The 72,089-nt window shown below is 43.0% G+C and overlaps 4 protein-coding genes and 1 long non-coding RNA gene across 8 annotated transcripts in view; all 5 read right to left on the reverse strand.

Moving 5' to 3' along the window:
- LOC147962973 (wall-associated receptor kinase 1-like) overlaps positions 1-1,332 on the reverse strand; it is a gene marked incomplete at its 5' end in the record, with an annotated part of 2,736 nt that extends 1,404 nt beyond the window's left edge. Inside the window, 2 exons of the mRNA XM_087531269.1 lie at positions 200-364; positions 1,017-1,332. Of these exons, the coding sequence (XP_087387395.1) occupies positions 200-364; positions 1,017-1,332 (481 nt within the window). The remainder of the gene's footprint in view (positions 1-199; positions 365-1,016) is intronic.
- Positions 1,333-15,379: 14,047 nt separating this feature from the next.
- Positions 15,380-15,874, reverse strand: LOC147962974 (uncharacterized). Its single transcript, XM_087531277.1, has 3 exons — positions 15,765-15,874; positions 15,601-15,676; positions 15,380-15,511 (listed from the first exon to the last, which is right to left on the reverse strand). The coding sequence occupies exons 1-3, from the start codon at positions 15,872-15,874 to the stop codon at positions 15,380-15,382; spliced, it is 318 nt and encodes a 105-aa protein (XP_087387403.1).
- A 30,727-nt stretch (positions 15,875-46,601) lies between these two features.
- LOC147962975 (uncharacterized) lies at positions 46,602-49,375 on the reverse strand. Its single transcript, XM_087529424.1, has 4 exons — positions 49,117-49,375; positions 48,353-48,409; positions 47,249-47,451; positions 46,602-47,144 (listed from the first exon to the last, which is right to left on the reverse strand). The coding sequence occupies exons 1-4, from the start codon at positions 49,373-49,375 to the stop codon at positions 46,602-46,604; spliced, it is 1,062 nt and encodes a 353-aa protein (XP_087385550.1).
- Positions 49,376-50,487: 1,112 nt separating this feature from the next.
- Positions 50,488-53,613, reverse strand: LOC147962976 (uncharacterized). Of its 4 annotated transcripts, none has more exons than XR_015609513.1 (5): positions 53,398-53,613; positions 53,268-53,318; positions 53,057-53,178; positions 51,400-52,749; positions 50,488-50,779 (listed from the first exon to the last, which is right to left on the reverse strand). It is a non-coding gene; the product is annotated as an uncharacterized LOC147962976 (long non-coding RNA). The 4 variants fall into 4 exon arrangements; XR_015609512.1 differs by having other exon boundaries at positions 50,488-50,728; positions 53,045-53,178; XR_015609511.1 differs by having other exon boundaries at positions 53,045-53,178.
- A 1,740-nt stretch (positions 53,614-55,353) lies between these two features.
- Positions 55,354-58,089, reverse strand: LOC147962977 (wall-associated receptor kinase 1-like; the record flags this gene model as incomplete). Its single annotated transcript, XM_087531270.1, has 3 exons — positions 55,354-56,458; positions 56,957-57,121; positions 57,774-58,089. Coding segments are annotated over 3 exons (1,470 nt in total), but the record flags the coding sequence as incomplete, so codon positions are not given.
- Positions 58,090-72,089: the final 14,000 nt, after the last annotated feature.

Here is a 72,089-nt window from a genome sequence, read left to right on the forward strand (position 1 = left end):
ATACAACTGAATGATTGAAATCCTTTGAAGCAATCATATGGCTTGCATCCATGAAGAGATGTACAAGCAGTCGGTATGTCATACATGTGTTTATAGATTCTACTCGAACAGATCTCACCCAGCGTGCTGTGTACTAATGTTCGTTGCACCATGAGCTATCAACAAAAATACCCACAATGGGGTGCAGTAGAGTACTTACCGGCTGCGACCTTTGCTGCTAGAGGGAAATGATCTATGCAGGTTCCCGCTTTGGTGTGGCCTTTCCATCTAAATTTGCACGGACAGTCATAGCCTCCCAGCCTGTTTCTGCAGACCCCGCCATTTGTGCAGCGATACAGTTGGGGGAGCTCGCATTCATCAATGTCTGAAGAATTAACACTTGGGGATGTTAACGAATTGGTAATGACAGTTTCTCCAAAACGTTTTCAACTACCATTTCATCTAGTTTAAAGCTAGCGCTGGAACACAGAATCAAAGCAAAGCATTTGAATACCTTGAAAGGATGGATTAGTGCACATCTATGATTCTAACACTTTGAGAACCAGAACCACTAGATAATCACATGTTCCCAAGAAAAGGAGAATTGGTTGAGCCCAACTTTCACTTTATTTCTTTGCTGTTTCTCTTCTTGTTGTAAAGAGTGTATCTTGTTGACTTATTAATGTGAAAATAGCGTAGAACAATTGTTCTACGGTTTGCAGTTGAAAAAAAAAACTTTAAAGCAAGCACACATATTTTTGCGAGATGACAATTATATTTTACCAAATTTACGGTTCTTCCACTAAGTTAATCTTGCTTATAAAATTAATCTTATTTGGTATACTACCTCTGTAGCGAAGTACTTGTAGTTAGGGGAACTTGTACAGAAACATGTAGAGTCTCCATAACGCCTAAACATGTACTAGTTTCCTCCAGGTACAAGTATTTCGAGGGAGTAGATAAATAAATTGATGATGGAACATGCATGCATGCATGTGGATAAATAAATTGATGGATGGGTAAGCAGGTTTACGTACCTTTGCATCCGTGCTCCGGATCTTGCAGGTAAGGATTACCATGGAAGCCTTTTGAGCAGTTGCAGATGTAGCCTGGTCCATTGAGCGAGTTGAAGCACTCACTGTTGTCGCTGACACACGCGTAGGACCCAGGCTTCTTGCGGGCTACGTCGCACGTCTCGTTCCCGATAGCCCAATCCATGACGAACGGGGCCTGGCCGCCGTAGTTGTTAATGAACGCCGGCCAGGTCACATAGGTCGTCGAGAAGGTGAAGTTGGACGAGTCCATCAGGACCGCGTAGCTGCAGCGACTGACGTTGTGGAAATATTCACTTGAATTCAATTAAAAATTTGAAATAATTTAAAAATATTTTGAAAAATATTGGAATTGTTGTGCTATACTGAAATTGCTGAAATATTTTGGCCGAAACGTAATATTTCAGTGTCTGCTGAAATTACTGAAATTCAGTGAATTTCACCGAAATCTCACTGAAAGTGAAAACCATGAGCGCAGCAAGGGATGGGTGGGGAAGTGGAGCTTCATGAGATGTGAATATATGGTTCAACAATAGTACTCCGAACGATGCACTGAATATACTTTTTTTCCTATGTTGTGTCTCCAAGAAATGCAGGTTGATCCAGTACAACATGACAAATGAATGAGAACGCCAGCCAGCTAATTGAGGTGGATTATTCTTTTAGTGATAAAGAACGTACCAGTGGACAACAAGGCATGACTCTGATGTAAGCATGCCTGTGATGGCATGCTTATGTGTATTCAACAAATAACATTTTCATTCAACCAATATATCAAGGTGATACAACCCTAGTGAGGAAATATTCAGCCTCTGCATAATGCGATGCTCCCATCCAAAAAAAAAACCGAGAAGAACATTGTTTTACATTAAAATTAAGAATTCCAATCCAAGTTTTACATGGCCATCCATGATGGGACACAACCTTATTGGTTGATCATCTAGGTGGGTAGATGCCACCTAAAAATGTCTCTTTCCTTGGCCTCTGAAGGATCGGCCAATTACAGAGTGATCATGTGCATGCATGAATAATACTTCACTCGAAGAGGTAGTTTGAGCTTACAATTGTTTTTATCATCAATAGGAACATCACTATTGGAAAGCTCCTCATATCAAGACTTGACAGCAAATCTGCCATTCAGATGCAAGTTCCATCGAAACTCATTCGGTTTGTTTGACAGTTGAATTGGCTCTAGACGTGTGAGCAATTCATTGCACGATACAGGTGATGCCATAATAAGTCTCTACGAAAAGAAATATCAAGGTTTGCTTACGTATATGCATCTCTAATAAATGCAAATAGGAGAAACTCGCATACCAATTGCCAAAAAAAACTGAATCGGCATATGCACTACGACACCATACAGGATACGACTTGGTACGGTATTCTGCAGTTTTTCTTGTGTGGAAATGTGCTATTCTATAGAGTCTAACTCAAATAAACAACTTGGATTGGCAAAAGAATCTAGTACAGCTTGTCGAACAAAAAATAGCAACTTGCTTTTGTTGCAGAAAAAATAACGCAATATGAGTCAGCATCTACTAGCTAGAAGCTGTATTGACTGGCTTATCTTATGTAAGTCAGCTGTCAGCCCGTATTATTGGCTCCATTATTAGCATCTACTCCCCCCCATTCCAAAATATAAGTCTTTCTAGAGATTCTAACAAGTGACTACATACGGAGCAAAATGAGTGAATCTACACTCTAAAATATGTCTACATACATCCGTATGTTGTTGTTCATTTGAAATGTCTAAAAAGACTTATATTTAGGAACGGAGGGAGTAGGAAGGACTGACTGCATGTGGCATACCTATATACCTATTATTACATACTTATTGATACATGTTTTACGCGTGATGGTAATGTATATTGTCTGTGATAGGCTGGCTGCTCTTGACTTGATTCGCGTTATCAATTGGCTACATTTTATAAGGAGCACGAGGAGACATGGATCTGTCTCAACCAATGGAGATGGGAAGGGCATACAAGACTTCTCGACATACAATTAGTGCACAAGTTTTATATGTCCAAGGTTACACATGAAACATCCATAACCCAACTTGGGAATCACCATCGGAATCGTTTGTCTGGCTACACATCCATACGCCAACTCTGTAGAATCGTGAAGGCAGTACACATTTCAGCACCCTATATACATGTACGTCAAGTTAAATATATGCACACGACTGTTCTGCAGCTACTCCGTTTAGCTGGAATGATAATAGCCATGATGAAATATTAAAAAATATAAAATTCAAGAAAGTTTCTTTTTCCTGCGGGTGTATGCAAATGTTAAATTGCATGAAGAAAAATGCGAGCACAACTTACCTTATCGGATCGAGAAGAAAAGAACTTTTGTTGAGACAAGAGAGGAAAATAACTTTTTTTAGGGGTAAGGACATCTCCAACACCAACCCACAAAACAGACACCTCATTTCTCCGCGGACTGGTGAGGACCAGCCCGCAGACACGGATGCGGGAGCCAGCCATCCAAAGATATCCGCATACATTTCAAATCTCATCTCAACGGACCGGACAAAATTCATGCAAACCGGCTGATTTTCATATAAACCAAAAGAAAGCATTTTCATTTTGGATATATTTCATGCAAACCGAATGATTTTCATATAAACTAGAGCACATTAATTATATTCAGACTTTTCTTAAACTAAACCATACTCTCACCTACTCTAAATGACCGCCGGCGCCCGTTCCCCATGTCTGGCCGGCAATGAGCCTGAGAAACTAATGCCCCAGCTCCACCTCTACAGCCAACGAGCCCGCCAAGCTTAGCTTCTGTGGGAGGGGAAGAGTGGTGGCCTTCCCGGGACCCGAGTGTCGGTGCCCTCCCATGCTCCACTCTACCTGGATGCCGGCGGCCCAGGGGGACATGTCGGCATTGTTGTTGTGGCGCCATGCCGCGGCCGTTGCAGAGCTACCAACCTCCTCATTCTCGTCACCGTCGGGCCTGTAAACTCCATTTGCCGACTCATAGATTTCCTTCAAGGCGGCTTCTAATTGTGCCTCATGGAGGCGGTAGCGCCATCTGTCGTGGTGGATTTTACGAGCGGAGTGGTTGGACTCGAGCAGCACCTCCCCATCGGCCAACACCATGTCGGTGTAGTGAGAACGTACCTCACCCATGGTGCTCTCATCATGGGACGACAAGGGCGGTCGCGCAGGCGCGTCATTGGCCGCCTCTATTATTGCTGCTCCCAAGGGATCGCCCTCTGGTGAGCTCGCCCATCTGAAGGGGGTTTATATCCTTCCTCTTTCTCCCCACTGAACCTTCATTAAGCGTTGCTTTTGTGGCATGTATAACCTCTGTAGTACCCTATTTTTTTATTGAAGAGAAGATATATGATTTCCGTATATTCGATAGAATTGTGGAAATAGTGTCTACCTTTAGTTCTAAGTGATATGTGGTCAAGATCTTTTGAATGACACCGGCAAGATATAGATTAGAATTTATCATATCAAATTTGGAACAAACGGTGAACCAAATTGGTCTAGAAAAAGTACATTCGAAGAAAATGTGCAAATCTGATTCTACTTGACCATACCTACGACAATATTTCTTGATATGTTTGGAGTACCTGGAAGCTCTTAATCATGTAGTTACAACCCGTGTAATTAGCTTCCAAGCAAAAAAAAAATTGACCCTAGGGATCATGGTTTTGCTATTCCAAACCTGGTTCAGGATAGCAACTCCTTGATCCAAAAAATAGCTTCTCTTCTCAAATAGCAATCTTGAATTTCCTGCACAAGAGTTTTGTCTGCATTTTTTGTTGTACAATCTGCATTTGGAGTGTGAGCGCTACACATGGTATATTCAAGATTGGCATTGATAACATGATTATTCAATATATTATTCTTAATGGAATCATCAAAGCAGGCACTAATTTTCTCTTCATCCCAAACTTTGTCATGGGGCTTTCAAAGGTGACTATTAATATTGGGCCCCTCCAAATTAGTTTGGAGATGATCATGAACGTTTTCCCAATCCTTTCACCAAGGACTTGTACAAATGCAAGAGTTCCCATTAAATTTGAAGTTTACTAGCCTTCAACATGAAATGAAGAATATTAATAACAGAAGCCCAAAAGGTGGATTTCGGAGCATAATAGTCCGGTCTCTAAATACAGGAGTTACGAAAATATTTATCATTAAGATTTTTTATTATTAATGAATTAGGATTCTTGATAATTTTCCACTCTATCATAGCCATCATATATTTGTTCATGTGAGCCAAATCTGTGATGCTCAACCCACCTTTATGCATTTATTTACAGTTATCATACCATGCTTTGAAACAAATAGGATTATAAGCATTATCTTTATCAATACCAGTTCATCATAATTTTCAAACGATGGAAGTAAGCTTACAAATGGTGGTTTTACTCAAGAGAATGTTGGACATGTAGTAATAGGAAGAGAAGCAAAGACATATTTAATGAGAGTGAGTCTACCTGCACTTGAGTATAGCCTTAAACTTGTCAATGATGAAGTTGTAGGCTGCAGCTCTATTCATGCCTAGTAGGATGAGAGCGTGACCACAGTGAGCAGTATCAAGATCCATACTCGGGACAGGAAAAATATTCTTAGAGAATAATGAGTGTGTCTGCTAAATAAGATATCATATTTATTTCAGGTAGGAGTTAGGCCGACAAAGAGCTAGTAGTGCGGTTGCGTTTAGTTTTATTTTCTTATTTCGTCTCAAGTGTTGTTTTTTCTTGGGGGGGGGGGGGGGGGGGGGGGGGGGTCTACGACTTTAGGTAAACTGTCGCGGTTTGTACCAACAGTTTTGCTATGTCTCAGCGTTATGTCTCAATTGATGTTATATTCCTTTGATCTTGCATGGATATTCGTATAAAAAATTCCTTTGATCTCAACATATAATCTTCCACCAAAATAAACTAACTAGCATCAACTATAAGATGTAATCAACACTACTAGTCACCCATAGGTACAAAGACTGAACACAAGAGATGAACTAGGGTAGTGAGATGAGATGGTGCTGGTGAAGGTGTTGATGAAGATTGATCCTCACAAAATGAGAGGGTTATTGGTGATGACGATGGCTTCGATTTCCTCCTCACGGAGGGAAGTTTCCCCGACGTAATTGCTCCGCCGGAGAGCAAAAGTGTTCGTCTCCAAGTTCCGTCTCGAGATGGTGGTGCTCCATCTCGAAAGTCCTCCCCTTATTATTTTTAGGGAAAATGGGATGCAGTCGCGCCCTGGTGCCTGGTGGGCACCGGGTGCTACCAAGCGCCCCACCACCCACTAGGGCGCACTGGGGATGGGGTGGGCGGGGGGGGGGGGGGGAGACATGCTCTAGTGCCTTGTGGGCACCTGGGTGGCCCCCTCTGGTACTTCTTTGCTCCAGTATTTTTTATTTATGTCAAAATAAAACTCCATAAAATTATAGCTCATTTGTAGATGTGCATAATAGGTATCTCTGACATAGCTTTTTGAGGTCCAGAATTCCAGCTGACGGCAATCTTCCTCTTTGTGTAAACCTTGGATAATAGTAGAGAAAAGGCATTAGAATTGCTCTACAGAGTGTTATATTGATTAAAAACACTATAAATAATAGTAGGAAAACATGATGCACAATAGACGTATCATAGAGCCGGAGCTGGTGGTGGACGCCCTAGGTTGACCGGTGCGACACACTTGAGTCTCACGGGAGCGAGATCACCTCCCTCCTCGTATGTACTCCCGGATTGCTCAATTTGCTCGACGTCCATCACATGACCTCACCTCCATGAGTCACTCCATTCGCCACTTTACTTCTTTTTTCTAGGACAAAAGGCCTCCACCACCTCAGACAGCAATCCTCATGTGGAAAATAACAGTTTTTCCAAGACTCAAACAATGTAAGTAGGCAGGTGGCTGCATTATTGCCTAACAACTTGTCCAAATTTGTAAGTATGGAAAAATTTGTCACGTCAAATTAAACATCTAACAACTTGTCCAACTCTGACTTACCTATGGATGAAGAACCTTGCTACGGCTACTGCTAGTGGTCGTATCCTGCCAACCAATAAACTCAATCTCTATGTGCTACTTGTCCAACTAGTGCCTGCTACTCTTCTTCTCCTCTAATTATCTTAGATCAGATAACTACTACCAATGGTGATCCGTGTTTGGTATTGTGCGACTCAATCTCCATATTAAAAAATCCAGATCGAATGAAACCAACAGTTCACTCGACAATATCGCTTTCACAGTCACGGGTCTCGTGCCGGTCTCTATTTCAGATAGTTAACCATATGCACATTGCTACTTGCCAAAGAAGAAAAACCAAAACAGTGGTGACATCGTCCAGGAGATTGCATTCCAAAGCCAAGGCTGCATTCATCCCTGGTCATGTATGGTCAAATTTTTTTTCTATCTTCGACCACTAATTACAAAAACACAATTCAAATATTTACCACATAGAAATTAAAGTAACACCAACTGAATTTGTACAGTTATATTTCTGGTCAAGAGACTTGAACTGGATCGTACCACGTGCTCTCACCAGAGAGAATATTTCCCATTGACTAGTCTTGGAACAGATGAACCTATCATGATTGGATTGGCTAGGACAAACTGCAACTTGGTGGCATTATATACTAAATAATCTGTCAATGCATCGCAAACAGTAAAAAAAAATTGCAAAGGACATGATTGCTCAAAATAAATGCGAAGCAAACGTACCATGCCAGGCAAAGTCACTAGTTTGCATCAATAATAATGCAACAGCTATAGAACAATTAATAAAAACAAACACGCTCATGACAAGTTGTGCACATACCTATACGGCCTACCTGTCGCTTCAAACTAGTAGCTAGTGGATGCAGGTGCATGCATGTATACGAGAACAATGTGCCTTAACTATTAGACAAGGCACGTGGATAGGCTTCACACGGGAGACGCTTGAGCGTAACCACAGAAAGGTTTTGAGAGTTTGAAGAGGGGCAGTGTATATGAATCTGCAATGAATTGTGATTCAGAGATAAAGCGGCAATCAATGTGAGCATGACATGATTTTTCTGTCCACGGAAGGCCATTGACTCCTCAAATTTCCTCGCACTTAATAACTATAGTAAAAGGGGTGGTTTCCTCCGTCTCCCGCCAGCTTCGTCGCCGGTCCGCCTCGTCTCCGGTGGCCTTAGGGCCATGATGGTGCAGTGAATCCCAGCCCTTGCCGTCGGGAGGGTTCCGTCGTTAGATGTTTCTTCAAATTTTGTTAGGGTTTGTGTCCTGCTCAGGAACACAAGACGGCAACAGCTTTCTGAAGAAGGACTGAAGTTGTTCCCGCCTAGTCCCCGTTCAGATGGTGCGTCTAGTATCGTCGGTGGGTGTGTGGAGGTGTGTCTTCAGTGGATCTATCATTGGTAATAACCGAGGAGCATATAAGCCAGGCTAAAATGCTCGGTATCACTGTTGGACAACTCCTCGAGATCGAGCCCATGTCTCTGCTTAGAGAGGAGGAAATAAAACGGAAATATGTCCGTGGCCAACATTTGGTCGAGTCCGAGGAGGTCAAGAATCTCCGAACGAGAATGTATGAATTGCATGATTGGTACATGAAAATTACCAAGAGTTCCAATCAAGAGTCCCACATGGTGAATGTCAAGGAAGATCATTACTTCCATAAGCTAGCTCTATCCGTTGATTATTCAGAACTATTTCAGTTATTCAATCAAGATGCACTCGACAAATCTGTAGTCAGTTGCTATTGTCTGTAAGTGATTTCTTTTTGTAAAGTAAGTCTCAAGCTAGCTTTAGTGCTCATTGATCGATCATTACCTGTAATTATCCTCACTATATTCTTTTTTGTGGTATTATGCAGGATGAAGATATATGAAATGAAAAAAGTTAAACGCTATGGCATTGGGTTCATTGACCCAAATACCATTAATGAACACACATAGAAATTGGAATGGTATAAACAAGATGTAGAGAATAAAATTCTAGAGTTCTTGAAGCGCCTCAATACCAATGAAGATATACTACTTCCCTTACAACTTCCTATGAGTCACACTGTCTTGTACTACAAATTCTGTTTTTACTTACTAGCTAGCTAGATGTTAATAATTAAGTGTATAGGGTTTAGGGTAGTTGATTAGTGTTATGCACATGCCCGCTTAATTAAGACATGCAAACGTGTGCGCATGCAGTTACCATTGGATCTTGTTAGACATTAGAGTTGAAGAAGTAAAAGTTGAAGTACTGGACTCACTACTTAAAAAAGATAGTGACTTCACCATCGTGAATGGAATAGTTGACAGGTAATTTCAATCATTATTAACTATATTTTGGCCTATTTAGTTCGTCATTTCCTTGTATCAACTATTTAATAACCTCTTTATTAATTTTCTTTGTCGGCGGGCAGGGGTTGGGCAAAGTTCATCAAGGTGACTCTAGGCAAATGGCGACAAAAACTGTTCTGGTATTGACCAAAGGTAAGTAATACTCCCTCCGGTCCTTTTTACTCTGCATATTAGGTTTGTCTGAAGTCAATCTCATTCAACTTTGACCAAGTTTATATAAAAAATTATAGACATTCACATAACAACACCAATATCATTAGATTCATCTTGGAATATATTTTCATATTATATTTATTAGATATTATAGATGCTAATAATTTTTAATATAAATTTGGTCAAACTTAGCAAAGTTTGACTTTCGGCAAATCCAATGTGCAGAGTAAAAAGGACCGGAGGGAGTAATTAAGTAGTACTAGCTAGCTACCATCCCTTTATTTCTTGTTTTAATACCATTAATTAATTATCATGCTTGACTAATTATTATCAGGTTAAATTCTATTCTCATAAAGGCCCTGAAGCAGGAGCCGGAGACTGATGTGTGTGCATACTACGTTTGCGATAACATTTGAATCATGACGTCTGAAAGTAGCAAATCTGCTAGACAGCAATGGGTACGTTTGCCAGAACACTATTCACAAATTTTACATGATTATCGATATCTAGTCACACAACTGATAATACACATGCATATTGATCTCCTTCTTAATAGTTCAAAGACGTGCGGGACCAACTCCTACCAACAGAGCGCATACGAGCACTTCAAGATGAAATATCGGGATTTTTGCTCGACCAGGTCATAGATCCAAAGAAGAATACTATTAGCCGCTACCGCCCCATGAACCACTCCCAATTGTCATCGTGCTCCGAAGGCACGAAAACAACATGTAGGAGAAATAGTATATATACCTAATTGTATACAACACGTAGGCACGAATGAAACACACCCAATTGTCGTGAATAATGGTGGTTGTGAGTATATATATATATATATATATATATATATATATATATATATATATAGGACGGCAGTTTGGGACACCTAGGTGCCCAGGCACCTTGCCTAGATGCCATTAGATCTGATATTGGGTATGACCCGTTAAGAAATAGGTGTATATTTTATGCATTTTATATCCATTGGTAAGAAAATTAGTTTCCATATGTCTGTGCGAACTTTCCAAAAATAATTGATGCATGCGAATTGAATACCTTGCTATGAAAGTTGAATGGCGTGGAATGTGCATTAATGGTCCATCTTTTTTGAAAAAACATACCGAAATGATACATGGTTTTGGAAAGGGTATAACATGGAAAGGGTATTGCCTTCCAAAAAATAGGGCTGTCATCAATGGTCAATCGTTTTTGGCGAAATTAAACCGAGCTGATTTCCCGTCGGATACCTTCCAAATTTTTTGCAGGGCGTGTGTATTATGGAAATGGTATAACTAGGCAATGAAATACCTTCCAAAGATGGGCCTCTAATTAATGTAATTTTTTTGAAATAATGAAACCGAAATAATTCCCGCACGCAATGGCATGTATGGTAGTTGATAGGTAAAATATAAAGGATCACTACTAATATTTGCAAAAATCATTAATTGTTGAATGTTAGCCATTTTTCTAGTCTGGGTCATGTAGGTATATGTACATATAATTAGAAATAATTCAGAAGTAATACTATCAAAAATAGTTGGGTATGACGTAATACTTTGTAAGCAGATTTTGCTTTGTTGAAGTTTATCAAATATCTTTTCCGTTGCCTTATCGTCTAGAAGCTTTAATCACATATTTACCTTTTAAGATATCGAGAAACATTGGGTATCTACAAACATGAGCAAGGTATGGCAATGGAGATAACAACAGATAGCAGGATGATACTCAGTCAGAACACACACATTAAACAGTTGGCAGAGAGGACGACACTAGATTAACACGACCATTGCTTAGTGTTATGCAAAAAACAAAATCAATGTGAAATCATAAATATCTTGGCACTGTTATTATTAAGGACGAACAGTACATGCTTCAATAAGATGAAGGAAATTTTGGAAGAAAACTAATACACTTGTACTGAAACGTATCAGGTATGTAAAGGAGGATCGCCACATGTGGAAGTGTTATGGCCAGGAAGTTGGCACTTCTTGCAGACTTTATTAATCTTTGGCCTTGTCAAATTCTCTGGGTTTTGAGGACAACCAGTTCTGTAGTGTCCTTTCTCATGGCAGAATGAACATTTCCGTTGTTTACCTACACCACCTTCCGCAACAGATTTGAGCCTTGCTGTCCTCGGACGTCCTCGCTTCTTGCGTCGGTTAGGTGGAAGCACATCGTCATGCATTTGAGCTTCCAAGATGTCCTCGTCTTCCATTTCATTGGCGCACTCATCATCTGATTCTGCAGATAAATGTGTAGACGTTGTGTGGACTTGAGGTATAGCCATAGCATCTTCTTGGGTTGGCAGCAAACGGATCTCCTGTAAAGCTTCAGTAATTTTCCTCATTGCAACATGGTGCGCATCAACTGATGCATCACCTTTGGACGATAGGTCCATGCAAGCTTCGAATAACAGGGTACGCCGGTGAGTCCTCGAAGTAGCAGCATCCACGTCGAATCTGCTTTTATTTCCTTCTCGGGCATTGCTCGTCCATCTTTTCTTGATGTATTTGTCTGGAAGAGTCCAGCACCCAATATGCACCATAACCTGAACAAAAATAAAGAATATAATTTGACTCTAATTTCCTTGGGAAAAGAAGACTAGTACTGAAAGGTTACATTGTTCATACCCTGATTATGTGTGAGCATAATATGCCCATGTGTTCAAACAATCTACAAATACATCTGTATTCCTCTTCATCTTCATTTACATGAACTGGAAACTCCAACTTACTCCAGTTTTCCCTCGTATCACAATCCATGTGAACAGTGATGTATGTGCCATCATCTCTGATTTCTTGGACAAAGTAAGATGCACTCATGTATACCTGGTCGCTGAACTTCGCAAACATGGTGTCCGTGTAAACTTTAGCAGCTTTCCTCTCTATTGGCGAACCACATCTCGGTTGCCTTGCATCCTGTGAATATGAGAAGTGGCAAATTAGTGAGGTATGGGTAATGAATCACGTTTAGAAAATGGAAAAGGTATATTTGTATTGTATTATAAATGTACCTTCGAAGTGTCGAACTCAAGTTTGTCCTCAGCCGCAATCCTATCCGCAATAAATTTATCGTATTGTTTAACAAAGTTATGCATGGTTGATGATGGTGAAACGTAGGCTTTGAGCACATGATTCATGCACTCACTGCGTTGCGTTGTCGTCATCTTTGCGAAGAAATAATCTTTGAAGTATGGTGGCGCCCAGCGATCACGTTTATCCCACACATCTTGTAGCCAGGTGTTGCTATGGAGATCATACTCAGCAATAAGTGAGTTCCAAGCACCTTCAAACTCACCTATGGTCCTTGTATGATTAAGAACTCTATGGAACTTGTCTTTGAAATCAGATGTCTTGCTGTAAAGAGTAGGACCTATATGTTCTTTGGCTTTGTAAAAAATGTGCCATTTACACCACCTATGGATTGTGTTAGGGAATACAGCTTTGATGGCAAGTTCCATGGCCCTGTTCTGGTCTGTATTATTTGTAGAAAATAATTAGAATGTTTGAAGAAAAGAAAACAGGAAAGTGCTTTAAGGGTATGTGGAGAGTAAACCTGTGAGAATTCCAACTGGATGCTTATCTTCGACAGCTTTGAGAAAAGTACTAAACAACCACTTGAAGGCATCCTCTGATTCTTCTATAACCAGTGCGCAGCCAAAGATGATAGTCTGGAAGTGATTGTTTACACCCACAAAAGGAGCAAATGGCATACCATATATATTTGTTTGGTAGGTAGTATCAAATGTAACCACGTCACCAAAGTGCTTGTAACTAAGCCTAGACCAAGCATGCGACCAGAAAACATTTTTTATCTTGCCATCCTTTCCAACATCGACAGCATAAAAGAAATCTTTGCTTGATTTTTGCATTTCTACAAATAGCCGTAATGTCTTCTTGATGTCATCTGTATTTTCTTCAATTCGGATTGATTGTTTAACACTTTGAAAATACGTCCTAGTGTAAGGCAGCATCGATGCTCCTCCAGCAATCCCGGCTAAATATCCATACATTTGAGTTGTGGTGCTATTGTTTTCCATCATATCTTTCATAATGCGTCTGGTGCCCTCACCGATTTTGTTATGTGATTTCCAGTTGCGGGTCATACCTGTACTGGTTGTAAGGGGGTGATTGTGTTCTTGCCGGAGTTGTGTGATGATCCACTTATGTTCTTCATGTCTGTGTATGTGCATCATGGCACCGCAACCTCTCTTCACAGATTTTTGAACCCCCTTAGATGGCTTGCCCTGGGAAAGGAAAGACAAGACAATAGGAAAATTGAATGATCCCACAATCATGAATTAATTTAGTTTCAGTAATAAACGATAAGTAGTACATACCTCGCATGAGCATACAAATTCGATGTAAGTAGTGTCACCAGCAACATTTTGGACTTGTTTACGAATTCTTATACCAAACCCTTTTCTCAACGCGTACATGTTATAAAACTGGAAGGCATCCGTGTCTTCATGGAATACCTGGCCTAAAAAAGGATCCATAATCGTTGCATCACAATATTCTGGTGGAATAGTAACCAGCGCAGTTCTGGAGTCATCACTAATTGTAGAATATAGAATGAGTCAATACTCAGTACAATATCTAGAACAAAAATGACTAATGTGTGCATTACATAGGGAAGACGGGTATAGTAGTATCAGAAATCACCTGCCACTGGTAGTCCTGCCTTGATTAGAACAATCCAGTGAAAAACATCCATCCGTGACACCAGCGACATCTCCTTCAGAAGGAGTGGCCATTAGGTTGCGCTTCAATCTATGGTGTTTCGTTGTGAAATGGTGTGTCTGGGAAGGAGGGATTCTCCTTTTAAATACCCATACGTGAGATAGGAGACTCCACCAGCCATGATCAGTAACTGATTCGGGTTATTAACTCATAGTTATTGGTGTGATTCATTGCCAAATTACTAGGAATTAGTGATTTGTTGCATTCACTAGTAGTGGTTCAGCGTACAAGGCAGTGCACAAGCACTTGCTCAGCTTCCATATTTACGAAAGATTTTAGATTGCTTCTTAATTGCAAGACACCTAGTTAAAGAATCCTCGCTGATTCCGTATTAAAAATTGATGTGTGCTATGATCGTCTGACTTACATTTTTTATTAAGAATTGAACTGGGTACTAGCACTACAGAAGGTGTGGATATTGGTTATTTGCAACGACGAGAAATGTAGTGAGCATGGCGCTGGTAGGGTTAGTTGAGAATAATAACGTAAAATAGTAGTGAGTATGGCGGTCCGGTTTGCATGGATGCGTCAAACCCACAGCAGAGCAGTTGCTACCCTCTGAGCCCGCCATGATATCTGTGGCGCCATTTAGCTGACCCGTGTCGACGCGCAGTTGGCATTTCCCTAAACCGCAGCACACCATCCGCCGAATTTAGTGACTTGTCGGTACGTAAAATTTTAAGTTGATGTCATCGAATATTAAGTATATATCTGAGGTATGATATGCTATGATGGCCAAGTACTAGAGGAGAAAGATTAGTGTATGTATGAAACTGAAGGTAATATTCAGATTTTGTTTTTATTGGAGTATGGGAGACCCAAACGAGTTGAATTGTAAATCCGAAATGGAGGAAATAATTGTAGTCTAATTTGTATGAGGCTTCGTTTAAGAATTATACATGTCGGCGCTAAAAAGTGTGACAACAAGATATGTCCGTGGGAATCTGGACTGACAACATGATACCCAAGGAAACGTATGAACGGATTGACCAATAATTCGGCAGTTGTTCTGGCATAAAATGAAGCAAATAATTGTACTTATTACATATAATGTTCACTACTTTGTCCCAAAATGACAGCTAGTTCGATATACTTATGTAAAATATGAAATAAAGGTAATAAGACCGTCTTCATTTCTTCACGACGACTCCATCCTCGTATTGCCTCACAAGTTGTTTGACGAAATCTGGAAGTGCCGCTACATTATCTCTGATGGTAAGAATGTCCATTAGAATGTTGGCCCTAACATTGTCCATGCAAGTCTGTGTTGAGGATAGGAAGTAAGTAATGCAACACGAGGATGATAGTTTTTCAATGGAAATTATTGTAAGAAAAATTATGGATGGCTTACTGGATTGAGCTCTTTGGCGACTTCTATCCCATTCCAATTCTTCATGAACTCCAAAGTATAAACACCACTCTCAACCCTGCATAATTGGATGTAACTGGTATATAAATAAACAGTTAAATCTTGAACTATCATGAGATGTAAGGTTATCCAGAAGAATTTCTTACTCAAATCGGTGTCTTGGCACAACAGGTTCGTTATAAGCCCATGTAGTTACATCTTCTTTCCAGTCACTGAAGAAGAGGGTCAAGCATTGTTGCATGGCAGAAGCCAACATAGGTACAATCCAAGTATGTCTACTATATTGCTTAATATCTGCGCTAATTTTAGTCTTACTAGAGTCAAGGATGTAAATAACTCTGTGACGCAAGTTGAATGTATAACAAGACCAGTGTTTAATGTCGCATAGGGAAACATGAATCTGCATTGACCATATACCCGGCCGTTAGACAAAGCACATTAATCTAGATTAGCGAAAAAATGTACTTGTATCTGAACAACACTTACAGTTTCACACTTGGAGACGTTGTACTTGAGGTGCGGACCAGTGAACTATTGTCGAAATAATTCCGGCTTCCAACAATCTCCACCAGCAATTGCATGAACCTGCAAACGTCTTCCGTAAATAAAAGTTTGGGTAATAAATCCAAATTTTACGGAGCACGATAACGAGATAACTAACCCCAAAATCAGGCTCAATAAAGTGGCGCTTTCCATAAGCATCAGTTTCCCCGTACATTTCGAAATCCAGTTGAATGAGCCTTCTAGTGTAAAGACTCATAGTTGGATATTCAACTCTGTCATTGCCTTCAATGAAATTATGGATGTCTGTCCCCGTTAGTTTGATCGCAGTTGGCTTGACATGAGCTACCCAAGTAGAGCTATATGTAGGGGATAATTAATAAACATTGTGAACTTCATAGGTTACTATACTACCAAAAAATTTATGAAAAGTTTAAATACCTGGATACATCTTCAGTCTGATAGTTCTTAATCCAGTTAACTAATACATTCATCACGTCTTCTGGACAGGAATGTACAGCGGCCACGTTGCCAAATGGAGAGTTAATAGAAGACTTGAAGCGCTGACGATGAGGTTTGTCATGGGTAGAAAGACTGAAGTCCAAGTGTTTGGGTTCAGGGTACTCTCGTTTTATGCCACACACATGCTTTAGTTCCCCTTGGCTGTTCTCAACGTACATGTCTTGTAGAATAATGCAGCTAGATGCTGCTATCTCACGTGACATAGAACGTGGTGAGATGGAACGACGGAAGTCCGTAGAATCTGAGAAAAAATGTAGGAAAAGTAATTAAGAAATGTAGATGAGAAAGGAATGAAAATGTATGTAACTAATACCTTTCTTTGGTTCTTGTGCTGGTGTCAGGTCAATGCCGAGATCAAAAGAGGGTGGCTCTATATCGCACAATGAAGGACGTGGGTATGTTTTGTTGAGGTTTAGGCTCGTCTCTTCCTCACCCTTAACCGACCGATTTAAATCGAGTGATCCATTGTAACCTGGTGTACTCATTGTTGTAGATGTTCTGGCATGCAAATTATTTGCTGCGGGTATGTTGGGCGTAAATTGCATATGAGCTAGAGCTGAAATGAAATCAGTAACCATTACTTACTAAAATTGCTATTCGTCATCCATGAAAGTTTCGAAAAATACCTGACGGATGCTGCAGCTGAACATGAGAAGGTTGACGAAATACATTGGCGCAGGAATCCATATTTCCATCTGACAAATTGTCCCCTTGCAGGAATGCTTGCTGAACTATCTGTAAACATATATTCACAACGTATTGAATTGCAGACACTATGCTAAACGAGTATAACTAGACAATTATGAAAATACCTTGCTATTATCAGGATTGTTATCTGATGGGACAGAAGCACTTTCAACTCGAAAAGCCGACATCATACCCACATTAGGTCTGTTGTAACAGACATCACTTCTTGGACGTAGCTGCAAGAAAATAATGCATGTAAGGACATAAAAATGAAAATAAAAATGACTAAATAGGTCCTAATTCAATATGATAGACAGACTATAATGTAACAATCAGACTGTTTTCTACCTTCATCATCCCAAACTGGGTTGGCTTGTACTGATTCTTCTCTTTGAGGTCCATACTCATTCTTACTTTTATTGCGTGTTTATCATACGCCATAATTCGTGGGAAGCAATCATGCTTGAGACTCAGCGGACCCAATTCCAAGTTGTCCAAGTAGAATATCTGAATGTAGAATGTAATTATTAATTCAAACTATATGCAAGCTGTTTATGCAAACTTAATTTTGTTAGGTAATGTAAATACCTGCAGAAATATGACACATCCGTTTATATACGTGGCTTTTGTGTCATCACTGAGCTTGTTGGCCAATGCCCGTGCTGCTGCTATAATGTCATTGACGACATACCTCGCCCAGTTCCAGTTAGGGATGTCATCTAAATTCTTGAGCGCCATAAAATATTTAGGACATATATTGTCCAACAAAGTTTGTGGCGCGAGAAATTTTGTCATCAAAAGAAGAATGAAGGCAGTCTTGAAGGCAGCAATTTCCTCATCCGACATTGGTGCTTCATGTTTCTTGCTTAGAATATCAGTGAGTACACTTCTCGTGATTTTTTTAAACTCCGGGACATTCAGTCAGATGCATATTACATTTTTTATGTGACTGACTTCTTCCGTGGAAGGAATTCGCAACTCCTTTCCCGAGAATGGGATACCCAGAACTTTGTGAACATCACCATCAGTGAAGTGCAGAAGAGTTCCATCACCCATTCTAATTGCTATTTCTTCAGTGGATACCCTAGATAGAAGGTTGTGACTAAATTCCCGAGAGTTTGTGATTTCCGGTAGTTTCAAAATGCCGTCAAACTTCATTTCAATGACTAAGCGTTTCTTCTCATCGTTAAAATCTTTCACGATGGACGAAATAGAAATGGGTGTGCATCTAGAAACCGGCGCTACGTATTTAACGGGAAGTGATGTTGACCTAACCGGTGGCTCCATAAAGTCATCATCATGAGCTGTAGTGGCAGCCATCTTGCCAGGACCAACACCAACAATTTTCTTTCTTCTAGCAGTAGCACACCTTTGTAACCTGGGCATGGATATACCTACAATTGGAAAAGAAAAATGTAAATTGCGATGGAGAAAAACGACCGCAATCGGCGACCATGGAGGTGACACTGGCTACCATGGCCAAGCTATACGAAGGGAGAGATGATCACCTGGTATGCTCGTGTGAAGATGAACGATGGACCAATGATGATCTGATGCTTGCGGAGAGGACGAACTAAGGAGAGGTGAAATCGGCGGGGAGTAGAAAAAGAATCGGGGAGAGTGGACCACGTATAGGTATGTAAAATGCGTGCTGGATGCTTTGATTTCGTCCAGCTTTAATTCGTCGGCCAAATTATGGCAGTGCATGAGCCTTTTTTTTGGGTAAGCAATCAAATTAGAGCGCAACCTTTATTTTTGGAAACAGTCGAATTAAATATCAACAGAATAAAGCGAGACATTATGACAGGTCCTAAATGATCCGCATGCAATATTTTTGGAAGGTGGAATCGTGTACTTTTTTCAAATCTGTGATCTTTTAACATTTACATACTTTTTCCAAATCCCCGTATTTTCCCAACTTTGTGTAATTTGATCAAATCCAAGTATTTTTCAAAGCCATGAACTGGTTTTGAAATTCGCAAACTCATTTCAAATCCACATGCTTTTCAAAGTCTGCATTTTTTTCAAATCCGTGTTCCTTTTATAATCCATGAACTTTGTTTGAAATTCACGTACTTGTTTCAAGTTGAAATAATTTTTGAAATCCACATATTTTTGCATAAGAGAAGTCCACATCGGCGTACTTTTTTCAAGTTCGCATAAAATTTTCAACATGAACTCTTTCAAAAAAATGTACCCGAATATGAAAAGGTACATCAATTTAAAAAAATTAAATGAACTTAAAAAACTAAATGAACTTTAAAAAAATACGCATATTTGAAAAAGTACATGAACTTGGAAAAAGTACGCAGATTTAATAAAAAGTACACAAATTTAAAAAAGGTTCACGTATTTGAAAAAAGTAACCAAATTTGAAAATATTACGTGGACTTGGAAAAGGTAGGCAAATTTGAGTCGGAACGGTCAAAATCTGGGTGGGACAACACCAAAACCGGTCAAAACTGTGATCAGGGATGAATCTTGTCCGGTTTCAGGAGTTAAGGGTGCAAGTTGTCCGGTTTTGAAGTTGAATGACTAAATCTAGACTCCGCCAAGAATTAAGGGACGAAAAGTATACTTTTCTCGATATAATATGATGTATATCGGCAAGATTTGATCGTTTCAAAAGTTTGTATGACCATAAGAAAGTCAGTTCAATCTTCTAGTGTCTGATGGCTTATATTCACTTTACATTACAGGTCCCCAACGGGCATGTTGCAACGAAGGGAGGCCGGCACCGTTGCAGTTTGGGATAAAATAAAAGTAATGGCCGGCCGCCCTTGATTGTGAAGTCCAGGTTGCCGGCCGTGCGCGTCCGGACTCTCGTTGTCAAATGCTTGTCGTCTTCATCTTCGCCCTGCTCTATGTGATTCCTGTTTTTTTTTCTCAAATACGCACAAGCATGCGTATCATATATTCATAGAAGAAAAGCCAAGACGGTTGATACAACGCCTTTCGGCAATGTGCCACCCCGAGAGGTTAACACCCACAATCACCGTGACAACATCGGCAACTAACACCCTTGCCCAAACTTAAGCCGGTGTATTTAATGTTTTAACGGGTTGGGCAGCTGTAAACCCGATATACCTCGATCGGATGATGAGTTGATCGAACGGTTGATACTCTAGATGCCCAGGCACCTAGGTGCCCCAAACAATTTACCTATATATATATATATATATATATATATATATATATATATATATATATATATATATATATATATATATATATATATATATAATAATGTAAGGTGCGTTTTTTCAATTTTTTCATCAGTTCACCGTCGAAATTTATTTGTCTATCCGTGGTGGTACTAATTTTATGTGCGCACGTCTATTTTTTTAGCAATCTAGAATTCTATAGTTGGCCCGCACACGCTGTCGCTCGGCAAAGCCAGCCCACTTATTTGCCTGCCCATGTAGCCGAGAAAACTCTTTTACTCGCCCTGTGCGATAGATAGTCTGCAATCGCACAGGTCGCCCAAGACTGGGCCGGACCGTTTTGTTTGTCCGAGCAAACTTTTTGTATTTTTAATTTATTTCGTAATTCATAATTTTCAAAAAAGTTCAGAACTTGAATTTTTGTAAAATTTCCGATTTCTTTTTTGAGTCACAATATTGTCTTCCCCTTTTAAAAATGTTTCGAACGGTAATTTGTTTTCTCGTTCCGATTTTTTTTCATATCCATAAATATTAAAAAAAATGTTACGGTTTTAAAAACATGTATTTAAAAAATATTCGATTGTAGAAATATATTCTTGTTTTAGTAAAATGTTCACATATTTAAAATAATGTCTGCGTATGTCTATTTATTTTTCGTAACATATTTTTCAAATTTATTTTTACATCCGAGGTGCTACTAAATTTTTGTGCATATAGTCTATTTTTTAGCACTCCAGAATTTTATACATGGCGTGCACAGGCTGTGCCCAGCAAAGCCTTTCCCATGTAGCCGCGAAAAGCCTTTTTTTCACCTTTGCGGTAGATAGTCGGCCATCGCACATTCGGCCGAAGACTGGGCCGGCTCGTTTTAGTTTTCCGTTCAAATTTATTTGTATTTTTACTTTATTTCACAATTCAAAATTTTCAAAAAAATCAGAACTTGAATTTTTGTAAATTTCCGGATTTTTTAGTTACAATATCATCTCCCCCTTTTGAAAAATGTTTGGAACATTAATTTATTTTCTTGTTCTGTTTTTTTTTTCAAATTTATAAATATTCAAAAAAGTTGGGCTTTGAACAACATCTATTTTAAAAAATATTCTATTTTTGAAATATATTATTGCTTTACTAAAATGTTGACAGGTTCAAAATATTGTCTGCGTTTGAAAACATATTTCATAAATTTGTTTGAATGTTCAAAACAAGTTCCGTTTTCAAAAGTCGGTCACAAATAATAAAATGTTTGGGTTTTGATAAAAGTTTAATGTCTTCAGAAAATTATGTTGTTTCAAATTTTGGTCATGTTTTTTGCAAGATGTACGGAATATTATAAAATTTGTTGGTAATTAAAAAAATATGTTTTCAAGAATATTCGGGTATTCATATTTTAAAAAAGTGAAAAAATATTTGAAATCTGACGTTGCACTTCGATTTTTGAAATATATTGTTGTTTTAGTAAAATGTTCACAGATTCAGAATAATGTCTGCGTTGGAGAACATATTTGATAAATTTGTTTTGAATGTTCAAAACATGTTCCGTTTCCAAAAGTCGGTCACAAATAATAAAATGTTCAGGTTTTAATAAAAGGTTCATGTCTTTGGAAAATGATGTTGTTTCAAATTTTGGTCTTGTTTTTTGCAAAATGTATGGAATACTATAAACATTGTTCGTAATTTTAAAAAACCACATTTCCAAGAATATTTGGTAATTCAAATTTTTAAAAAGGTCAAAAAATGTTTTAAATCTGACGTTGCACTGTCTTCTTAATTATTCGCGCCGGCCATTGCTTACCAGTAGGCGTTTATTGCCGTGGCTAGTGGCACACGATCGAATAAGGTCATGTGTTCGATCGTTCAACACGTGGATTTTTGGATTATTACTCGTGCCTTGCAAACACAGCTTATTTCGGTGCCAGCCAGTGGGCTGGCCCAGACAAGAACTGTTATGAGTCTCACGCGCTATTTGACGCAACAAGCATCATATAGTAGCTCCTACGCAGCTGCCCTAAGAAAAGAAAAACATATATGTATAGATTTTGTTCCATCCATTCCGTATGTAGTTCCCTATTTTTATTGGATATTCCCCGGATGGGCCAAACTGGACCTACCATGTATTTCTTTTTTCTGTCGCACAGATGAGCAGCAAAAACCAAAGTACGCAAGGGGAATGGACTATGAAAAAAAAGGTATCAGTTGGGTGGTCGCCGCCACGCTGACCAGCCCCACCACTATCAAGATCTGGCGCTCCAAAGATGACCCGTGAGAAGACCGCAGCTCCTCGCTCTGTCGCCCATCACTGTGGAGACCGTTTTTTAGAACACACAAATTATCTCTCCTGCTTCTTGCAAAAAGAGTATCTCCCCGTTGCAACGCACGGGCATATGTGCTAGTATATATATGATCGGTTCTACAAGAAATTCTATTTTTATATATGCATAACATGTACAATATGTAGTATGTTAAAATACCAGCAAACGAAAAAGAATTAAATGGAAAAGACAGAATTAAAGGAAAAACAAATCAAGAATCCAAAACCCCCCAAACATTTTAGTACCGGTTGGTGTTACCAACCGGTACTAAAGGGCTCCCCGCCCCCGGCGCTGGCTCGTGCCACGTGGTGGCCCTTTAGCAACGGTTCGTGCAGAACCGGTTCTAAAGGGGGGGACCTTTAGTTCCCACCCTTTAGTGCCGGTTGCAGAACCGGCACTAAAGGCCCTTACGAACCGGTGCTGTAGTCCGGTTCTGCACTAGTGATGTTTCTTATGTTGCCCGGATGCAAGGTTACATAATAAGCAATATCACTATATTGCATATCTTGGAAGTCAAATCATGCGACTGATTTGTTCACCAGGTCTCTACCAACTTCTATGTTTGAGAAATGTGTTCATGGAATTGGTATATGACGACTTTGGAATATGCAAGAGTCAGGGGAATATCTTCCTGATTTGTTCCTATTAAAAGCATCATATTATACTCTTTTTCCCTTCATGAGTTTACTTTATAGGTTCTCATAAAGGTTTTTAATGAGGTAATATCAACACAAGACCATATGTCATATTTTTGTTTTCCCCACCGGGTTTTTAAAAAAAGTATATACGACATATTTATTGTCCTTTAATTCTATGGGTTTTTCTCATATTGAGTTAAACAGACAATAATCATTATATGTTGCGGCATTTTCTCCTTATTTTTCCTACTGGGTTTGAAGGAGTTTTGGCAACATATCAAACACCTCTATCCTCATTTTTTCCCACAGGATTTTGGAGGAAACTTTATCAAGATGATGTCTGCTCACAAGATCAAGCATTAATTAGGGGGTGTTAGAATAAATTAACCATGTGTTAATTATGGGATTAATACCTGCTTGTACTAACCGCAGGCAGTTGTAAAACTGCCGTGTCGGTTCCTGCCGAACAGGCACCTCCTCTAAACAGACACCTTTTTCCAATGGTGTCCTTTCGCTTGTATAAATAGCAGATGCCATCTCGTAAAGAAGATAGTTGATTCATTTTCCTCTCAACAGTTTGGAATCCGTGTTTCCGGTAAAAGTTCAATAGAACTAATTAAGAACATATAAAAAAATAGCATATAGGATCACCACGAGGCAAACCCGAAACGTCACAACGAGATCTGTTCCAAGTAGAATCAATAATCATGCCCGCGCCCCTTACATAGTTGTTCATGCATGTATCACATAGGAGAACTGCTTGTACATCTCTTCATTCATATATACGCGCCCCTTACATAGTTGTTCCAAAGGATTTCAACCATTCGGTTGTATACTGCTCAATTTCATCAGAGTTTCAATCCTTTTCCACTTTTGATTTAGATTCTTTTTTCATCTCATAATTCCAGTTGGGATGTTTTTTAGATTCCGAGAACATGAACACAAGAAACTCAATTTAATTATTATTTCTGGTAAAACCAACAGTGTAATTAATTTTTTTGACCCCCTGACCGTAGAACAATAGTTCTACGGTATATTTTCAATTAAAATAAATATTTACAAGTACAAGTACAAGTATCAAGTGTTGGGGAACGTTGCAGAAAACAAAAATTTTCCTACGGTTTCACCAAGATCCATCTAGGAGTTCATCTAGCAACGAGTGATTAGATGCATCTACGTACCTTGTAGATTGCGAGCGGAAGCGTTCAAAGAACGGGGATGATGTAGTCGAACACGACGTGATTCAAATCACCGATGATCTTAGCACCGAACGGACGGTGCCTCCGCGTTCAACACACGTACAGAACGGATGACGTCTCCTCCTTTCTTGATCCAGCAAGGAGGGAAGAGAGGTTGATGAAGATCCAGCAACACGACGGCGTGGTGGTGGATGCAGGGCGTCACAGTAGCAGGGTTTCGCCTATACTGCGAGAGAGAGACGTAACGGGGAGAGAGGATGCACCAAAGGCTGAGGTATGAAATCCCTCCTCTCCCCCACTATATATAGGAGGGCCAAGGGGGGGTGGTGCGCAGCCTAGAAGATCCAATCTCCTAGGTGCGGCGGCCAGGGGAGGGTTTCCCTCCCCCCCAAGGCACCTCGGGGTGCCTTCCACCACTTGGACTCCTCCGTGGTGGAAACCCTAGGCGCATGGGCCTAGTAGGGCTGGTGCCCTTGGCCCATGTAGGCCAAGGCGCACCCCTACAGCCCATGTGGCCCCCCGGGACAGGTGGCCCCACCCGGTGGGCCCACGGGACCCCTCCGGTGGTCCCGGTACAATACCGATAACCCCGAAACTTGTCCCGATGGCCGAAACAGCACTTCCTATATATAATTCTTTACCTCCGGACCATTCCGGAACTCCTCGTGACGTCCGGGATCTCATCCGGGACTCCGAACAACATTCGGATTACTGCATATACATATCTTCATAACCCTAGCGTCACCGAACCTTAAGTGTGTAGACCCTACGGGTTCGGGAGACAAGCAGACATGACCGAGACGACTCTCCGGTCAATAACCAACAGCGGGATCTGGATACCCATGATGGCTCCCACATGCTCCACGATGATCTCATCGGATGAACCACGATGTCGAGGATTAATCAACCCCGTATACAATTCCCTTTGTCAATCGGTATGTTACTTGCCCGAGACTCGATCATCGGTATCCCAATACCTTGTTCAATCTCGTTACCGGCAAGTCACTTTACTCGTACCGTAATGCATGATCCCGTGACCAACCACTTGGTCACCTTGAGCTCATAATGATGATGCATTACCGAGTGGGCCCAGTGATACCTCTCCGTTATATGGAGTGACAAATCCCAGTCTCGATCCGTGTCAACCCAACAGACACTTTCGGAGATACCTGTAATGCACCTTTATAGTCACCCAGTTACGTTGTGACGTTTGATACACCCAAAGCACTCCTACGGTATCCGGGAGTTACACGATCTCATGGTCAAAGGAAAAGATACTTGACATTGGAAAAGCTCTAGCAAGCGAACTACACGATCTTTGTGCCATGCTTAGGATTGGGTCTTGTCCATCACATCATTCTCCTAATGATGTGATCCCGTTATCAATGACATCCAATGTCCATAGCCAGGAAACCATGACTATCTGTTGATCAACGAGCTAGTCAACTAGAGGCTTACTAGGGACATATTATGGTCTATGTATTCACACGTGTATTACGATTTCCGGATAATACAGTTATAGCATGAATAAAGACAATTATCATGAACAAAGAAATATAATAATAATGCTTTTATTATTGCCTCTAGGGCATATTTCCAACAGTCTCCCACTTGCACTAGAGTCAATAATCTAGTTACATTGAGATGAATCGAACACCCATGGAATTCTGGTGTTGATCATGTTTTGCCCTAGGGAGAGGTTTAGTCAACGGATCTGCTATATTCAGGTCCGTATGTACTTTACAAATCTCTATGTCTCCATCTTGAACATTTTCACGAATGGAGTTGAAGCGACGCTTGATGTGCCTTGTCTTCTTGTGAAACCTGGGCTCCTTGGCAAGTGCAATAGCTCCAGTGTTGTCACAAAAGAGTTTGATTGGCCCCGACGCATTGGGTATGACTCCTAGGTCGGTGATGAACTCCTTCACCCATATAGCTTCATGTGCTGCCTCCGAGGCTGTCATGTACTCCGCTTCACATGTAGATCCCGCCACGACGCTCTGTTTGCAGCTGCACCAGCTCACTACTCCACCATTCAACATATACACGTATCCGGTTTGTGACTTAGAGTCATCTAGATCTGTGTCGAAGCTAGCGTCGACGTAACCCTTTACGACGAGCTCTTCGTCACCTCCATAAACGAGAAACATGTCCTTTGTCCTTTTCAGGTACTTCAGGATATTCTTGACCGCTGTCCAGTGTTCCTTGCCGGGATTACTTTGGTACCTTCCTACCAAACTTACGGCAAGGTTTACATCAGGTCTGGTACACAGCATGGCATACATAATAGAACCTATGGCTGAGGCATAGGGGATGACACTCATCTCTTCTATCTCTTCTGCCGTGGTCGGACATTGAGCTGAGCTCAATTTCATACCTTGCAAAACAGGCAAGAACCCTTTCTTGGACTGATCCATTTTGAACTTCTTCAAAATCTTATCAAGGTATGTGCTTTGTGAAAGACCTATGAGGCGTCTTGATCTATCTCTATAGATCTTGATGCCTAATATATAAGCAGCTTCTCCAAGGTCCTTCATTGAAAAACTCTTATTCAAGTAGGCCTTGATGCTGTCCAAGAGTTCTATATCATTTCCCATCAAAAGTATGTCATCTACATATAGTATGAGAAATGCTACAGAGCTCCCACTCACTTTCTTGTAAACGCAGGCTTCTCCATAAGTCTGCGTAAACCCAAACGCTTTGATCATCTCATCAAAGCGAATGTTCCAACTCCGAGATGCTTGCACCAGCCCATAAATCGAGCGTTGGAGCTTGCACACCTTGTCAGCATTCTTAGGATCGACAAAACCTTCCGGCTGCATCATATACAACTCTTCCTTAAGGAAACCATTAAGGAATGCCGTTTTGACGTCCATTTGCCATATCTCATAATCGTAGAATGCGGCAATTGCTAACATGATTCGGACGGACTTTAGCTTCGCTACCGGTGAGAAAGTCTCATCGTAGTCAATTCCTTGAACTTGTCGATAACCCTTAGCGACAAGCCGAGCTTTATAGATGGTCACATTACCATCCGCGTCTGTCTTCTTCTTGAAGATCCATTTATTTTCTATGGCTCGCCATTCAACGGGCAAGTCAGTCAAAGTCCATACTTCGTTTTCATACATGGATCCTATCTCGGATTTCATGGCTTCTAGCCATTTGTCGGAATCCGGGCCCGCCATCGCTTCTTCATAGTTCGTAGGTTCACTGTTGTCTAACAACATGATTTCCAAGACAGGGTTGCCGTACCACTCTGGTGCGGAACGTGTCCTTGTGGACCTTCGAATTTCAGTAGGAGCTTGATCAGAAGTATCTTGATCATCATTAATAACTTCCTCTCTAGTCGGTGCAGGCACCTCAGGAACATTTTCTTGAGTTGCGCCATTTACCGGTTCAAGAGGCAATACTTCATCAAGTTCTACTTTCCTCCCACTTACTTCTTTCGAGAGAAACTCTTTCTCTAGAAAGGACCCATTCTTGGCAACAAAGATCTTGCCTTCGGATCTGAGGTAGAAGGTATACCCATAAGTTTCTTTAGGGTATCCTATGAAGACGCATTTTTCCGACTTGGGTTCGAGCTTTTCAGGTTGAAGTTTCCTGACATAAGCATCGCATCCCCAAACTTTTAGAAACGACAGCTTAGGTTTCTTCCCAAACCATAATTCATACGGTGTGGTCTCAAAGGATTTCGACGGAGCCCTATTTAAAGTGAATGCGGCAGTCTCTAAAGCATAGCCCCAAAAAGATAGCGGTAAATCGGCAAGAGACATCATAGATCGCACCATATCTAATAGAGTGCGATTACGACGTTCGGACACACCGTTACGCTGAGGTGTTCCAGGCGGCGTGAGTTGTGAAACTATTCCACATTTTCTTAAGTGTGTGCCAAATTCGTGACTCAAGTATTCTCCTCCACGATCTGATCGTAGAAACTTGATTTTTCTGTCACGTTGATTCTCAACCTCACTCTGAAATTCTTTGAACTTTTCAAAGGTTTCAGATTTGTGTTTCATTAAGTAGACATACCCATATCTACTCAAGTCATCAGTTAGGGTGAGAACATAACGATAGCCACCGCGAGCCTCAACACTCATTGGACCGCACACATCAGTATGTATGATTTCCAATAAGTTGGTTGCTCGCTCCATTGTTCCTGAGAACGGAGTCTTGGTCATTTTACCCATGAGGCATGGTTCGCACGTGTCAAATGATTCATAATCAAGAGACTCTAAAAGTCCATCTGCATGGAGCTTCTTCATGCGTTTGACACCTATGTGACCAAGGCGGCAGTGCCACAAGTATGTGGGACTATCATTATCAACTTTACATCTTTTGGTATTCACACTATGAATATGTGTAGTAATACGCTCGAGATTCATTAAGAATAAACCATTGACTATCGGAGCATGACCATAAAACATATCTCTCATATAAATAGAACAACCATTATTCTCGGATTTAAATGAGTAGCCATCTCGTATTAAACGAGATCCTGATACAATGTTCATGCTCAGACATGGCACTAAATAACAATTATTGAGGTTTATAATTAATCCCGTAGGTAAATGTAGAGGTAGCGTGCCGACAGCGATCACATCGACCTTGGAACCATTCCCGACATGCATCGTCACCTCGTCCCTTTCCAGTTTCCGTTTATTCCGCAGCTCCTATGGTGAGTTACAAATATGAGCAACGGCACCGGTATCAAATACCTAGGAGTTACTACGAGTACTGGTAAGGTACACATCAATTACATGTATATCAAATATACCATTGGTGTTGCCGGCCTTCTTATCCGCTAAGTATTTGGGGCAGTTCCGCTTCCAGTGACCCTTCCCTTTGCAATAAAAGCACTCTGTCTCAGGCTTGGGTCCATTCTTTGACTTCTTCCCGACAGCTTGCTTGCCGGGCGCAGCAACTTCCTTGCCGTCCTTCTTGAAGTTCTTTTTACCCTTGCCCCTTTTGAACTTAGTGGTTTTATTCATCATCAACACTTGATGTTCCTTCTTGACTTCTACCTCTGCTGATTTCAGCATAGAAAATACTTCAGGAATGGTCTTTACCATCCCCTGCATATTGAAGTTCATCACAAAGCTCTTGTAGCTTGGTGGAAGCGACTGGAGGATTCTGTCAATGACCGCGTCATCCGGGAGATTAACTCCCAGCTGAGTCAAGCGGTTATGTAACCCAGACATAGTGAGTATGTGCTCACTGACAGAACTATTTTCCTCCATCTTACAGCTGAAGAACTTATCGGAGACTTCATATCTCTCGATCCGGGCATGAGCTTGAAAAACCATTTTTAGCTCTTCGAACATCTCATATGCTCCATGTCTCTCAAAACGCTTTTGGAGCCCCGGTTCTAAGCTGTAAAGCATGCCGCACTGAATGAGGGAGTAGTCATCAGTACGTGTCTGCCAAGCGTTCATAGCGTCTTGGTTCTGTGGGACGGGTGGATCACCTAGCGGTGCTTGTAGGACATAATCTTTCTTGGCAGCTATGAGGATGATCCTCAGGTTCCGGACCCAGTCCGTATAGTTGCTGCCATCGTCTTTCAGCTTGGTTTTCTCTAGGAACGCGTTGAAATTGAATACAACGTTGGCCATTTGATCTACAGGACATATTATAAAGATTTTAGACTAAGTTCATGATAATTAAGTTCATCTAATCAAATTATTAATGAACTCCCACTCAGATTAGACATCCCTCTAGTCATCTAAGTGTTACACGATCCAAGTCGACTAAGCCGTGTCCGATTAACACGTGAGACGGACTAGTCATCGTCGGTGAACATCTCCATGTTGATCGTATCTTCCATACGACTCGTGTTCGACCTTTCGGTCTCTGTGTTCCGAGGCCATGTCTTCACATGCTAGGCTCGTCAAGTTAACCCTAAGTGTTTTTGCATGTGTAAAACTTCTTACACCCGTTGTATCTGAACGAAAGGATCTATCACACCCGATTAACACGTGGTGCTTCGAAGCGACGAACTGTAGCAACGGTGCACAGTTAGGGGAGAACACTTCTTGAAATTGTTGTAAGGGATCATCTTATTTACTACCGTCGTTTTAAGTAAACAAGATGCAAAACATGATAAACATCATATGCAATCAAATAATAATAGTGACATGATATGGCCAATATCACATAGCTCCTTTGATCTCCATCTTGGGGCTCCATGATCATCCTGTCACCGTCATACTCATCGACATGTAAGTCGTGATTCCTATTACAAGAACATGATCAATCTCATACATCACATATATCATTCATCACATCCTTTTGGCCATATCACATCACATAGCATACCCTGCAAAAACAAGTTAGACGTCCTCTAATTGTTGTTTGCATGTTTTACGTGGCTGCTATGGGTTTCTAGCAAGAACGTTTCTTACCTACGCAAAGACCACAACGTGATAAGCCAATTGCTATTTACCCTTCATAAGGACCCTTTTCATCGAATCCGATCCGACTAAAGTAGGAGAGACAGACACCCGCTGGCCACCTTATGCAACTAGTGCATGTCAGTCGGTGGAACCTGTCTCACGTAAGAATACGTGTAAGGTCGGTCTGGGCCGCTTCATCCCACGATGCCGCCGAATCAAGATAAGACTAGTAACGGCAAGCATATTGAACAAAATCAACGCCCACAACTACTTTGTGTTCTACTCGTGCAAGAGAACTACGCATAGACCTAGCTCATGATGCCACTGTTGGGGAACGTTGCAGAAAACAAAAATTTTCCTACGGTTTCACCAAGATCCATCTAGGAGTTCATCTAGAAACGAGTGATTAGATGCATCTACGTACCTTGTAGATCGCGAGCGGAAGCATTCAAAGAACGGGGATGATGTAGTCGAACACGACGTGATTCAAATCACCGATGATCTTAGCACCGAACGGGCGGTGCCTCCGCGTTCAACACACGTACAGAACGGATGACGTCTCCTCCTTTCTTGATCCAGCAAGGGGGGAAGAGAGGTTGATGAAGATCCAGCAACACGACGGCGTGGTGGTGGATGCAGGGCGTCACAGTAGCAGGGTTTCGCCTATACTGCGAGAGAGAGACGTAACGGGGAGAGAGGAAGCACCAAAGGCTGAGGTATGAAATCCCTCCTCTCCCCACTATATATAGGAGGGCCAAGGGGGGTGGTGCGCAGCCTAGGAGATCCAATCTCCTAGGTGCAGTGGCCAGGGGAGGGTTTCCCTCCCCCCCAAGGCACCTCGGGGTGCCTTCCACCACTTGGACTCCTCCGTGGTGGAAACCCTAGGCGCATGGGCCTAGTAGGGCTGGTGCCCTTGGCCCATGTAGGCCAAGGCGCACCCCTACAGCCCATGTGGCCCCCCGGGACAGGTGGCCCCACCCGGTGGGCCCACGGGACCCCTCCGGTGGTCCCGGTACAATACCGATAACCCCGAAACTTGTCCCGATGGCCGAAACAGCACTTCCTATATATAATTCTTTACCTCCGGACCATTCCGGAACTCCTCGTGACGTCCGGGATCTCATCCGGGACTCCGAACAACATTCGGATTACTGCATATACATATCTTCATAACCCTAGCGTCACCGAACCTTAAGTGTGTAGACCCTACGGGTTCGGGAGACAAGCAGACATGACCGAGACGACTCTCCGGTCAATAACCAACAGCAGGATCTGGATACCCATGATGGCTCCCACATGCTCCACGATGATCTCATCGGATGAACCACGATGTCGAGGATTAATCAACCCCGTATACAATTCCCTTTGTCAATCGGTATGTTACTTGCCCGAGACTCGATCGTCGGTATCCCAATACCTTGTTCAATCTCGTTACCGGCAAGTCACTTTACTCGTACCGTAATGCATGATCCCGTGACCAACCACTTGGTCACCTTGAGCTCATAATGATGATGCATTACCGAGTGGGCCCAGTGATACCTCTCCATTATATGGAGTGACAAATCCCAGTCTCGATCCGTGTCAACCCAACAGACACTTTCGGAGATACCTGTAATGCACCTTTATAGTCACCCAGTTACGTTGTGACGTTTGATACACCCAAAGCACTCCTACGGTATCCGGGAGTTACACGATCTCATGGTCAAAGGAAAAGATACTTGACATTGGAAAAGCTCTAGCAAGAGAACTACACGATCTTTGTGCCATGCTTAGGATTGGGTCTTGTCCATCACATCATTCTCCTAATGATGTGATCCCGTTATCAATGACATCCAATGTCCATAGCCAGGAAACCATGACTATCTGTTGATCAACGAGCTAGTCAACTAGAGGCTTACTAGGGACATATTATGGTCTATGTATTCACACGTGTATTACGATTTCCGGATAATACAGTTATAGCATGAATAAAGACAATTATCATGAACAAAGAAATATAATAATAATGCTTTTATTATTGCCTCTAGGGCATATTTCCAACATCAAGGCCTCAGCCAATTCCAGCGGGTAACAGTGTAATTAATTGTAAATTTAATTAGTGATTCAGACTGAGTTTGCATTTTGTCCATCTAGGTGCAATAGCGGGTGTTCTTCTTCTGGTGATTATATCGTTTCTTGTTATTCTTCACAAGGAGAAAAAGAAGGCGAAAGAATTTTACAGAAAGAACGGTGGCCCTACATTAGAGAAGGCAAATGTGATTAAACTTTTCAGAAAGGATGAGCTCAAGCCAATTTTGGTGAAGAGCAAATTAATTGGAAAAAGTTGCTTTGGTGAAGTTTACAAGGGCATTCTTGACAATAAACTAGTTGCAGTAAAGAAGCCGATTAATGGTTCTGTGCTAGAGAGTGACCAATTTGCAAATGAAGTAATCATCCAATCTCAAGTCATCCACAAGAACATTGTTAGACTCATTGGTTGTTGCCTTGAAGTCGATCCCCCATGCTGGTCTATGAGTTTATCTCGCAAGGTAGCCTCCATGACATTCTTCACAACAGCAATAACAAGGTGGCTCTCAACTTGGATGCACGTCTAAGTATTGCTCCACATTCAGTCGATGGTCTAGCTTATATGCACTCAAAAACAAATACTATAATTCTACACGGCGATGTCAAACCAGCTAATATACTTTTGGATGATAACTTCATACCCAAGATTTCAGACTTCGGCATATCTAGGCTGATTGCATGTGACAAGGAACACACTGCATCAATCATTGGCGACATGAATTATATGGATGCGGTGTATCTACAAGAAGGCTTACTCACTGAAAAAAGTGATGTCTGTTAGAATAAGTTGTATTGAGATAGGAAAGTTGTTTTAAGTTGTAATCTTTCTCTATCTCTTCTTCTGTTATGACTCTCCTATCGATCTCTCTCTGTACGATCTACGATCGATCTGTTCTTCTTGTAAGCCACGGCATCTACTCAATATATACAAGTGCGGCCCGAGAAAAGGGTTTAATGCTTCCATCATAATTTTATATGGTCATCAGAGCCTCTTCCTCCTCTAGATTGAATCTCATCTAGCTCCAGGGAAAGCCATGACCGGAACCACATCATCCGCCCTCGCCAGCACCATGAGTGCGCTCACCACCGATTCATCAGCCTCCCTCTTCGCCCCATCATCAAGCACCACCCACGCCATGTCCATTGGACCACCACCTCAAGAGAAGCTAACCAGGAGCAATTTTCTCCTGTGGAAGGCCATCGTGTTGCCTCAAATCGAAGGCGCTCAGATGCAGCACTTCCTCGAGCTGACGAGCCAAGCGCCGCCGGCCACTCTCACCGTCACCAAGGACGGGAAGGAGGAACAAGTCGTCAACATGGCGCGAGTCCTCTGGTTCGCACAGCAGCAGCAGCTTCAAGGGTACTTGATGGGATCCTTCTCCCGCGAGATCCTTGCCCAAGTCATCACGCTTCAGACGCCGCACGAGGTATGGGCTGCCATCCATGCCACCTTCGCAGCTCAAAGTCAGGCGCAGTCGATCAATACTAGAATCGCTTTGCACAATCTTCAGAAGGGGAATTTGAGTATGGCGGACTACCTTGCAAAAGTCAAATCTCTCACCGATGAGATTGCATGTGCTGGTGGAACACTTCTCACTGATGGCGAGATCACATCGCATATTCTTGCTGGACTCGATCTCGACTACAATCCGGTTGTCTCTGTACTTGCCGCCCATGTGGAGCCTGTCACCGTGGCTGAACTCTACAACAAGCTTCTTTCGTTCGATGCCCGGATCAATCTGCTTCATGGCCTGAATCCACGACAATCCTCTGCAAACACCATCTCTCGCGGGCGTGGAGGAGGTGGTCGTGGGCGTGGTCTTCAGTCACGTAGCCGCAGCAACAGCAGCAGTGGGCGCGGGCGTGGCGCTGCTCAGTACGGGTGCTCAGGTATGGGCGCCCACAACCAGAACGGAGGAAGCGGAGGCGGCCACAATCAGAATCTGAACAATCAGAGAGGCGGAGGCGGCTACAATCAGTACGAGGATTGAGCTCTTTGGCGACTTCTATCCCATTCCAATTCTTCATGAACTCCAAAGTATAAACACCACTCTCAACCCTGCATAATTGGATGTAACTGGTATATAAATAAACAGTTAAATCTTGAACTATCACGAGATGTAAGGTTATCCAGAAGAATTTCTTACTCAAATCGGTGTCTTGGCACAACAGGTTCGTTATAAGCCCATGTAGTTACATCTTCTTTCCCGTCACTGAAGAAGAGGGTCAAGCATTGTTGCATGGCAGAAGCCAACATAGGTACAATCCAAGTATGTCTACTATATTGCTTAATATCTGCGCTAATTTTAGTCTTACTAGAGTCAAGGATGTAAATAACTCTGTGACGCAAGTTGAATGTATAACAAGACCAGTGTTTAATGTCGCATAGGGAAACATGAATCTGCATTGACCATATACCCGGCCGTTAGACAAAGCACATTAATCTAGATTAGCGAAAAAATGTACTTGTATCTGAACAACACTTACAGTTTCACACTTGGAGACGTTGTACTTGAGGTGCGGACCAGTGAACTATTGTCGAAATAATTCCGGCTTCCAACAATCTCCACCAGCAATTGCATGAACCTGCAAACGTCTTCCGTAAATAAAAGTTTGGGTAATAAATCCAAATTTTACGGAGCACGATAACGAGATAACTAACCCCAAAATCAGGCTCAATAAAGTGGCGCTTTCCATAAGCGTCAGTTTCCCCGTACATTTCGAAATCCAGTTGAATGAGCCTTCTAGTGTAAAGACTCATAGTTGGATATTCAACTCTGTCATTGCCTTCAATGAAATTATGGATGTCTGTCCCCGTTAGTTTGATCGCAGTTGGCTTGACATGAGCTACCCAAGTAGAGCTATATGTAGGGGATAATTAATAAACATTGTGAACTTCATAGGTTACTATACTACCAAAAAATTTATGAAAAGTTTAAATACCTGGATACATCTTCAGTCTGATAGTTCTTAATCCAGTTAACTAATACATTCATCACGTCTTCTGGACAGGAATGTACAGCGGCCACGTTGCCAAATGGAGAGTTAATAGAAGACTTGAAGCGCTGACGATGAGGTTTGTCATGGGTAGAAAGACTGAAGTCCAAGTGTTTGGGTTCAGGGTACTCTCGTTTTATGCCACACACATGCTTTAGTTCCCCTTGGCTGTTCTCAACGTACATGTCTTGTAGAATAATGCAGCTAGATGCTGCTATCTCACGTGACATAGAACGTGGTGAGATGGAACGACGGAAGTCCGTAGAATCTGAGAAAAAATGTAGGAAAAGTAATTAAGAAATGTAGATGAGAAAGGAATGAAAATGTATGTAACTAATACCTCTCTTTGGTTCTTGTGCTGGTGTCAGGTCAATGCCGAGATCAAAAGAGGGTGGCTCTATATCACACAATGAAGGACGTGGGTATGTTTTGTTGAGGTTTAGGCTCGTCTCTTCCTCACCCTTAACCGACCGATTTAAATCGAGTGATCCATTGTAACCTGGTGTACTCATTGATGTAGATGTTCTGGCATGCAAATTATTTGCTGCGGGTATGTTGGGCGTAAATTGCATATGAGCTTGAGCTGAAATGAAATCAGTAACCATTACTTACTAAAATTGCTATTCGTCATCCATGAAAGTTTCGAAAAATACCTGACGGATGCTGCAGCTGAACATGAGAAGGTTGACGAAATACATTGGCGCAGGAATCCATATTTCCATCTGACAAATTGTCCCCTTGCAGGAATGCTTGCTGAACTATCTGTAAACATATATTCACAACGTATTGAATTGCAGACACTATGCTAAACGAGTATAACTAGACAATTATGAAAATACCTTGCTATTATCAGGATTGTTATCTGATGGGACAGAAGCACTTTCAACTCGAAAAGCCGACATCATACCCACATTAGGTCTGTTGTAACAGACATCACTTCTTGGACGTAGCTGCAAGAAAATAATGCATGTAAGGACATAAAAATGAAAATAAAAATGACTAAATAGGTCCTAATTCAATATGATAGACAGACTATAATGTAACAATCAGACTGTTTTCTACCTTCATCATCCCAAACTGGGTTGGCTTGTACTGATTCTTCTCTTTGAGGTCCATACTCATTCTTACTTTTATTGCGTGTTTATCATACGCCATAATTCGTGGGAAGCAATCATGCTTGAGACTCAGCGGACCCAATTCCAAGTTGTCCAAGTAGAATATCTGAATGTAGAATGTAATTATTAATTCAAACTATATGCAAGCTGTTTATGCAAACTTAATTTTGTTAGGTAATGTAAATACCTGCAGAAATATGACACATCCGTTTATATACGTGGCTTTTGTGTCATCACTGAGCTTGTTGGCCAATGCCCGTGCTGCTGCTATAATGTCATTGACGACATACCTCGCCCAGTTCCAGTTAGGGATGTCATCTAAATTCTTGAGCGCCATAAAATATTTAGGACATATATTGTCCAACAAAGTTTGTGGCGCGAGAAATTTTGTCATCAAAAGAAGAATGAAGGCAGTCTTGAAGGCAGCAATTTCCTCATCCGACATTGGTGCTTCATGTTTCTTGCTTAGAATATCAGTGAGTACACTTCTCGTGATTTTTTTAAACTCCGGGACATTCAGTCGGATGCATATTACATTTTTTATGTGACTGACTTCTTCCGTGGAAGGAATTCGCAACTCCTTTCCCGAGAATGGGATACCCAGAACTTTGTGAACATCACCATCAGTGAAGTGCAGAAGAGTTCCATCACCCATTCTAATTGCTATTTCTTCAGTGGATACCCTCGATAGAAGGTTGTGACTAAATTCCCGAGAGTTTGTGATTTCCGGTAGTTTCAAAATTCCGTCAAACTTCATTTCAATGACTAAGCGTTTCTTCTCATCGTTAAAATCTTTCACGATGGACGAAATAGAAATGGGTGTGCATCTAGAAACCGGCGCTACGTATTTAACGGGAAGTGATGTTGACCTAACCGGTGGCTCCATAAAGTCATCATCATGAGCTGTAGTGGCAGCCATCTTGCCACGACCAACACCAACAATTTTCTTTCTTCTAGCAGTAGCACACCTTTGTAACCTGGGCATGGATATACCTACAATTGGAAAAGAAAAATGTAAATTGCGATGGAGAAAAACGACCGCAATCGGCGACCATGGAGGTGACACTGGCTACCATGGCCAAGCTATACGAAGGGAGAGATGATCACCTGGTATGCTCGTGTGAAGATGAACGATGGACCAATGATGATCTGATGCTTGCGGAGAGGACGAACTAAGGAGAGGTGAAATCGGCGGGGAGTAGAAAAAGAATCGGGGAGAGTGGACCACGTATAGGTATGTAAAATGCGTGCTGGATGCTTTGATTTCGTCCAGCTTTAATTCGTCGGCCAAATTATGGCAGTGCATGAGCCTTTTTTTTGGGTAAGCAATCAAATTAGAGCGCAACCTTTATTTTTGGAAACAGTCGAATTAAATATCAAAAGAATAAAGCGAGACATTATGACAGGTCCTAAATGATCCGCATGCAATATTTTTGGAAGGTGGAATCGTGTACTTTTTTCAAATCTGTGATCTTTTAACATTTACATACTTTTTCCAAATCCCCGTATTTTCCCAACTTTGTGTAATTTGATCAAATCCAAGTATTTTTCAAAGCCATGAACTGGTTTTGAAATTCGCAAACTCATTTCAAATCCACATGCTTTTCAAAGTCTGCATTTTTTTCAAATCCGTGTTCCTTTTATAATCCATGAACTTTGTTTGAAATTCACGTACTTGTTTCAAGTTGAAATAATTTTTGAAATCCACATATTTTTGCATAAGAGAAGTCCACATCGGCGTACTTTTTTCAAGTTCGCATAAAATTTTCAACATGAACTCTTTCAAAAAAATGTACCCGAATATGAAAAGGTACATCAATTTAAAAAAATTAAATGAACTTAAAAAACTAAATGAACTTTAAAAAAATACGCATATTTGAAAAAGTACATGAACTTGGAAAAAGTATGCAGATTTAATAAAAAGTACACAAATTTAAAAAAGGTTCACGTATTTGAAAAAAGTAACCAAATTTGAAAATATTACGTGGACTTGGAAAAGGTAGGCAAATTTGAGTCGGAACGGTCAAAATCTGGGTGGGACAACACCAAAACCGGTCAAAACTGTGATCAGGGATGAATCTTGTCCGGTTTCAGGAGTTACGGGTGCAAGTTGTCCGGTTTTGAAGTTGAATGACTAAATCTAGACTCCGCCAAGAATTAAGGGACGAAAAGTATACTTTTCTCGATATAATATGATGTATATCGGCAAGATTTGATCGTTTCAAAAGTTTGTATGACCATAAGAAAGTCAGTTCAATCTTCTAGTGTCTGATGGCTTATATTCACTTTACATTACAGGTCCCCAACGGGCATGTTGCAACGAAGGGAGGCCGGCACCGTTGCAGTTTGGGATAAAATAAAAGTAATGGCCGGCCGCCCTTGATTGTGAAGTCCAGGTTGCCGGCCGTGCGCGTCCGGACTCTCGTTGTCAAATGCTTGTCGTCTTCATCTTCGCCCTGCTCTATGTGATTCCTGTTTTTTTTCTCAAATACGCACAAGCATGCGTATCATATATTCATAGAAGAAAAGCCAAGACGGTTGATACAACGCCTTTCGGCAATGTGCCACCCCGAGAGGTTAACACCCACAATCACCGTGACAACATCGGCAACTAACACCCTTGCCCAAACTTAAGCCAAACAATAGCGAAAAGTACGGACACAGAGCACAGGCCGCATCCCCCGGTATCAAACACGTCATAGCACGACAAATCACCTAACCAAACTAGATCAACGCACTCTCCACCGATGGTGCCTAGAAGATCGGCCAGTGGACAGCAGGAGCTAGTCTGACTCGAAGAAGACATGGCCGATGAGGCATCGATGATGGAGTACATAGCGCCCCGAATGCTCATGTCCACAGCAACATCCCGCACATGACAGCCCTGCACCCCAAGCCACACCGCCGAGGCGAGCGAGGCAACCCACCAGCCGCGTGCCCGGACAACACCCCAAGCACCTAGGCAGCGCCTCCAAGAAGGGGACGGCGCCGATACGCCACCGCTGCCTAGCCCGGTGAACCGAGCCTAGAGTTTCCTCCGGTGTCAGTAGAGCGGATGGACATGGCCATGACAACGCCTCCAGGGAGGAGACGGTGCCCACGAGCGTCGCCGTTGCCCTCAGCCGTAGCCGCGCCGGATTTCTCCTTGGCCACGCCCATCATCTCCGGAGCTCAGCAAACTTGAAGTGGGGGGCAAAGCTGCCACCTTGGGCCATCACCGTGGAGAGGGGAAGCGAATGCCGCCGCGCCACATCCGCAGACCACCACGCCGCCTAGTAGGCGCGTCCACCGCAGCCCCTGGTCGAGGGAGACCAGCGCCTGCCTCCACCCGCCGCATCCCCGCCGCCCTCACGGCCAGGGACATCATCGCCTTCCCCGGGACGCCGCCGCACATCCGCCGCAACTCCCAACCAGCCACCATGATGGGACTCCGCTCCGGGGAGAAGACAGCGAATCCGCCTCAGCTTGGGGCCGCCGCCCCAGCATACCAGCACCGGACCACCCGCCGGCGGCAGCCCCGGCGGTGCCCGCGCAGCCCAGGCGGCCAGATCTGGCCGAGCCAGACCAAGCCAGCCCGGCGGCCCCGCGTAGCCTCCACGCCTCGGCCAGGTGCCAGCGGGAGCAGCAGGCCGCGCCGCTCGCCCCCGCGCCGCCCGCCATCGCGCCATCACGCCCCGCCGCCAGCGCGCCGCCACCGCTCGATGCAGACGCCCGCGCCTGCCGACACCGCGCGTGGGGAGGAGATGCCCCGCCGCCGCCGACGCCGACCGGGCTTTGCCCGGCGGCACAGCCCGGCGGCAGCGAGGAGAGGGCAGGAGAAGGGAGAGCTCGCTTGGCGGCGCTGGGGTTTGCCCTCCCGCTCGCCGTGCGGGAGCGGCGCGGGAGGGGAGGGAAAAAATAAGACCATGTGCAAATTGCTTGTGCTCTATGTGAAATATTTCTACTGCTGCTGCTGCCTACTGCCCCCTTATGCTTTCTAGTCTGTGATCTTCGTTTAATTTTTGGACAATCAGATTTGTGATATATTGCTTATGCTTTCGAATATAAGGGTCAATTTCTACTGGTGCTATTGCCTACTGTCCCCTATTTTTTTTCCTGTAGACTGTGGACTTAAACCTTGTGTATTCGTCAGTTTAGTCTTAGCAGAAAATAAACGCTGCTTAGTCAGCTGAGTAGATAAGTTTGTTAGAAAGTTTTTTTCCTTAGAAGTAGTCCACACCCGCACGAGCTGGATCGTGGGATGGCGCGATCGTTGTGGCTCGGCTTGGTTGTTTTCTCGGGCCGTTAGTGGCCTCGTTTCCCTTCTGTAACACAATAAGAGGAGAAGAAGAAATGCAGAAAAGTTGCAAGTGTTCGCAACGCAAAACCACTGTCTTCTGAGCACTCTCGTGTGTGTGTGTGTGTGTGTGTGTGTGTGTGTGTGTGTGTGATCGGTGCTTACAATTGGCAACAGAGCCGTTAGTACGACCCGGCGGTCATGGCGGGAAGCAAGGAGCCCCGGAAGGGCTCCGGCGAGGGGTCGCGAAAGGACTCCGATGGCGGGTCCTGAACTCCATCGCCGACGTGTGGGCACACGCTCTCGCGGTCTCCCAGGGCTAGGCATAGCCGCACCGTGCGCGAGCGCGAGGTCGTCGCGCCGGTGGTGCAGAGACGCGAGGTGGCCCTCCCAACAGTGTTCCCAACACTGACCCGGAGCAACTACGGCAGCTAGTCTCTCCTGATGAGAGCCATCCTGCAGACTCGCGGGCTATGGGACGCCGTCACCACTGGAATCACCGACTACCACGACGACCGCACCACCCTGGAGGCCGTCCTCCGGGCGGTGCCAGAGGAGATGCTCGCGGTCCTCTCCACGAAGGAGACGGCGAAGCAGGCCTGGGACGCCGTCAAGACCATGCGGATGGGCTCGGCCGCCATGCGCGAGGCCAAGGCCCAGGGCCTCCGTCGAGAATTTGAGGATATCCGTTTCAAGCCCGGCGAGAACGTCGACGACTTTGCGATGAGGCTCACCAGGCTCGTCAACAACCTCTCCATCCATGGTGGTCCCGTCGGGGACGCACGTGTGGTACGTAAGTTCCTTCGTGTTGTGTCCCGCAAATACGCTCAGGTGGCACTCTCCATCGAGACGTTGGTCGACCTCGACACCCTGACGGTGGAGGAGCTCACCGGACGGCTCAAGGTGGCGGAGGAACGCCTCGACCAAGACGGCGGAGGCGAGGATGCCGGTCGCCTTCTGATGACCCTGGAGGACTAGCGTGCGTACGAGAAGCGTACGGCGAACAACGACGCAAGCGGCAGCAACTCGTCAGGTTCACAGGCGCGCGGACTAGGGCGTGGCCGCGGACGTGGCCACGGCGGTGGACGTGGTGAAAAAGGCAAGTCCCCTGCCGGCACTGACGCCGGTGGTGGGAAGAACGGCGGCGGCGACGCGGATCGTGACAAGTGTCACTACTGTGGCATCGCAGGCCACTGGGCCCGGGACAGCCGCAAGAAGAAACGCGAGGAGGAACATGCCCTCCTTGCACAAGGCCAAGTAGGCGAGGACGACGATCCGGGTCTACGGATGCTATGCTACTCTGCCAGTAGGTGCAGGGGGTACTTGCATGCAAAGAACATGAATGAAGGTCGGAGCTGCTCTCTTATGTCTGGATCCTCTTGTCACTCATGGGGATGGAGACATCTGCCGATAGGTATCAGAAGTCGGAGCCTCCCGAAAACAAGGAAGAAGAAGAGGTAGAAGGTGGAGACGTTGGTGGTGAAGGCAGATCCATCCAGTACGAGATTAACATACCTGTCTAAGTTATATCCCGAATATTTACTTTGTTTGTTTATGATGTATCGCTTTTATGTTTTCATTTGTATGGCCAGTTAACCACTCTATCTCTGATGGTGTATACCAATAATACAAATATTCTCCAAGAGATATTTGTGTGTGTTTGTTGATTCATTTGGCACGTTTCAGTATAGCAGTGCTTTTGTGGTTGATTCCGTATGATTTCTGCAACCCTGTTGTTCATACTTGTAAATTTCGTATGTTATTAGTACTCAGTGCGAAGTGATTTGTTGTTGGTCTGCTTTTCCGTACTACTAACTGATGCTACAAATGTACGGTGTGGTATGTATTTCTGCGTCTTGACTGATTTCTGGTTTTGTTTCTGCAAGTTGCTGGCTTGCTGCTGCTGTGAGAATTTTGTGTTTTCTTTTCTAGTTTTGTCGTTTCTTGTTTCAGTAGCGACGGTTAATAAATGCAAAGAGTTGTTTTTGGGTGTAGGTGGATGGGCTGGCCGGGGTATGGTCCTGCCCCGGCGCACACCACCCTTCGTCACCGACGGCGCCTCCTCCGAGCGGCGGTGGCGACCCCTGCACGTCTTTAGTCATGGTGGTCTCTCTTGGCAGTCGGTCAAAGCTTTGCGGTGGATCCCCGTCGACATCACTTTGGTCCCGACGGCCACGAACCTGTGTTCTCCAGTGTCCATGGCCTGTCGACGCAATACTGGTGCGGATTTTCAGCCTCGACGCTCCGGTAGCTGCGTCCCTTCCAGTTACTTTGGCTTGTCAATGTTCAGACGGCCACGTATATCGCAGCCCGGATCTGCGTCCCCTTCCGTTTCTTGGCTTGCTAGCGGCGTCGGCCACCACCATCCCTCCGCATCGGCTCTCCACCTGCTGCCTTCCCAACCCCGTCCACCCATACGCCATGCCGGCTCCAAACCTCGCATTTTTCGGCGGTGGCAGGTGCAGCCCCACATTGCCCCCTTTTGTGGCGGCGGTGGTCTGGCGTGCGGACTTCTTCATCTTCGGATCCTCGTCTAGCGGCAATGGGATTGCTCGAACTTGCTCGGCTTGCCTGGAGAATGTTCACGCTCCTTCTTCAACTGGGCGAGGCTGAAAAGACTTGCATTCATTAAATTAATTCAGTGGCATCATGGATGCTTACGCTGAATTGGTGATGCATCGAGAATCTCTGCAGCAATCTATTTGATGAAGATCTACGAACGAAAGATGCATACAAAATGGATGGTATCCTCAGCCAACAAGACCCTATGAACGACAGGAAGGGGCTCTCTGCCTACGTGCAACGAAATTAACGCAAGACTCGCTCTGGCGTGTACCACAGCTGCAAAGTTGTTTGCTACAGAAATAACTCAAGAAACTGGCAAAACTGAACATCGATGTGCTTAACATCTGTTGGTCAAATTTGACCACATTCTCAAGGAATATTTTGGAGGAGGTCTTCAAAAGCATTGCTTGGTGCATGGAACCGTTGGGCATCGGTTTCTTCAGGAAAGATTCCTTTTGCCCGATTTTGGAAGATTCCTTCTTTTGTTTTTCTAGACTGGGTTTTCCTTATTTTCGTCCTTTTCCCATATTCTTCTTAATTTGTGTATATTTTATAAATTCACGAACATTTATTTTAATTTACAAACATTTTTTAAATTTTGTAACATTTTTTTGAATTTGCGATCATGCTTTAAATTCATGAACATTTTATAATTTTGTTACTCCCTCCCATCCATATTAATTTGAAAAAAGTTCATTTTACTACCCTGAACAAAGTCAGTGGTTCACATAACCCCATGAAGTCCAAAATGGTTCACTTAACCCCTTAATAAAACCAATAGCGTTCAATACTCGCTCGAAGTGGATTTGGTTAGGTGGTTTTGCTGAGTTGGACCCGGTCAAGGCTGTTTTGTTGGCCGTGGGATCTCCTCCTCCTTCCCTGTGTAGTCTCGGGCCTCTCTGGCCGGCGACGCACCTGCCTGGCCACCGGCGGCGACTGGTGCGGTGAGCCGGGGTCGCCAGCGGTGACTAGTACGTCGGGCTGGGGCTGAACTAGGAGCACGGTCGCTCATTCTTTCCCCATCTCTCTCAAATTTGAGCACCGCATCGAGCACCACAGAGCGCCGCCAACCGTCGACGTAGCCACCGGCCACCCCTCGCCAAACTAGCATGTCCGGAGCCTCCAAAATATCATGCCGGACCTCTGCACCGAAGGATTCAAGCCCAGATGCCCGGAGTCGGCCCAATCGGGTTGTCTTCTCCGGCTGCAGCCGCCGGACGCCGACAAATGATTTGTCACGCATAGGCGAGCCCAGGCCTAACCTTCGCCACAATTAGACTCGCGGTGATCCTGTCTCAGTTTGCCCTCTCCTTTAGAGCTCGCACTCGTGTTGTAGCCGTCATCCACGCGAGCTCAGCGCCGCCGTCCTCCATGGTCGCCGTGCTCGTCGTTGCCGAGCTCCCCTTGTGTCTTTATGCTACCTGTCCTGACCCCATAGGTCCGTAGATTACGCCCATCTGGCTAGTCCGCTTGGATTCGTGTCGTAACACCGACATCGTCGGAGTCGTGCCTCTGCCGCCGCTCAGCTCCATTGGTAGCCTGCCTCCGGCCATCCCACAGCCTCCTGCGACCACCCATGGATGTGCGCGAGCGCAAGCTACACCCTGGTAGCCTCCAACACCGCCGTTGTGGCCTCCGGCGAAACACCGCCGTGATTTGAGGTCGCCGGCAGTTAACCTCGGCTGTGCCGACACGAGGCGTCATTAGTTCGAGACAGTGACATGTGGGTCCCCCAATGTTAATGATGCAGTTAGGGCTAAATAAATCCCCTATCAGTTTCTGTGCAACCGAGATGTGGGCCCCATGTGTCATATTTGACTGGCACAGTCAGCGTTGACCGGACCCAGAAGTCAGTGAGAGTGGCTAGGAGAGAGGGACCCACCCTTGGTCAAATACCGCCATTGATTGGTTTTTTAGGCTAGACGCTGACAGGCATTAGTGTGAATGCACCCTCCCTTCTTTAAGATGCCGTTGCAAGAAAAACGATTTAGTCATATGTGTTTTTTTTTTCTATCGTGTCATGATTGTATACTCGGCTTGTGGAGGAATTTGGACTTATTGCCTTCTATCAACTTTGATAATGTTACGGATGTATGGATCCGCAGATGCAAAGGTTGGAAGATTTTAACCCTCCTTTTATGAAAAAAAAGAAAGAAAGAAAAGACGTTCACTTATAGCTACATACCAAGATGAATTGACATCAAACATGACACGTGACACGATGCTCACCACTCAGCAGGATGCCAGTTGAGTTGAAGAGCTACTGTCTTAGAAGGTGCAAATGGACGGGCAGCTCCTATAAGCATCGTATACTCCCTCTGGTCCCTTTTAGTCTGCATATAAGTTCTGTCCAAAGTCAAAGCACCTCTACTTTGACCAACTTATAGAAGAAAGTAGCAACATCCACAATGCCAAATCAATATTGTTAGATTCATTCTCAAGTGTAGTTTTTTTTTGAGAAAACGCAGAAGATTTGCGTTTCATTGCATTGAAAAGGAAGGGGTTTGAGTTACATCCTTCTAGGAGGCAATCATACAATGCGAGAGTGTTTTAATTAGTGTACATCCCAGGTGTGGGGAATGAGAGCACGCAGGCCCAACGCGCCGGCTTTGGCCCAAAGGGTAGCCTCCTCCTTGATCTTAGCCAATACCACAGTGATTGAAGGGCTAGCTCTGTCGAAGACACAGTCCTTTCGATGCTTCCAAAGCATCCAGTGAATGAGCAATGTTGCAGAGGCGATGCCCTTGCGCATAGGCTTGGGCGTGTGCTGCCGCACAGAGAGCCACCAGGTGTTGGTTGATGGCTTGCTGTCAGGCGGGTTGCGGGGAACCCTCAGCCAGCTCAGGACTTCGTACAATACGTGCCGAGAGAATGGGCAGGCGAGGAGGAGATGCTGGATGGTCTCCCGCGCCTGGTCACAGAGTGGGCAGCGCGCGGGATGCTGCAGGCCGCGAGGGGCGAGGCGGTCGGCCGTCCAGCATCGATCTAGGTGGGCGAGCCAATGGAAGAAACGGACCCGGGGCGGCGCCCAGCATTTCCAAGTGAGCTTCCAGGCATCACATCGGGTGGATCCGTGGAACGTGGCAAGGTAGACGGGCTGCGCAGTGTAGGTGCCCTTGGAGCTCCACTTCTAGAGGAGATGATCTGGCTCGGCGGAGAGCGTCGTGTGCTCGATCATGTGCCAGAGTTGCATGTACTCGCCGATCTCCTGAATCCCAATGGTGCCCTGTATGCTCGGTTCAGTTTCGTTTCTCCAGGAAGGAATCCTAACAATGGATTCCTCCTTATCAACGTCTGAGCCCTTTTCATTTGCGTGTAGTGAAGGACATTGATGTCTCTCATACTGCTCGGTGGCTCGGTGTATGACATTGCAGCCAGTTTCCGGCCAGAAACTTCTCCAACCTCTGTTGACCAGCACATAGGCTTTGCCAGGTCAGCACAAACTAGAACGGCAGAACCAAGTTGTTTTTCTTGAACCCTTCCTCTTCTTTAGCCATAGTTTTCATGCAAATTATCGTGTACCGGCATAGCAATCAAATTATTAATGAAGAACCAAAAGAGAAAAGTTCCCCGTGTTGAAGAGGTTGTCTCTGTGTACCGTCCTTAATTGGTTTGACCCAGTATACAGATGAAAAGTACCCTCCCTTCTTGAAGATGCTGTTGCAAGAAAGATGACTTGTCATGCATATGTGTTTTTTTATATCTTGTCATGATTGTATACCTGGCTTATTGACGAATTTGGACTTATTGCCTTTTATCAACATTGTTAATGTTATGGATGTATGGATCCACAGATGCAGCGGTCGGGAGATTTATTCATTTGTGAGAAAAAATAAAAAAAGAAAGAAAGAAAGAAAAGACATCCACTACTTGAGCTACGTACCAAGACGAATTGACATCGAACATGACACGTGACACGATGCTCACCACTCTGCAGCTGCAGGGTGCCACTTGAGTTGAAGAAGTACTGTCCGAGAAGGTGCAGACGGGCAGCTCCTGTCAGCATCATTTTTTTCGAAAAGGGGACTCCCCGGCCTCTGCATCAGAACGATGCATACGTTTACATTTAAAAGAAAGTAAATAAGGTTTAACAAGGTCTTAAAGTCTGCAAACAAAAGGAACGGCTAGCTCACACAGAGCCTCAACGCCAAAACAGAAAGCCCAACAAGCCACAACCGGCTGGCAAAATAAAAAATAGGTAAACTAATCGCCTATCCTATTACATGACCGCCATCCAAACCGGTTGAAGATATCCCGCGCTACCATCTCCCACCGGACAGATCCAGTAACCAAACGCTCCCTGACCTCCGTCGGAGTGAGTAAGGACCACATACAGATCAGCGCAGTAGCCCGGAATAAAACCTGCAAAAAATAAATAGTTGTTCTGTTAAAAGGCAAATCATTTCTGCAATTCCAAATTGCCCATAACAATACACATACTCCTATACGAATGTGTCTAGCTGTTTCGGACTCTATCCCAGCAAGCCACACCCCGAATAACATGTTGACCGAAGTCGGAGGAGTAATGTTAAAGGCAATTTGCACAGAGCGCCACAAACCTCGTGCCAACGGGCAGTCAAAAAAGAGGTGCTTGATAGTCTCGTCCCGATCACAGAAACTACACCTAGTAGAACCTGTCCAGTTGCGCTTAACTAGATTGTCCTTTGTTAAAATTACTTGTTTATGTACAAACCACATAAACACTTTAATCTTCAAAGGGACCTTAACTTTCCAAACATCTTTGGAGCTAGGAATCACACTAGAGTTAATGATATCGATATACATAGATTTAACTGTGAACTCCCCAGATCTAGTAAGCTTCCAACACAACTGATCGGGCTGAGGAGTTAACTGAACCTCCATCAGTCTACGAACCAAGTGAAGCCATGCTTCCCATCGATCACCCACAAGCACCCTCCTAAACTGAATGTTGAGTGGAATGGACTGCATAACCATGGCACCAAGAGCCTCACGATGCTGAACAATATGATATAGGGACAGATACTAGGTCGCCAAAGGCGCGTCGCCAAGCCACGTATCCTCCTAGAATCGAGTGTTGTTGCCATTACCGACAATACACCTAGTTCTGTTAAAGAAGGTAGCTTTGATTCTCATGAGCCCCTTCCAGAACAGCGAATCAGTTGGTCTCAGTGTGACCTGGGACAGGGTCTTGGACTGCAGATATTTACTATGTAAAATCTGCGCCCACGTTACCTCTGTCTCAAATGACAACTTATACAGCCACTTACTAAGCAGGCATCTGTTCTTGACTTCAAGATTTTCAATACCAAGGCCCCCTGGTCCTTTGGTCGACAGATAATATCCCATTTGGCCAGTCGATATTTTGTCTTAAGTTCATCACTCTGCCAAAAGAATCGGGATCGATAGAAGTCAAGCCTTTTCCTAACCCCAACTGGGACCTCAAAGAAGGATAAGAGGAACATAGGTAAACTCGTGAGCACCGAGTTAATAAGAATCAACCGGCCTCCATAAGACATGAGTTTTTCTTTCCAGCAACTCAGTTTCTTCTCAAACCGATCCTCGATGCACTTCCACTCGCTGTTTGTTAGCTTACGATGGTGAATGGGAATACCGAGAATTGGGCCTGCTTTGATTTTCTAGGTTGAAACAATTGATGTAGTATCCTTCAAAATAGAATGTGATCAGCTTACAGTCCTTATTGAATCTATGACATTCTGGAGACTGGAGCATGTTCCTTTTCTTGTCCCAGCCAGAAAATTTGATCTAGGAATCCTGTTTAAAAAAAAGAATTGTACTGCCTTGACAGTTGATGAATAGATGGGAACTTTTCTCGCCAAAAAAAACAATAATCAAACTGAAGATGGAACGAAACAACACTTGCGCACCAGACTTGTACAATAACTGGAGACTAAGTTGTTGTAAGGAAGTGAGAAAATATATCTGTCAAAAAACAACCCACAACTTAATAAGCAGTCAAGTATGTCTCTAGGCCATACCGCCACACTTACAGGCCTCTGTTCTTCACAAACATGCAATTGATTATCATATTCACGTATAACTGTAATACTTTGAGACAATCAGATAGAGCAAACTCGTATACTTGGTAATAATAAAAATCTAACACAGCAAAATTTCTCTATTTGAATATTCTTTCCTAAAGATATGTCATCATAAAACAATATATCTGTTATAACCAGTTATACAATAAGTACCCTAAACATAAATAGCATAATTGGATAGTGAACCTTTGAACTATATGGTGAGAGCAGCCATCTCCGGGAATTTTCAAGTTCTGCTATCGTTAGTGCTTGTTCTACTGAGTTTGGGCACATACGTTGACACTCTCCGGAGCTACTCAGCTGTTGCAAATAACACCAAGGGAGACACAATCCTGTATGAAGCCTTAGTCATGGTATACTGTAATCTTTTCTTTAAGAAAAATGCCCATTACGGGTGATTTCATTAAGAATATTAACAGGTTACATCATATGCCAATGAGTTCAATATATAGAATGACATAAGGGGCAGGAAGCACAACATGTATTTAGTACAGGTAGCATGCCTGCTAATTTAGCTCCCTACCAATGAACTGGCTTTGCTTCTGTGGAATTGTCTTCTTCTCTAATTACCAAAACTGTTGGTCAGCTGCTATTAAATGGTCAATAATATCGTCCGGCTGGATGAGACATCTCTGAGAACCTGAGTGAACAGAGCAAGATGCTTTTATCTTGGATGTGGACTCCAAGTATACTGATTAAGAAGGCAAATAAGGGGGACATCAGAGAAGCAAGTTGTAAGAAAATCATGCTTATTTGCAAGTTAAGATATGTTCAGGTTAAACCACACACTGGGATATCTTAGGGTGATTTGCGTTTTAAATGTACTTTTAAGCTACCTACATGTTTGGTTCTGCATATAAATGAAGATCTCAGCACAAAAAAAAATAAAGAGTACACTATTTGTCTCTATCTAAGCAGTTGACCAAGAATTCCGAAGAATTAACCGTATGACAGTAAATTAAATAGTCACCATCTTAAATAGCATAAGAACAACATACACACGAAGAAGAAACTACACGGCATAACTCAATAGCTATTTAAAAGAAGTATTCCATATAATATATAAAACTTGCTTCTTATTCCTTCTATTACCCAGCGACACACAAAGAGAACTCATTATTTAGCTTAAAATCATTACTATTCCATTTTGAGGAAATTCAAAAAAGAAAAATAATTTTAGCAGAACTAAAAGTTACTTATCATTAGTTACCACTATTAATGATATAAAATTCCATCATTTGAAATTGAAACACTAACATACATGTTGTGTGCTGCTCTTTGTTCAAGCATAGGTAAGGAACAAAGTCTTACTTGGATTCTGCAGAAGCGTACCTTCTACCCTTCCACTTCCTCTCATTTCTTCACTACCAGAAAAATGAGCCCGTCAACATTACAGGGTAAAGAAAAATATGTACATCCGTGAAGAAAGCTCATGTAAAATTAGGTAGCAAGGCATGTGAACAAAAGATAGATTAACCTGTTTTTCCGGAAGCCTCAACAAAATGATTAAACAGAAAAATTTGCTTTTTTTTGGAAAAGGAGGATGATCTCCGGCCTCTGCATCTGGAAGATGCATGCGGCCAATTTATTGATTATTCTCAAGGACCTTACAAAGTAGAACAACAATATGCCTGAATCCGCCATCTTGGCAACATCTACCGCTATTCCTATCCAAATGATGAAGGGGTGCAAGCTGGGCCACATATCCAGACCTCTCACCTAAGCCTAACATCTAAAGCCGGAGGCCCCGACCAAAGCCTTCTGCCGGGTCCGGGGCTCAAACCGGTCCGACGCACTCAAATGTGTCATCGCCGCCATCTTCCACTGGTCCATCTTCAGAGCAAATTGAGGTGACAACCTTGGCAGGTCCTCCGCCATCTACGCCAGCACGACGCCAAACGACGACCTCCACCTACGCGAGCCTTGGTAGGTCCTCCGCCATTGACGCCACCACGACGCCAGCCGACGACCTCCACCTACGCGAGTCCATCTCCAAGCAACGGACGTAAATCCATGCTAGGATAGGACCGCACCACCGCCGTCGCCCACCACCCACAAGCGCCACCTAACCCCAAGGTTCCCAAAGCGGCGCCTTCAAGAAGGGAACGGCGCCGTGAGCGCCGCCGCTGCCAAACAAAGTTAGGGCTTTCGCCTGGGAGACCTAGGGGAAGGTGAATTGAGGAGATCAGTCCATACCGACGCCTCCAAGGAGGGGAACGGCGCCCTCAGGCGTCGCCGTCGGCACGGCCGGTCATGGCCGGCCAGGGATTTCGCCCGAACTAGATCCCTGCCACCAGCAGCGCCTCCTGTACAGAATCGGCGACCAAGAGGAAGCGCGGCCCGACCAGGCTTGCCCGCACGCCGAACAAGGAAGGAGGGGATGGCGCCAGATCGTGCACACCGACCGCCGCAGAAGCCGCCGCCGGCCGCCAACGACCACCGGATCCCGCCGCCCGCGCAGCCGGGACACCAGATCCACCGCCCCCACAGCTGCTAGCCGGCCGTGCCTTGCCAATGGAGCCGCCGCTCCAGATCCGGGGTTCCCCACGCAGATGCAGGGCAACCGAGGCCCCGCCGCCACCATCCTTGGCGCCCCGGGCTTGCCTGGCGGCTGCCTCAGGCGGCGGCGATGGATTCCAAACTGGATCAATGGATTCCAAACTGGTAAAATAGAAAACGATATGGAAGTTCTTAATTCAGTGAATTTTTATATTTGTACAATTTAATACTTGACAATTCAGGAGGTAAAAACAACAGCAGGATGTTCCTTGGAACAATAAGAATAAACATGACATGATTTGAAGATGAATAATCGTTTTCTACACAACTTATGGGGTAACTCATAGCTTCATTTTGGTTTCAAGTTTAGCTGTGCTAATTGTCGCTAGCGCACTAAAATCAGGCTAGAGATACCACAATATCAGCAAGCAGCAAGGATCAACAAAAGGTAGGTCACCCAGGTTGCCACCATGTTGAAGCTCTCTGTAGTTAACCAATTCATCCCCTTGAGCCCAGTGGAGAACTTCTGCCGTGTTACTTCCGTTTCCAATTCCTGAATCTTGCATGTATAGCCCTTATAAGGTCCACATTCTGCTTGGAAAAAATATAACAGTTCAAGTATGGTGGCATGACAATGTGCACAGAAAACTTTATTTGATTCGAGATATAATTTTACACACCTGCTCACTGTAAAGTTCTGAATTTCTTAACCCATGTAGAGAGACTTTTCTCTGCAACAACCGAAAGATGCATAAAACAACATTAGAGATAAAAATGAACTAATTTGATTGGTGAATGCACCAAATCCACCTGAAGTTACTACGGGAAAACAGGAGTTCACACTGCACCTGCTATATTGACTACTCAATTTTCGCATCTTTGCTGTAACTGGATCTCTGTTTGATCTATTCAATTTCAATAGGATACATAAGGATAAACATACGATGGCAACCCAAATAAAATATGCAAAGATTTATTCAAGGATAGAGCAAGCTTAGCGTTGCTTTGTTGTGAATATTTCGTACACAATCCATGGCTTAGCCTGCGCGAACAACCCGAGCGGCGGCGACCGGCGAGCAGGGAGAGGGCAGCCGCGTGGGCTAGGACACTAGGTAGCCACGAACACGCACATGAACCAGCGGTTCGAGCACCCAAGCAAACGCCCCACCAGCATGCGCTCGTACTCATGCACATGGCAGCAGTGGGGGCAGATCGTCCAGAGCACATCTCTGCGACGGAAACGCCGCCGGGAGCAGCAGGAGCGAAACCGGCGCTGGTGGAGGTGCTCTCCAAGAGGTGGGCGAAGGCCTCTTCAACGACGCGAAGGGCGGTGTCAGCCGGGGATGGGGATCGCGCCGAGGGGCCAGGAGGTTGGCTAGGCGACGGAAGGCCCGCTTGACATCCGGGGTGTCGGGGTTGGGCTGGAGCTGGAGGATGAAGAGGGAATCGGGGCGGCCGGAGGGGAGGAGGCACTCGACGGCAAGGTGGACGCAGCCCCTCGCCGGTACGCCCCCTGGTTGCGGCTCGGGTGAGCTGCCCCTCCGCGGCCGCTTGTGGATAAGCGAGGCCGGGGGCCATCTTATAGAGGCGCTGGGGCGGCAGTAGAGCGGCAGGAGATGGGATAAGCGGCGGGGGGCAGGCGGCGAGCGGCAGCAGACGGGATAAGCGGCGGGCGGCGAGCGGCAGGAGTCTTCGAGAGGGAGCAGGCCACCGCCCGGCAGACTGAAAAGTTTAACCATGAATCAAATTGCAGGAAACGACAGTGACAGGAACCAATACAGAACCAGATGAGCGATCGAGACGGCGCCGCCATGGACTGAACGCAAGCACAGGAAGAAACGCTGAACGTATGCTAAATCTACCTAAATAAGTTGTATAGCAGTTCAAAAAATTTGAAACGGCAAACCAAAGTCACAGCGCATTCGTACCCAACCAGGTACTAAACAAATACACGTGCCATCAAATGAGTTACCGCCAGGCCGCTTTCGACCAAGTGGGTAATTCTCATCGCGAAAACCTTGCCTGGAATAGAGGCTTGGGTATATATACTCACGTATAACCTTGTAATCAGACCAACAAAACGCAAAGCAAAACAGAACCAGGCTCGAGACGAGCCTGTTGCAATACATCGATTTGGTGCCTCGTATTTGTTCCGCGGAGAGAAGCCGATTGCTAGCCCAAGTCAAGTTCGTGTACCTGCGTGTGCTAGTGCTACTACTGTACATCAAGCCAGGTGCTAGCTAGCTTGCTAGCTTTGCAGTGCACTGCTACGGGAGGATTTGGTCTAGCGTTACTAAAGCCAACACACGTGTCGTGCGTGCTGTTTGACTTTTATTGCTTTTCCACAACTCACGGTTGTACAAGGGGTATGGGTACACGCATATAAATATGTTCAAGATAGACTAGAAGCTACCTACTCTGTCTCTACTTCTAATCCTACCTGGTGACTGTTTTTGTGTACGCACGTCGTGGTTAACTCTAACAGGGGTGCTTAAATTGCCCGATCTGTACTAGTGACGTGTCCCTCCCGGATCTGCCCACCGGCTGCAGAAGAGGAAGACGCCATGAGGAGTCAAGGGGAGGGGGAGAGGTGGTGGTGGTGGGAGGGTGTAGTGGCCGGCAATGCAGACGGAGGTGGACGCCGGCGCCAGAGTCGTGGCTAGTGGAAAGAGGGGAGGGGAAGCGCTCAGGAGGGGATTCCAACATGAGAATTGTTCTTGATTTGAGGCAAATATTTTCATTACTGCGTATAAAGTGGTTTGGAATTCTGCACTCAAGGAAAACAATGCCTAACCATAACACTGTTACAAGTTTGTTTAAAAGTACAGCACTTTGAAACACAGTTACAAACCAGCATACAGACATTCAGCCTACCAAATATCTTACACCTTACGAGAGCGGCTCAGTATGAGTAGCTGCTCAGCTATCTCCATCATTGTTGGTCTTTCGTCTACATCAAGGCTAAGGCATTTTAGGGCCATACCTGCAAGAGTATCAAGAAGCCCCAAATCTTTTGTTATTGCAATTTCCTTGTCGAAAAGCTCAGTCATTTTTTCCTTTTTCTTATCGTATTCAAGAAAGCTCTTTAACAAGCTATTATTCTCGGAATGTATGGCCCTCCTACTACTGATAAGCTCCAGGATCACAAATCCAAAGCTGTAGACATCACTTTTTTCGGTGAGTAGGCCTTCCCGTCGATATACTGGATCCATATAATTCATGTCACCGATGACTGATCCTGTGTGTTCCTTGTCTCTAGCAAGCAACCTAGATATGCCGAAGTCGGAAATCTTGGGTACAAAGTTATCATCCAAGAGTATATTTTCTGGCTTGACATCACCGTGCAGAATTCTAATATTTGCTTTTGAGTGCATATAAGCTAGCCCATCAGCTGACTGCGCAGCGATATTCAAACGTGTCTCCAAGTTGAGAGCCACCTTGTTATTGTGGTTGTGAAGAATACCATGGAGGCTACCTTGTGAGATAAACTCATAGACCAGCAGGGGGGCTTCAACTTCGAGGCAACAACCAATGAGCCTAACAATGTTCTTGTGGATGACTTGAGATTGGATGATGACTTCATTTGCAAATTGTTCATTCTCTCGCACGCTACCATTGATTGTCTTCTTTATTGCAACTTCTTTATTGTCAAGAAGGCCCTTGTAAACTTTACCAAATCCACCTTTTCCAATTATGTTGCTATTCTTCAAAAATGGGTTGAGCTCCCCCTTTTTGAAAATTTTAATGCCTGTTGCTTCCTCTAATAGAGGGCCGCCATTATTTTTGTAGAATTTCTTCATCTTCTTCTTCTCATTGTAAAGAATAATAAGGAACGATATTATCGACATGAGAAGAATACCACCTATTGCACCTAGGTGAACATAAAACAAACTTACTTTATATCATTAAAATCGTATTTACAATTCTGGCAGAAATATTTCGTATAAAAAGTTGATAGTTTCTTTTGCTCATCTACTCAGAATTTAAAACAAATTACCACTAGAATTACAAGAAGAAAAAGGAATCTAAATCAAGACCGCCAAGGGGCTGAAACTCGACTGCCGAATCTGAATCCGTAGAACAACGTCAAGGAAATTGAGCTTTTAAAAGACAAGGAAATCATGTAGGTCGTAGATTACAGCCAGGCCATTTATAGAAATTAAGCAGTATATACAACTGAATGATTGAAATCCTTTGAAGCAATCGTATGGCTTGCATCCATGAAGAGATGTACAAGCAGTCGGTATGTCATACATGTGTTTATAGATTCTACTCGAACAGATCTCACCCAGCGTGCTGTGTACTAATGTTCGTTGCACCATGAGCTATCAACAAAAATACCCACAATGGGGTGCAGTAGAGTACTTACCGGCTGCGACCTTTGCTGCTAGAGGGAAATGATCTATGCAGGTTCCCGCTTTGGTGTGGCCTTTCCATCTAAATTTGCACGGACAGTCATAGCCTCCCAGCCTGTTTCTGCAGACCCCGCCATTTGTGCAGCGATACAGTTGGGGGAGCTCGCATTCATCAATGTCTGAAGAATTAACACTTGGGGATGTTAACGAATTGGTAATGACAGTTTCTCCAAAACGTTTTCAACTACCATTTCATCTAGTTTAAAGCTAGCGCTGGAACACAGAATCAAAGCAAAGCATTTGAATACCTTGAAAGGATGGATTAGTGCACATCTATGATTCTAACACTTTGAGAACCAGAACCACTAGATAATCACATGTTCCCAAGAAAAGGAGAATTGGTTGAGCCCAACTTTCACTTTATTTCTTTGCTGTTTCTCTTCTTGTTGTAAAGAGTGTATCTTGTTGACTTATTAATGTGAAAATAGCGTAGAACAATTGTTCTACGGTTTGCAGTTGAAAAAAAAAACTTTAAAGCAAGCACACATATTTTTGCGAGATGACAATTATATTTTACCAAATTTACGGTTCTTCCACTAAGTTAATCTTGCTTATAAAATTAATCTTATTTGGTATACTACCTCTGTAGCGAAGTACTTGTAGTTAGGGGAACTTGTACAGAAACATGTAGAGTCTCCATAACGCCTAAACATGTACTAGTTTCCTCCAGGTACAAGTATTTCGAGGGAGTAGATAAATAAATTGATGATGGAACATGCATGCATGCATGTGGATAAATAAATTGATGGATGGGTAAGCAGGTTTACGTACCTTTGCATCCGTGCTCCGGATCTTGCAGGTAAGGATTACCATGGAAGCCTTTTGAGCAGTTGCAGATGTAGCCTGGTCCATTGAGCGAGTTGAAGCACTCACTGTTGTCGCTGACACACGCGTAGGACCCAGGCTTCTTGCGGGCTACGTCGCACGTCTCGTTCCCGATAGCCCAATCCATGACGAACGGGGCCTGGCCGCCGTAGTTGTTAATGAACGCCGGCCAGGTCACATAGGTCGTCGAGAAGGTGAAGTTGGACGAGTCCATCAGGACCGCGTAGCTGCAGCGACTGACGTTGTGGAAATATTCACTTGAATTCAATTAAAAATTTGAAATAATTTAAAAATATTTTGAAAAATATTGGAATTGTTGTGCTATACTGAAATTGCTGAAATATTTTGGCCGAAACGTAATATTTCAGTGTCTGCTGAAATTACTGAAATTCAGTGAATTTCACCGAAATCTCACTGAAAGTGAAAACCATGAGCGCAGCAAGGGATGGGTGGGGAAGTGGAGCTTCATGAGATGTGAATATATGGTTCAACAATAGTACTCCGAACGATGCACTGAATATACTTTTTTTCCTATGTTGTGTCTCCAAGAAATGCAGGTTGATCCAGTACAACATGACAAATGAATGAGAACGCCAGCCAGCTAATTGAGGTGGATTATTCTTTTAGTGATAAAGAACGTACCAGTGGACAACAAGGCATGACTCTGATGTAAGCATGCCTGTGATGGCATGCTTATGTGTATTCAACAAATAACATTTTCATTCAACCAATATATCAAGGTGATACAACCCTAGTGAGGAAATATTCAGCCTCTGCATAATGCGATGCTCACATCCAAAAAAAAACCGAGAAGAACATTGTTTTACATTAAAATTAAGAATTCCAATCCAAGTTTTACATGGCCATCCATGATGGGACACAACCTTATTGGTTGATCATCTAGGTGGGTAGATGCCACCTAAAAATGTCTCTTTCCTTGGCCTCTGAAGGATCGGCCAATTACAGAGTGATCATGTACATGCATGAATAATACTTCACTCGAAGAGGTAGTTTGAGCTTCCAATTGTTTTTATCATCAATAGGAACATCACTATTGGAAAGCTCCTCATATCAAGACTTGACAGCAAATCTGCCATTCAGATGCAAGTTCCATCGAAACTCATTCGGTTTGTTTGACAGTTGAATTGGCTCTAGACGTGTGAGCAATTCATTGCACGATACAGGTGATGCCATAATAAGTCTCTACGAAAAGAAATATCAAGGTTTGCTTACGTATATGCATCTCTAATAAATGCAAATAGGAGAAACTCGCATACCAATTGCCAAAAAAAACTGAATCGGCATATGCACTACGACACCATACAGGATACGACTTGGTACGGTATTCTGCAGTTTTTCTTGTGTGGAAATGTGCTATTCTATAGAGTCTAACTCAAATAAACAGCTTGGATTGGCAAAAGAATCTAGTACAGCTTGTCGAACAAAAAATAGCAACTTGCTTTTGTTGCAGAAAAAATAACGCAATATGAGTCAGCATCTACTAGCTAGAAGCTGTATTGACTGGCTTATCTTATGTAAGTCAGCTGTCAGCCCGTATTATTGGCTCCATTATTAGCATCTACTCCCCCCCATTCCAAAATATAAGTCTTTCTAGAGATTCTAACAAGTGACTACATACGGAGCAAAATGAGTGAATCTACACTCTAAAATATGTCTACATACATCCGTATGTTGTTGTTCATTTGAAATGTCTAAAAAGACTTATATTTAGGAACGGAGGGAGTAGGAAGGACTGACTGCATGTGGCATACCTATATACCTATTATTACATACTTATTGATACATGTTTTACGCGTGATGGTAATGTATATTGTCTGTGATAGGCTGGCTGCTCTTGACTTGATTCGCGTTATCAATTGGCTACATTTTATAAGGAGCACGAGGAGACATGGATCTGTCTCAACCAATGGAGATGGGAAGGGCATACAAGACTTCTCGACATACAATTAGTGCACAAGTTTTATATGTCCAAGGTTACACATGAAACATCCATAACCCAACTTGGGAATCACCATCGGAATCGTTTGTGTGGCTACACATCCATACGCCAACTCTGTAGAATCGTGAAGGCAGTACACATTTCAGCACCCTATATACATGTACGTCAAGTTAAATATATGCACACGACTGTTCTGCAGCTACTCCGTTTAGCTGGAATGATAATAGCCATGATGAAATATTAAAAAATATAAAATTCAAGAAAGTTTCTTTTTCCTGCGGGTGTATGCAAATGTTAAATTGCATGAAGAAAAATGCGAACACAACTTACCTTATCGGATCGAGAAGAAAAGAACTTTTGTTGAGACAAGAGAGGAAAATAACTTTTTTTAGGGGTAAGGACATCTCCAACACCAACCCACAAAACAGACACCTCATTTCTCCGCGGACTGGTGAGGACCAGCCCGCAGACACGGATGCGGGAGCCAGCCATCCAAAGATATCCGCATACATTTCAAATCTCATCTCAACGGACCGGACAAAATTCATGCAAACCGGCTGATTTTCATATAAACCAAAAGAAAGCATTTTCATTTTGGATATATTTCATGCAAACCGAATGATTTTCATATAAACTAGAGCACATTAATTATATTCAGACTTTTTTTAAACTAAATCATACTCTCACCTACTCTAAATGACCGCCGGCGCCCGTTCCCCATGTCTGGCCGGCAATGAGCCTGAGAAACTAATGCCCCAGCTCCACCTCTACAGCCAACGAGCCCGCCAAGCTTAGCTTCTGTGGGAGGGGAAGAGTGGTGGCCTTCCCGGGACCCGAGTGTCGGTGCCCTCCCATGCTCCACTCTACCTGGATGCCGGCGGCCCAGGGGGACATGTCGGCATTGTTGTTGTGGCGCCATGCCGCGGCCGTTGCAGAGCTACCAACCTCCTCATTCTCGTCACCGTCGGGCCTGTAAACTCCATTTGCCGACTCATAGATTTCCTTCAAGGCGGCTTCTAATTGTGCCTCATGGAGGCGGTAGCGCCATCTGTCGTGGTGGATTTTACGAGCGGAGTGGTTGGACTCGAGCAGCACCTCCCCATCGGCCAACACCATGTCGGTGTAGTGAGAACGTACCTCACCCATGGTGCTCTCATCATGGGCCGACAAGGACGGTCGCGCAGGCGCGTCATTGGCCGCCTCTATTATTGCTGCTCCCAAGGGATCGCCCTCCGGTGAGCTCGCCCATCTGAAGGGGGTTTATATCCTTCCTCTTTCTCCCCATTGAACCTTCATTAAGCGTTGCTTTTGTGGCATGGATAACCTCTGTAGTACCCTATTTTTTTATTGAAGAGAAGATATATGATTTCCGTATATTCGATAGAATTGTGGAAATAGTGTCTACCTTTAGTTCTAAGTGATATGTGGTCAAGATCTTTTGAATGACACCGGCAAGATATAGATTAGAATTTATCATATCAAATTTGGAACAAAAGGTGAACCAAATTGGTCTAGAAAAAGTACATTCGAAGAAAATGTGCAAATCTGATTCTACTTGACCATACCTACGACAATATTTCTTGATATGTTTGGAGTACCTGGAAGCTCTTAATCATGTAGTTACAACCCGTGTAATTAGCTTCCAAGCAAAAAAAAATTGACCCTAGGGATCATGGTTTTGCTATTCCAAACCTGGTTCAGGATAGCAACTCCTTGATCCAAAAAATAGCTTCTCTTCTCAAATAGCAATCTTGAATTTCCTGCACAAGAGTTTTGTCTGCATTTTTTGTTGTACAATCTGCATTTGGAGTGTGAGCGCTACACATGGTATATTCAAGATTGGCATTGATAACATGATTATTCAATATATTATTCTTAATGGAATCATCAAAGCAGGCACTAATTTTATCTTCATCCCAAACTTTGTCATGGGGCTTTCAAAGGTGACTATTAATATTGGGCCCCTCCAAATTAGTTTGGAGATGATCATGAACGTTTTCCCAATCCTTTCACCAAGGACTTGTACAAATGCAAGAATTCCCATTAAATTTGAAGTTTACTAGCCTTCAACATGAAATGAAGAATATTAATAACAGAAGCCCAAAAGGTGGATTTCGGAGCATAATAGTCCGGTCTCTAAATACAGGAGTTACGAAAATATTTATCATTAAGATTTTTTATTATTAATGAATTAGGATTCTTGATAATTTTCCACTCTATCATAGCCATCATATATTTGTTCATGTGAGCCAAATCTGTGATGCTCAACCCACCTTTATGCATTTATTTACAGTTATCATACCATGCTTTGAAACAAATAGGATTATAAGCATTATCTTTATCAATACCAGTTCATCATAATTTTCAAACGATGGAAGTAAGCTTACAAATGGTGGTTTTACTCAAGAGAATGTTGGACATGTAGTAATAGGAAGAGAAGCAAAGACATATTTAATGAGAGTGAGTCTACCTGCACTTGAGTATAGCCTTAAACTTGTCAATGATGAAGTTGTAGGCTGCAGCTCTATTCATGCCTAGTAGGATGAGAGCGTGACCACAGTGAGCAGTATCAAGATCCATACTCGGGACAGGAAAAATATTCTTAGAGAATAATGAGTGTGTCTGCTAAATAAGATATCATATTTATTTCAGGTAGGAGTTAGGCCGACAAAGAGCTAGTACTGCGGTTGCGTTTAGTTTTATTTTCAGTGTTGTTTTTTCTTGGGGGGGGGGGGGGGGGTTCTACGACTTTAGGTAAACTGTCGCGGTTTGTACCAACAGTTTTGCTAAGTCTCAGCGTTATGTCTCAATTGATGTTATATTCCTTTGATCTTGCATGGATATTCGTATAAAAAATTCCTTTGATCTCAACATATAATCTTCCACCAAAATAAACTAACTAGCATCAACTATAAGATGTAATCAACACTACTAGTCACCCATAGGTACAAAGACTGAACACAAGAGATGAACTAGGGTAGTGAGATGAGATGGTGCTGGTGAAGGTGTTGATGAAGATTGATCCTCACAAAATGAGAGGGTTATTGGTGATGACAATGGCTTCGATTTCCTCCTCACGGAGGGAAGTTTCCCTGACGTAATTGCTCCGCCGGAGAGCAAAAGTGTTCGTCTCCAAGTTCCGTCTCGAGATGGTGGTGCTCCATCTCGAAAGTCCTCCCCTTATTATTTTTAGGGAAAATGGGATGCAGTCGCGCCCTGGTGCCTGGTGGGCACCAGGTGCTACCAAGCGCCCCACCACCCACTAGGGCGCACTGGGGATGGGGTGGGCGGGGGGGGGGGGGGGGGGGGGAGACATGCTCTAGTGCCTTGTGGGCATCTGGGTGGCCCCCTCTGGTACTTCTTTGCTCCAGTATTTTTTATTTATGTCAAAATAAAACTCCGTAAAATTATAGCTCATTTGTAGATGTGCATAATAGGTATCTCTGACATAGCTTTTTGAGGTCCAGAATTCCAGCTGACGGCAATCTTCCTCTTTGTGTAAACCTTGGATAATAGTAGAGAAAAGGCATTAGAATTGCTCTACAGAGTGTTATATTGATTAAAAACACTATAAATAATAGTAGGAAAACATGATGCACAATAGACGTATCAGAGAGCCGGAGCTGGTGGTGGACGCCCTAGGTTGACCGGTGCGACACACTTGAGTCTCACGGGAGCGAGATCACCTCCCTCCTCATATGTACTCCCGGATTGCTCAATTTGCTCGACGTCCATCACATGACCTCACCTCCATGAGTCACTCCATTCGCCACTTTACTTCTTTTTTCTAGGACAAAAGGCCTCCACCACCTCAGACAGCAATCCTCATGTGGAAAATAACAGTTTTTCCAAGACTCAAACAATGTAAGTAGGCAGGTGGCTGCATTATTGCCTAACAACTTGTCCAAATTTGTAAGTATGGAAAAATTTGTCACGTCAAATTAAACATCTAACAACTTGTCCAACTCTGACTTACCTATGGATGAAGAACCTTGCTACGGCTACTGCTAGTGGTCGTATCCTGCCAACCAATAAACTCAATCTCTATGTGCCACTTGTCCAACTAGTGCCTGCTACTCTTCTTCTCCTCTAATTATCTTAGATCAGATAACTACTACCAATGGTGATCCGTGTTTGGTATTGTGCGACTCAATCTCCATATTAAAAAATCCAGATCGAATGAAACAAACAGTTCACTCGACAATATCGCTTTCACAGTCACGGGTCTCGGGCCGGTCTCTATTTCAGATAGTTAACCATATGCACATTGCTACTTGCCAAAGAAGAAAAACCAAAACAGTGGTGACATCGTCCAGGAGATTGCATTCCAAAGCCAAGGCTGCATTCATCCCTGGTCATGTATGGTCAAATTTTTTTTCTATCTTCGACCACTAATTACAAAAACACAATTCAAATATTTACCACATAGAAATTAAAGTAACACCAACTGAATTTGTACAGTTATATTTCTGGTCAAGAGACTTGAACTGGATCGTACCACGTGCTCTCACCAGAGAGAATATTTCCCATTGACTAGTCTTGGAACAGACGAACCTATCATGATTGGATTGGCTAGGACAAACTGCAACTTGGTGGCATTATATACTAAATAATCTGTCAATGCATCGCAAATAGTAAAAAATTTTGCAAAGGACATGATTGCTCAAAATAAACGCGAAGCAAACGTACCATGCCAGGCAAAGTCACTAGTTTGCATCAATAATAATGCAACAGCTATAGAACAATTAATAAAAACAAACACGCTCATGACAAGTTGTGCACATACCTATACGGCCTACCTGTCGCTTCAAACTAGTAGCTAGTGGATGCAGGTGCATGCATGTATACGAGAACAATGTGCCTTAACTATTAGACAAGGCACGGGGATAGGCTTCACACGGGAGACGCTTGAGCGTAACCACAGAAAGGTTTTGAGAGTTTGAAGAGGGGCAGTGTATACGAATCTGCAATGAATTGTGATTCAGAGATAAAGCGGCAATCAATGTGAGCATGACATGATTTTTCTGTCCACGGAAGGCCATTGACTCCTCAAATTTCCTCGCACTTAATAACTGTAGTAAAAGTGGTGGTTTCCTCCGTCTCCCGCCAGCTTCGTCGCCGGTCCGCCTCGTCTCTGGTGGCCTTAGGACCATGATGGTGCAGTGAATCCCAGCCCTTGCCGTCGGGAGGGTTCCGTCGTTAGATGTTTCTTCAAATTTTGTTAGGGTTTGTGTCCTGCTCAGGAACACGAGACGGCAACAGCTTTCTGAAGAAGGACTGAAGTTGTTCCCGCCTGGTCCCCGTTCAGATGGTGCGTCTAGTATCGTCGGTGGGTGTGTGGAGGTGTGTCTTCAGTGGATCTATCATTGGTAATAACCGAGGAGCATATAAGCCAGGCTAAAATGCTCGGTATCACTGTTGGACAACTCCTCGAGATCGAGCCCATGTCTCTGCTTAGAGAGGAGGAAATAAAACGGAAATATGTCCGTGGCCAACATTTGGTTGAGTCCGAGGAGGTCAAGAATCTCCGAACGAGAATGTATGAATTGCATGATTGGTACATGAAAATTACCAAGAGTTCCAATCAAGAGTCCCACATGGTGAATGTCAAGGAAGATCATTACTTCCATAAGCTAGCTCTATCCGTTGATTATTCAGAACTATTTCAGTTATTCAATCAAGATGCACTCGACAAATCTGTAGTCAGTTGCTATTGTCTGTAAGTGATTTCTTTTTGTAAAGTAAGTCTCAAGCTAGCTTTAGTGCTCATTGATCGATCATTACCTGTAATTATCCTCACTATATTCTTTTTTGTGGTATTATGCAGGATGAAGATATATGAAATGAAAAAAGTTAAACGCTATGGCATGTGGTTCATTGACCCAAATACCATTAATGAACACACATAGAAATTGGAATGGTATAAACAAGATGTAGAGAATAAAATGCTAGAGTTCTTGAAGCGCCTCAATACCAATGAAGATATACTACTTCCCTTACAACTTCCTATGAGTCACACTGTCTTGTACTACAAATTCTGTTTTTACTTACTAGCTAGCTAGATGTTAATAATTAAGTGTATAGGGTTTAGGGTAGTTGATTAGTGTTATGCACATGCCCGCTTAATTAAGACATGCAAACGTGTGCGCATGCAGTTACCACTGGATCTTGTTAGACATTAGAGTTGAAGAAGTAAAAGTTGAAGTACTGGACTCACTACTTAAAAAAGATAGTGATTTCACCATCGTGAATGGGATAGTTGACAGGTAATTTCAATCATTATTAACTATATTTTGGCCTATTTAGTTCGTCATTTCCTTGTATCAACTATTTAATAACCTCTTTATTAATTTTCTTTCCGGCGGGCAGGGGTTGGGCAAAGTTCATCAAGGTGACTCCAGGCAAATGGCGACAAAAACTGTTCTGGTATTGACCAAAGGTAAGTAATACTCCCTCCGGTCCTTTTTACTCTGCATATTAGGTTTGTCTGAAGTCAATCTCATTCAACTTTGGCCAAGTTTATATAAAAAATTATAGACATTCACATAACAACACCAATATCATTAGATTCATCTTGGAATATATTTTCATATTATATTTATTAGATATTATAGATGCTAATAATTTTTAATATAAATTTGGTCAAACTTAGCAAAGTTTGACTTTCGGCAAATCCAATGTGCAGAGTAAAAAGGACCGGAGGGAGTAATTAAGTAGTACTAGCTAGCTACCATCCCTTTATTTCTTGTTTTAATACCATTAATTAATTATCATGCTTGACTAATTATTATCAGGTTAAATTCTATTCTCATAAAGGCCCTGAAGCAGGAGCCGGAGACTGATGTGTGTGCATACTACGTTTGCGATAACATTTGAATCATGACGTCTGAAAGTAGCAAATCTGCTAGACAGCAATGGGTACGTTTGCCAGAACACTATTCACAAATTTTACATGATTATCGATATCTAGTCACACAACTGATAATACACATGCATATTGATCTCCTTCTTAACAGTTCAAAGACGTGCGGGACCAACTCCTACCAACAGAGCGCATACGAGCACTTCAAGATGAAATATCGGGATTTTTGCTCGACCGGGTCATAGATCCAAAGAAGAATACTATTAGCCGCTACCGCCCCATGAACCACTCCCAATTGTCATCGTGCTCCGAAGGCACGAAAACAACATGTAGGAGAAATATTATATATACCTAATTGTATACAACATGTAGGCACGAATGAAACACACCCAATTGTCGTGAATAATGGTGGTTGTGAGTATATATATATATATATATATATATATATATATATATATATATATATATATATATATATATATATATATATAGGACGGCAGTTTGGGACACCTAGGTGCCCAGGCACCTTGCCTAGATGCCATTAGATCTGATATTGGGTATGACCCGTTAAGAAATAGGTGTATATTTTATGCATTTTATATCCATCGGTAAGAAAATTAGTTTCCATATGTCTGTGCGAACTTTCCAAAAATAATTGATGCATGCGAATTGAATACCTTGCTATGAAAGTTGAATGGCGTGGAATGTGCATTAATGGTCCATCTTTTTTGAAAAAACATACCGAAACGATACATGGTTTTGGAAAGGGTATAACATGGAAAGGGTATTGCCTTCCAAAAAATAGGGCTGTCATCAATGGTCAATCGTTTTTGGCGAAATTAAACCGAGCTGATTTCCCGTCGGATACCTTCCAAAATTTTTGCAGGGCGTGTGTATTATGGAAATGGTATAACTAGGCAATGAAATACCTTCCAAAGATGGGCCTCTAATTAATGTAATTTTTTTGAAATAATGAAACCGAAATAATTCCCGCACGCAATGGCATGTATGGTAGTTGATAGGTAAAATATAAAGGATCACTACTAATATTTGCAAAAATCATTAATTGTTGAATGTTAGCCATTTTTCTAGTCTGGGTCATGTAGGTATATGTACATATAATTAGAAATAATTCAGAAGTAATACTATCAAAAATAGTTGGGTATGACGTAATACTTTGTAAGCAGATTTTGCTTTGTTGAAGTTTATCAAATATCTTTTCCGTTGCCTTATCGTCCAGAAGCTTTAATCACATATTTACCTTTTAAGATATCGAGAAACATTGGGTATCTACAAACATGAGCAAGGTATGGCAATGGAGATAACAACAGATAGCAGGATGATACTCAGTCAGAACACACACATTAAACAGTTGGCAGAGAGGACGACACTAGATTAACACGACCATTGCTTAGTGTTATGCAAAAAACAAAATCAATGTGAAATCATAAATATCTTGGCACTGTTATTATTAAGGACGAACAGTACATGCTTCAATAAGATGAAGGAAATTTTGGAAGAAAACTAATACACTTGTACTGAAACGTATCAGGTATGTAAAGGAGGATCGCCACATGTGGAAGTGTTATGGCCAGGAAGTTGGCACTTCTTGCAGACTTTATTAATCTTTGGCCTTGTCAAATTCTCTGGGTTTTGAGGACAACCAGTTCTGTAGTGTCCTTTCTCATGGCAGAATGAACATTTCCGTTGTTTACCTACACCACCTTCCGCAACAGATTTGAGCCTTGCTGTCCTCGGACGTCCTTGCTTCTTGCGTCGGTTAGGTGGAAGCACATCGTCATGCATTTGAGCTTCCAAGATGTCCTCGTCTTCCATTTCATTGGCGCACTCATCATCTGATTCTGCAGATAAATGTGTAGACGTTGTGTGGACTTGAGGTATAGCCATAGCATCTTCTTGGGTTGGCAGCAAACGGATCTCCTATAAAGCTTCAGTAATTTTCCTCATTGCAACATGGTGCGCATCAACTGATGCATCACCTTTGGACGATAGGTCCATGCAAGCTTCGAATAACAGGGTACGCCGGTGAGTCCTCGAAGCAGCAGCATCCACGTCGAATCTGCTTTTATTTCCTTCTCGGGCATTGCTCGTCCATCTTTTCTTTGATGTATTTGTCTGGAAGAGTCCGGCACCCAATATGCATCATAACCTAAACAAAAATAAAGAATATAATTTGACTCTAATTTCCTTGGGAAAAGAAGACTAGTACTGAAAGGTTACATTGTTCATACCCTGATTATGTGTGAGCATAATATGCCCATGTGTTCAAACAATCTACAAATACATCTGTATTCCTCTTCATCTTCATTTACATGAACTGGAAACTCCAACTTACTCCAGTTTTCCCTCGTATCACAATCCATGTGAACAGTGATGTATGTGCCATCATCTCTGATTTCTTGGACAAAGTAAGATGCACTCATGTATACCTGGTCGCTGAACTTCGCAAACATGGTGTCCGTGTAAACTTTAGCAGCTTTCCTCTCTATTGGCGAACCACATCTCGGTTGCCTTGCATCCTGTGAATATGAGAAGTGGCAAATTAGTGAGGTATGGGTAATGAATCACGTTTAGAAAATGGAAAAGGTATATTTGTATTGTATTATAAATGTACCTTCGAAGTGTCGAACTCAAGTTTGTCCTCAGCCGCAATCCTATCCGCAATAAATTTATCATATTGTTTAACAAAGTTATGCATGGTTGATGATGGTGAAACGTAGGCTTCGAGCACATGATTCATGCACTCACTGCGTTGCGTTGTCGTCATCTTTGCGAAGAAATAATCTTTGAAGTATGGTGGCGCCCAGCGATCACGTTTATCCCACACATCTTGTAGCCAGGTGTTGCTATGGAGATCATACTCAGCAATAAGTGAGTTCCAAGCACCTTCAAACTCACCTATGGTCCTTGTATGATTAAGAACTCTATGGAACTTGTCTTTGAAATCAGATGTCTTGCTGTAAAGAGTAGGACCTATATGTTCTTTGGCTTTGTAAAAAATGTGCCATTTACACCACCTATGGATTGTGTTAGGGAATACAGCTTTGATGGCAAGTTCCATGGCCCTGTTCTGGTCTGTATTATTTGTAGAAAATAATTAGAATGTTTGAAGAAAAGAAAACAGGAAAGTGCTTTAAGGGTATGTGGAGAGTAAACCTGTGAGAATTCCAACTGGATGCTTATCTTCGACAGCTTTGAGAAAAGTACTAAACAACCACTTGAAGGCATCCTCTGATTCTTCTATAACCAGTGCGCAGCCAAAGATGATAGTCTGGAAGTGATTGTTTACACCCACAAAAGGAGCAAATGGCATACCATATATATTTGTTTGGTAGGTAGTATCAAATGTAACCACGTCACCAAAGTGCTTGTAACTAAGCCTAGACCAAGCATGCGACCAGAAAACATTTTTTATCTTGCCATCCTTTCCAACATCGACAGCATAAAAGAAATCTTTGCTTGATTTTTGCATTTCTACAAATAGCCGTAATGTCTTCTTGATGTCATCTGTATTTTCTTCAATTCGGATTGATTGTTTAACACTTTGAAAATACGTCCTAGTGTAAGGCAGCATCGATGCTCCTCCAGCAATTCCGGCTAAATATCCATACATTTGAGTTGTGGTGCTATTGTTTTCCATCATATCTTTCATAATGCGTCTGGTGCCCTCACCGATTTTGTTATGTGATTTCCAGTTGCGGGTCATACCTGTACTGGTTGTAAGGGGGTGATTGTGTTCTTGCCGGAGTTGTGTGATGATCCACTTATGTTCTTCATGTCTGTGTATGTGCATCATGGCACCGCAACCTCTCTTCACAGATTTTTGAACCCCCTTAGATGGCTTGCCCTGGGAAAGGAAAGACAAGACAATAGGAAAATTGAATGATCCCACAATCATGAATTAATTTAGTTTGAGTAATAAACGATAAGTAGTACATACCTCGCATGAGCATACAAATTCGATGTAAGTAGTGTCACCAGCAACATTTTGGACTTGTTTACGAATTCTTATACCAAACCCTTTTCTCAACGCGTACATGTTATAAAACTGGAAGGCATCCGTGTCTTCATGGAATACCTGGCCTAAAAAAGGATCCATAATCGTTGCATCACAATATTCTGGTGGAATAGTAACCAGCGCAGTTCTGGAGTCATCACTAATTGTAGAATATAGAATGAGTCAATACTCAGTACAATATCTAGAACAAAAATGACTAATGTGTGCATTACATAGGGAAGACGGGTATAGTAGTATCAGAAATCACCTGCCACTGGTAGTCCTGCCTTGATTAGAACAATCCAGTGAAAAACATCCATCCGTGACACCAGCGACATCTCCTTCAGAAGGAGTGGCCATTAGGTTGCGCTTCAATCTATGGTGTTTCGTTGTGAAATGGTGTGTCTGGGAAGGAGGGATTCTCCTTTTAAATACCCATACGTGAGATAGGAGACTCCACCAGCCATGATCAGTAACTGATTCGGGTTATTAACTCATAGTTATTGGTGTGATTCATTGCCAAATTACTAGGAATTAGTGATTTGTTGCATTCACTAGTAGTGGTTCAGCGTACAAGGCAGTGCACAAGCACTTGCTCAGCTTCCATATTTACGAAAGATTTTAGATTGCTTCTTAATTGCAAGACACCTAGTTAAAGAATCCTCGCTGATTCCGTATTAAAAATTGATGTGTGCTATGATCGTCTGACTTACATTTTTTATTAAGAATTGAACTGGGTACTAGCACTACAGAAGGTGTGGATATTGGTTATTTGCAACAACAAGAAATGTAGTGAGTATGGCGTTGGTAGGGTTAGTTGAGAATAATAACGTAAAATAGTAGTGAGTATGGCGGTCCAGTTTGCATGGATGCGTCAAACCCACAGCAGAGCAGTTGCTACCCTCTGAGCCCGCCATGATATCTGTGGCGCCATTTAGCTGACCCGTGTCGACGCGCAGTTGGCATTTCCCTAAACCGCAGCACACCATCCGCCGAATTTAATGACTTGTCGGTACGTAAAATTTTAAGTTGTTGTCATCGAATATTAAGTATATATCTGAGGTATGATATGCTATGATGGCCAAGTACTAGAGGAGAAAGATTAGTGTATGTATGAAACTGAAGGTAATATTCAGATTTTGTTTTTATTGGAGTATGGGAGACCCAAACGAGTTGAATTGTAAATCCGAAATGGAGGAAATAATTGTAGTCTAATTTGTATGAGGCTTCGTTTAAGAATTATACATGTCGGCGCTAAAAAGTGTGACAACAAGATATGTCCGTGGGAATCTGGACTGACAACATGATACCCAAGGAAACGTATGAACGGATTGACCAATAATTCGGCAGTTGTTCTGGCATAAAATGAAGCAAATAATTGTACTTATTACATATAATGTTCACTACTTTGTCCCAAAATGA

This window comes from Triticum urartu, chromosome 6A (genome assembly GCF_056163025.1).
Source record: "Triticum urartu cultivar PI428250 chromosome 6A, HENAU_Tu73, whole genome shotgun sequence".
Taxonomy (NCBI): domain Eukaryota; kingdom Viridiplantae; phylum Streptophyta; class Magnoliopsida; order Poales; family Poaceae; genus Triticum; species Triticum urartu.

Bases quoted from the DNA above. Each gene is read 5' to 3' on its own strand.
- LOC147962975 (XM_087529424.1), bottom strand. From the start codon at position 49,375: ATGGGATATTATCTGTCGACCAAAGGACCAGGGGGCCTTGGTATTGAA. The intron at 47,452-48,352 runs GTCAGGGAGCGT...GCTGGTCAACAG, and splicing joins CCTTACTCACTCCGACGGAG to AGGTTGGAGAAGTTTCTGGC. The intron at 47,145-47,248 runs GCGAGTACATGC...TACACTGCGCAG, and splicing joins CATTGGGATTCAGGAGATCG to CCCGTCTACCTTGCCACGTT.
- LOC147962974 (XM_087531277.1), bottom strand. From the start codon at position 15,874: ATGTTGGCTTCTGCCATGCAACAATGCTTGACCCTCTTCTTCAGTGAC. The intron at 15,677-15,764 runs GTAAGAAATTCT...CCAATTATGCAG, and splicing joins GTGCCAAGACACCGATTTGA to GGTTGAGAGTGGTGTTTATA. The intron at 15,512-15,600 runs GTAAGCCATCCA...TCCTCAACACAG, and splicing joins TCGCCAAAGAGCTCAATCCA to ACTTGCATGGACAATGTTAG.